Here is a 72,089-nt window from a genome sequence, read left to right as displayed (position 1 = left end):
CCTTTTTTTGATGTTTCCAACTTTTTTAAATATCTATTTTTTATATTATATAAGCTTTTTTATGTTTACAAGCTGTTATTAAAGATTCTTGTTTTTTTATAAAATGCTTAGAGCATTTTAATAGGGGATTGATCATCCTTATAGTTTATAATGCAAGTAGGAAATGTATTTTGCCATAAAAATCTTGAATATAACACGAATCTAGTCTATAAAGATATATTTAACATCTATTGTAATTTAAAAATAAAATTTCAAATATTTATTGGTTTCTCTTTTGCTTTTTCTCCAAATTTTAAGACATAAACTATGCGTTGATTTTTTATTTTATATCAGCAATACGACAATCAGCCAAAACTAAATATATGGAAAATTTCATTTTTTTGATTTATTTTAGCTGGCTAATAATACGGTGAAATGGTTTTAAGGTAATTATTTAATGTATAGTTCGCGGATTAACTTCCAATAATAATACCGAATTATGAGATCAATACGCAAAAGATAGAAATACTTTAACGAGGTGATTAATGTTCTATAAAGTATTGTGTTTTTTACAGATTAAAAGAAAGTTTTAAATAGGTGGGGGCAATTTATTTTTGAATTCACTACTTTTATCCAATCTGTTGCTAGTCGTTTCATCAATGGCATTGCTAGATATAAAGTAAATATGACGTTAAGTATACAACGAAAATAGAATAATATTATAATTTCTTATATATATTACAACCGACTTTGATATGTCATTTAAGAATTGTTTGTACTTCTATATTGAAGTAATACTTAGATGAAAAGCTAAAAATAAATTCTATTGATAGAATGCGAAGTTCTCATGTAATAATATAAATCGAACTATGAAGTGTTTAAATAAAAATAATCTAAAATGAAAGAGTAAAGCAAATAAAAAGAGGAAATGATAAGAAACCGACTTTAATATTTATATATTAACTAAATAAAATATTTAATCATAGCAATTTATGTCATAGATTATAATTTTGAATCACCAGCAATGAATTTATTCGCAAAAATTAATGGTTTGCAATTTTATGAATGAATACATTATAATGGATAATCTTGTAATTTTAAGTTCTGTATTAAAATGCAAAATATACCATCAACTTTATGCATTACAAATGTCAATTATCATAATTTATTTTAGAAATTTTTTCAAAAGACGCATTCAATTAAGCATACAAAGAATTGAATATTTACTTTATGCATAGGAATTTGTTTAAAATAGAAATTTGTGTATTATTTAAGAAATTCTCGCAGCTGATGCCTGTATAGAACAATAATTTGTTAAAACAGAGTTACACGATTAGAAATATTGAAATATCAATTATAAAGTTCTTTTTAGTCATGATCGTATTTAATATATTGTAAATTCAATTCTTTCGGTTATATACCATCAAGCTATTGTGTTTTCTTTCAAATAATTATGTTTTATTAAAAATGCTAGTTTATATATTTTTAAAAAATGAAATTTATATAATTTTTCATATGCACATATTCCTTTAATGGTAAATTACCTTTTAAATTTCCATAAATATCTGGGATTGTATAGCATTTGTATACACTACAAAAGTTATATTTTTTCGAGATGCATATAAAATTTGATGATAATTATATATTGAGATAAAATATTGAATATATTGCAAACATAATTATAATAAATGTATTTCAATTCAAAATCCAATAAAATTCGTATAGCAAGACTTTGTACGTTGAAAAGGCATGAATACTCCTTTAAATGCGTAATTATTATTTTATGAACCTTAAAAGTTGTTTTCGATACATTTGGCATAAGTTTGTCTTTATATAATATTTTTACGCTGTAAAAAATATGTTAATGTCTATATAATCCAATCATATGGAATAAAACGCGTATTTACAATCATTGTGTGCTTATATATTTTTCAAGCATTATTAGATTGCCTCTAAGATAAATGATATATGTAGCATAATTGATTTGGAGCAAAGAAATCGAGATATATTAGATTTTTTATAGCGTTCCTTTTCTTCTTAGAAATCATTCTGTATTGTTAATGCTCAATTTTAAGATATTTATTACACAATTAATTTCTTAAACATATCTATGTAAATAATAAGATACGTTTTATATATTTTTTTTATAATTCACTGGTATTTTTATTTCTTAAAAAACACATCTTTATATTATGTAATCTGGTTGAGCTTGTAATGTATGTGCAATCAATTTATTCAGGTTACAATGTATATTTGCTTTTCACAGCTATAATAAGATAGATATATCTTTATGTAAAAATCTGATTAGTTTATAATTTTTTTAAACGGATAATTTATAGCCAAGAATTTTTTTTTCATAAACAAACTAAGCCATTATAAAAAATCTTTTATTTCGTAGAATGTATGTAGTAGTATATTTTTCAAAATTCCATTTAGTAAAAAGAGAATTAATTTTGTAAAAGAATATAAAAACAGAAGTTTGAACCATTTTGTTTTGATATATAAGTAAATTTTTTTTTTAATAATAAGAAAAATTTGTCTAAAAATGAATATGGTAATTATATTGACCATAATAACATTTGGGCAATGCAGACAAAAAATACTTTTTGTATTAATTACGCACAATAAGTAATTGTACGATTTGTTATATTATAAATTATGATTATTACCCTTTTGTAACTATTGCCGAATTTGCTATTTTAGATCTTTTTTTAATATAATAAATAGCATAAAAAACACATTAGATTAAAGAAAAGTATAGTCCGTATATATAAACACTTTTTAAAGAAGAAAAGGGAATTTAATTTTCTAAGCGTATGTAAAACACACTTATGGTAATTCATTTAATAAAAGAAAACATTAACAATTTGATAGAATTTTTGTTAGACTTTTTGCACTTATGTTTAATTAAAAACTAGAGTTCGAATTATCATATTTTTGTGTATCTTTTACCGAAATTTTTGTTTTATTTGTGAGTTTCTATGCCCAATCTTTTTTATTATAACTGAGCAAGATTTATATTAAGTTTGCATTTTTGCCGATAAAATGTATTACAAATTACATTGCAAGTCTTCAAAATAATTAAAAAGGAACTTATAAGACTTACGAGAAATTATATTCAAGCACACATAGCTAAAATAAAACCATTAATATTTATAAGGATACAAAGATCTTTTTTTATGATAAAAACGTCTACAGAGATAAAAGAACTTGGACATAAGATTTTAGCTCACATTTAGTTTTGTTATTTTCCATGTTTTCTGGTGACTCCGTAGAAGTCTACACATTTAAGCCTTAAAGTATTTATATGTGTTTCTATTATTTTCATATTGTTTAAAACTAACTTATGTATGAAATCAGACAAACTAGTGAATTATCTTCTATCTACTGCTTTAATAACAATAAAATATAAACATTAAAAATAAAAATAGTTGAATAGATTAACAAAAAACAGATTGATAATGATATACATTACTCTTTAAGTCTTTAGTTTAATAATAAAAATTGGTTTTTTTCATTTCATTCTTATTCAAAAATAATTTTTATGACTTAAGCCGTCTTAGTTACAAGTAAAAAGCATATTTAAATAGATTAATAACAAAAAAAACACGCAGGACAAACAAGCTAATCAACTAAAAATTTCAGAATCACATATTTTCTGTGCTTGAACTATATTTAATAGAGCAGTTGTGCATTTTATTTCACACTCACACATATTTTTATTTTTAATATGAAAAAAAAGTAATATACCGCGTATTAAAATTCTAATTTGACCGTTATATTTAAACCATACATGAAATATTTTATTTAGCCGTGTATAGACCAAAAAAGTGTACATTATGACTTTTCAATCACCAATTTATACATTATAAATAAACACAAGTGAACGATATACTATTAATAAATGATAAGACATAAAAACAGAATTTCTACTATTATAGTAGAGGTTAATAAAGCTTTGTTATATGTAAAAAAATAAAAAGATTATAATAAACAATTAAAATTAGTAAATTCCATTATGCTCAAATTTACTATATCTGTAATTAGAAAAAGCAAAATAAAGTTTTTTGTTTCGAAAAATACCTTTTTCCTGACTATACAATCTTCGGCATAAAAAATAAAATACACATATGGCATTCAAATAGGCCAGATAATATATTTTATATTTTATATGCTTTATGTTTTATGTTTTTTTGTCATATGTTTCATTTTAGACACACATAAAAGATTTTTTTTATTATTGATACAAAACAATATATGGCAAACTAATAAAATTTATGTGATTTCATGAATAAAAAACATATTAGGTTTCTAATCAAATATGTATAGATTACATAGCACATAAAACATTCATATGATAGCTTTTATTAACAATTATGAAAATTATTAAAGCAAAAATTTTACCATTATATTGACAAATTCTAAACTTATAACTTGTTACATGTATTTTTTACAGACAAAAACGGTAAACAAATGTTTTATATACAATATTAGAACAAGTTTTTCAAAGCATATTAAAGACTTAAGAACCAGACGTATGGTTTGAATTATAATTGTATATGATATTTAGAACGCATGAAAAAATAGATCTTTCATAGTATTTAGCACTTTAATATAAAAATTTAAGATCTATCAAAGAATTGATATTTGCATATATGTAAACATATAGATGTATTAGATAGAATTTTAATATTTATAAATTTTTTTATATACGAATGTAGTGATATTGATACTATTTTTTTGTTGTGTATGAAGCGATAGAACAAAATATCAATTGATTTTCTATGTAAATAACAAAATAAGCATATAAAAAACATTTCTAATGACACTTAGAATATAATACATCATATATTTTGCAAAAACAAAATATTTTTATTTTTATGTTTTTATTGTGATAGTTATACCTTATTTTAACATGTGTGAAATATCATTTATTTATTTCTTTTATAGAAAAAAACAGAAGAAATTATATTGTCACAATTCTTATCCATATAACTGTAGATATTTTCTGTTTTTTTAAATCTCAAACTGTTCAATAAAAAAGAAAAAATAAAGGCTTTAACTTAATTTTTTTCTAGCTGATCATAGTTAAAGAAAGCTTCTTTTATTGTGATTTTATTTATTTAACAATCACAAAAAGGTTTCACAAGCATTTTTTTGCTTTAAATAACAGCTTCATTCTATTTAAAGTATTTGTATATAATATACTTGTAGATATATATTACAATTGATTTTAATATAACAAAACATTATTTTTTATCTATATTTTATATTTAAAAGTTTTACATGCTTTAAGATTTGAAAAATGAAATTTTTTAAGTTATAAAGTAAAGTTCATCGATATTAATGTCTGCTGCTCTATATCATACTATAATATCAAAAGTTATCAATTTTTCGTATTTTATTTTAGTTCTATAATCTGTTTTATATCCTTCGGAAAAATAAAAACGCTTTTATGCTCTAAAAAAGTACTTTTAGAACATTTGCATTTATAGCCAAGTAAATTTTTTTAACGTTTATTTTTACACGATTTTTTAAACTCTTACGGATAATGCACATCGTCAAAATAGATTTATTTGCGTTTTAATATAAATCAGCTTATTTTATTTACCGATGATAAACTAGCATCGTATAAAACTTTGCATATGTAAAAACCTCCTACTACCATAGTTGCAATTTGATAAAAATTATGTGTAAAATATATTATATGTTATCAAAAAAATATTGATATTTCCAATTTAATTTTAATTCTTTTTAAATATATTTTATAAATCTCTGGTGTATTTATAAACTTATTTAAATATTTTTCTATTTTTATGAAGAAACAAACTTATAATATGTTTTAAATAGAAAATATTACTTACTGTAGTTAAACTTTTTTAATCTATAAGATATATAATTTGAAGTACAAAAATAGAAAAAGATGGAAAAGCATTTCGTGTTAAGACTTTTTATATAAGTTGCATTATATTCTATATTTTTTGTACCATATATCTCTAGATATTATGAATTTGTAAGCAGATTTGAAAATTTATTATCTAACAATATATTTAATAATATTTTACCCATGCCTTTTACAATATTTTTGTAATTTGCAGCATTCATAGGGAAAATCTAATTAACAGTACATAATCAAAACTTATTTATTATAAAAAAAATGCCATTTTAATACCCTTAAAAATTAAAACCGAATATAAAAATGCGAAAATCTCTATGTCAAGACCATTCTATAGCTTTATAATATGGAATTTTAAAGTAAATAGTCGAATATTGCTAGTTAATCAAAACTAAAGACATGAAAAAGTAATATAATAGTATTTACAAGAAATTTTTATTATCTGTGTGTTAAATAGAACGTTAAAAATACATGTTTGGTATAAATCCGATTTTTTGAAGCTTAGGAGTTTTTTGCATAGCTAATCTAGACAATGAATTGTATTTTTGTCTAGTTTTCAAAATATTCAGCGCACATTTACGATGCCTTATCGAGCTTAAAAACATTCATTTCATTCTGTGTGTTTATTACAGTATTTAAAAAAACTTTAGGGCAAAAATATGTTTTTTTTGCAATCATAGTAAAAATGACCAAAAATAAAAAGATGAAATACATGCTGGTTCCTTTTAATTAAGTTTAAAGCTTATTTGGTGGTGTTTTCGGCGGATTTTTTTAGATAATATTTATTAAATCCCAAAACGGTTAACAGCTTAATAATGTAATTAGTCTATTTTCTTTTTAAACTAAAATTGAGGAATCAATTTTATTATAGTACGAGCCTATGAAAAAATAATAAATTTTAAATATTTCTACAAACATAGATAGGACGATTAGTATTGACTAACAAAAAAAAATTGAAATTATAATTATAATTGACTGTTAGTATATATTTTATAAAACAACAATGCATTAAATCGAGTTTTTTACTATAAGAAAATCGATTTAATTTTTGCATATATGCATATTGAAATGATAAAAAAAAATTCGGCAATAAAAAAAGTAGATACAATTTTAAGTACGGATTAACATCTAATAATTAAAGATGAGTAACAAGTTTCATTCTTATTAAAAGTGAATATAATATCATCCTTAGGTATTGAATTTGCCTTTAAGGCACAAACTATAATTGAACAGTTTACAATGAGACAAATTCGTGCGAAATAAAGATGTTCATTTAGTCTATATTGGTTGAATTTTTCGTTGATGATTGTATGATAACAGGTGAAAAACCGTATGAAAACATTTTAAAAGATTTAAAAATTAATTGCATTCTTTAAGTGTTTTATACACATATAAATAAAAATCTATATTATGGTCTAAAATCATGCAATAATTATTGCTCATCGTTTGGACTGTATAACTTATATTTTCTCTATTGAATAGATTTTATAAACAATAAATTGTCTGATATTAAGTATACAATCAGAATTTGTTATTACTTATATTATAGGGAAAAAGTACATTCATAAAAATCTCGAAAGATCATCATATACTTCTCGCAAAAATTCATTTATAAAGCAACCTGTTTACATATTTTCATTATAATTGTTTGTATTTATCGACTATTTTAAAATTTTTAACCTATGATACTATTTTGAACTATAGTTTCTATCTTTTATTATGTTCTACTTGTCTTAACCTTAGATTGAATTTTTGCGATGAGAATAGATGCCCAAAAACTCAATAGAATTTTTTTATGGTTATAAATATTCATGATAAAATTTATATATAAATGTGATTTTCAATGATATTATATAGTTTTTAGCTATTATATATTTCATTTTTATCTAATTTCACACAAATAGAAGTTATAAAGACAGTGCTATAATAAAGGTTAGAATATAAATCAAAATTTAATTTAAACATACTTTTACAATAATATTTATTTTTACACATGATAATGGTAAAATTCATTTATTATAATTCATTTCCGGTCTGCATTTTTATCGGATCTCTTTTTTATTGTATATTCGTTTATTCTATATATATTTTATATTCTTGAAGAAGGCGGGGTATTGAATAAGAGTTTGAAGAGGAGAAGATAGCCGAAAGTATAAATAAGCTGTGTGTATAGAGAATCAAGCAATATGTGCCTGAGAACAAAAACTAAAACAGCGACTATAAATATAGCCGATAAATAAAAAATAATTTAATTGAAATACGTTTAAATAATAATATCAGTAGGAAAGTATATGTAATTTCGAAAAATGGTTTATGATTAAAAGTTAATTAGATAAGTTATAGATTCTTGTTCGTTTTATAATTATCTACATATGTTTAGAAAAGTTTAGTTTATATCTTAAACGATACTAAAATTTCCATATAGACATGCAATATAATATGTTTTGATAATGTTTAGTGGCTTTTTTGTTTTAATTTGCTTATTTGAGTTTCTAAAATTATTTGATAGTTTTATATCATTATCAATATGATTTGCGTTAATTTTAATTCGTGAAAAGCATAAATTATAAAAAAAAACTATAATTACCGAAGGTTTTTATGATAAAAACCTTATATTTACATAAATATTATAAATAAAGGCATAAGATTCGTCTTCTTACTATCTATAATTGAATTTATAATCAAGATAATTTCTTAGAAGCGCCGTCGCTTTGAGTTTAAAATAAGATATTTATATTTTTAGCAAATGATTTCGAGATATATGGTATTTACCGACTGGAAATACCTTGTTAATAGAAGAAATCGGCTCGCTTTACCTTAAATGAATGCATAAATAATTTGTGGCAATAAGAAAAAAGGTGAGAAACTATTTTGGCTGTTCACGTTTTACTGCGGTAAATATAAGTACAGATAAAAAGCCTTTGATATCTTAATGAAATATAATATTTTAGAGTAGCATAAATATCAAACTATCTTATCAATTTATGAATAGATACATAGTTACAACTAATGTGAGAGCTCAAATTTTATACCTATGATTATAATACCCGAGAAATACTTGTGATCAGAACATTATACAAAATCTAGATGAAAGCTAATTTAATATAAAGAAATTTTTATATTTCGAGCAATTTATATGGTTCATAGGTCAACTAAAAGGAAATAATAGAAAAGTATGTTTATTAATACAGCTCAAATTAACATGTTTGTAGGTAACAATAATTATAGACACTCGACATTAATATTGTGATGTGTAGCAATATAAATTTTATTTGTGATACGAAGGAAAATCATGGGACTACTATAAATATGGATGATGTCAGATAAATTATAAATTGGCTGATTTGATCTTTAGCTTTTTAATACTGTACAAGAAAAATTTTAGATTGATCTATTGAACAGACTTGACTTTTATGTCTTTAAAACACACCATTTTTACAAAATTATTCAATGCATATTCTTCTCTTAATATATTTCAGCTAAGTGTCTTCCTAAATGTTATTGTCTGTGTGCATGGTTATAGTACAATTGTCATTTATATCGCATAAATACTTGGCTGTTTTAAAATATTTATTTATTAGAATAAAACATCAGTATAATTATTATAGTTTAATACTGAAGATTTGGCTTTTAAAATCTAGAGGTTTTGATTGCGCATAATAAATTAAAAATTGATATATTATAAATAATAAATAAACAAAATTACCACGAAATTTAAGAAACCATGAGTATCTTAAGTTGTTAAATGAATACGGGAATCGCGTTATATCTGAAATAATAAGATTAAATAAATTAAAGAGTACTTTAACGTACTATCTCTAAGCAATTGAAAAATATGGTCAAAATTCGTGCAATAAGTGCACAATATGCAAAATCCATCACAATTACGATATAACTACATTGAGATACACCCAGTCATCAAATACAGAATATAAAAGTGGAATATAAAAAGAACATAATTAGTATCAATTTAAACCGATTCTTAAATATCAAAATCTATACGTTAGATAATTTTCATCTATTTTGCTAGTTCTGTGTAGGTCTATAACAAATGATTCATATTAAAATAGCTGGTTTAAGATTTATAAAGATTTGAGACATTTCTTTAATCCATCAGTGTTGGGTTAGCTTGATGTTATTAATATATAAGGCTATTCAAAATTTTAAAAGCATTGATGGAAATTTAAATAAAGAATTGGGTTTTAAAATATAAAAATATCAAAAAACTTGTGAAAAATAAGATAATTGAAGTTTATTTTAGTAACTTTACAAATGATAATACGCCGTAATCGTGCTATGTAGTAGAATTGAATTGATTCCTATTTAGAAATTAAATAAATCTATGGAAAAGGGTATAATGAATATTTCATACTATATCTACTAAAATTATTCACTGTTTTATTTGAATATATAGATATAATGAGAAATATTTTAAATAACAATTTTATGAAAGAAGTCTCTTGGATATTGAGCTTCTGCCTATAACTAAATTTTCGATCTTCAAAAAATTAATTTTGATCGTATACCTATATATTTTTTCAGCATCGTATTTATTTTCAAGCAAATCCAAAGCAATTGATATTATTTTCTGTTCACGTAATCTTTATTCTATTTTTGATGCTTTAATCTCTTAATTTTATGTTTTCAAATCATTTATAATTTTACTTTCAATCGAGACCGAATCCTCTTTTTACATAGAAAAACAGAACCAATTCACATTTTTAAAAATTTTATAGTATCTAAATGATATCACAACAGTCTAAGAAAACATGCCGATTTTACTATGGATTGCCTTATAAAACAAATCTTAATATTTTAAAATAAATTATAATAAGTACTGAAATTTGTGATATAGACGAGTAGTTTACAAGGCCGCTCTTTATGTGAGATCGCGTGTCCACTTCCACTCACCCCCTTATTTATCATACAAATTTCACATAATAAATACCTAAAAGAGGCGACCAGTGATAAACTAAAAGCATAACATAAACATTATAAAACCATAAAAAAAGAGGTGCTGTGTAAGCTGTTGAACGACACCTCTAGCATAGGAAAAACTTTATGCCGTTAAGTAAAGATATAGCTAAGTGTGGTGTAGGTTGTATAATTTAGAAATGAAGAGTAGACATAATTTATTCCACCATATATTGACTGCCCCATATAAGAAAAGGCTCAATCCAACGTTATTATGTGTGAAAAGAAGTGCCAGAAAAATCCCACAGAATTATACAGCAGTTAAGCAAGGTTCTAGAAGTATGAAGCGAACTTCCTAAAAAGTAATTTAATAAAAGAAATAAGATAGGCAAATTTAATTAAAATTTAACACAGATAAAATATAAATAACATAAATATATATGTTTCTCCATTCAGATGCAATATATTGCCGATATATTATATTTTTTAAGGTCTAAAATATGAAATTGAGATAAAAAACTATAAGTAGCTTGAAAATAGTGGCAAGTAAATATTAGATATTTAAATTTTTAAGTTCAAATACCTCAAGCAATATTCAAATTTTATAAGATTTTAATTTCTTTTTATCAAAATTATCTTCCGTAGATCCATAAAAACAACATCTTATGGTTCTTTTAATTTCATAGAAATACGTAGACTAAAATTATATTGTTTATATTATAAATTTAACTAAATTTGTGGATCACAAAATCCATACCATAATATACATTTAAATCCTATTATGTATGTAGCAAATAAATTCACATAATTTGTGGATATAGCTACTATGTATTTAAATCTTAAAATATTGTAATTGTAATTTAAATTCTTATTTGACAATTAAGTATAAAAACTTATGCATACAAAACTCAAAAATTGACTATTAGATGGCACAATGCTTTTATTTTATGCACAAATTTTTTAATCATACAATTACTATGGTATAAATTTATTAAATAGGATTTTTTTTTATGGGTCAATTTTCTTTTTATCAATCATATCTATTTAGATGTGCTCAGCATACTAGGAATATTGCACAACTTTTGATACATCTTTTGATAACTTAACCTGATCTATCTTTATCAACCATTCTTCTTCTCTTAAATGAGATGAGTTCAAGTGTCATGTAGGGTGTGAGAGCTTGCATGTATGCTTCTACTGAGTTCGGGAATTTTTAACTACTTGACATATTTTATATGGAATTTTGTAACCACCCTATCCCAAATCATCACCTATGGTATTATTCTTCTTTTAAATCTGTAAATTAAACCAATTTCATTCGCCAAGATGTTATACCTCCACATTTTTCATTCTCAACCACATTTAAGTCGTCAAGGCTAGTTAAACCTATTTTAATCAACGTAATCATATTTTCATTGTTGCTGATTAAAAATATATTCTTGTTTATTTTTTTTGATTAAAATTTGTTTTATTCGGGTATCAACCTTTATTTCTGAATTTATATGTTCGCAGATCTCTTATACTCAGTAATTTCTGATCTTTTATGTTTTATTGCTGTCTTAAATAATAAGAATTGATGTTTTTATATCATATGTTTTATGTTTTACTGCTGTCTTAAATAGTAAGAATTCATGTTTTTATATCATATATTTTGGTTTCAGATAATTTACATGAGTAAAAATACCTATATTTTCTTTTTTTTAAATAAAAAATTTATAGGTATATTTAATTTAATATGCGCGAAGTAGGGAAATGATACTTATTTTTATACAAATTGTTTTGAGCATATACAGTATATAGATTGACTGATTAAAATTGTATCTTTTAGCAGTGTTAAAATCTTATTTAAAATGAGTCAGCTAAAAAAATGTTTTATGTACAGATATAACTATACAATCAAAAATTTAAGGCAAATTTGTAATTTCAATAATTCTAACGAGAACATAATTGACTTTGCCTTTGCTTAGGCATTCTTTTTATTTGGCTATCACACATAAAACGGTATATAATAACTTAAATTTTATGAATACCATTGTCGTTGTTGAATACTATGTATGTGTTGTTATTCTTTGTTTTTAGATTAAATATTAACTAATATGAAATGCGAAGTAAAAAACCGATCTCTTAATTTAAATTTTATACGTTGGTTATTAACATCTTCTATGCATAAATATGGAAATTTTGAACAAAAAGTGAATGTGTACACACAATAATGTAAAAATTGGAATGTTTTCTGCTGTTTTGCATTTATATTTAAGAATTAGGGTTCAGCTCTTAAGGGAACTTTATTGCATCTAGTCATACTTTTTTTAGGTCAAGAATAAAACATACACATTTATTAGCAGTTTTAAATAAATATTATTTTTTGAATATAATTTTATTATAACATGGGACGGTGTGGTTACACGATATCATAAAAGGTACCTGTTTAAACTAGATGTCATGAACCAGGTAATGAGTATATACAAACCTTGAGATTGAGAAAACCCCTTTAATTAAAAGGTCTTGAAAGAAGATGAGGTATTGAAGAAAACTCCGGAGAGGAATAGATAGCCAAAGTCTTTTTACGTGTACGCACGAGAAATCAAGCAAGTTGATCTCTAGAGCAAAAACTAAAATTATAATCATGAGCTTGGCCTAAGAATGTATCTAATAATAGGTTGAATATAATTTTACTATTTTCGAATATACATTTATCAAATATGTAGGTGAAGATTAATTATAATCACAATTTCTGGGCCCTTGAATATTTCATGATAGAAAGATTAATATTTTGGATTGTAAGAACTCAATGCTCGTTTTTAACAATTTAATCGAGGATTTTATATATCTTGGCCTTAAGTTGTATGTTCAAGAATATTTTAGGTGTTATGTTTGCTACAAGTCTTTAGTATTTTTTGAATTCAGATTGGATATTTAAATATAAGAATATATACAAGCTTGTAGCTTATATGGTCACTTAGAGTTTTCTATACATATCATTATGAAATCATAATTGTCAAAATAGAATGTGCTAGTTTCGATCTTTTTCAAATGTTGATAGCAATAACTTTAAAGTTTTGCTTTACTTGGGATCTTATGTTTACAGAGCTGCAAAGCCGAATATTAAAAATCTCATATCTTATAAAGCGTAAATATGTGCTAAAATTCACAAACGTATGTAGGAATGTGGAAAATAAAGGCTAAAGGATGTAAAGCAGAAACAGAGGAACATGTAAAAACTATATATATATTATATTAGAAAGTAGATTTTAGAAAATTTAATGATAAAATAAATTAAATGAATATATCAGAATATTTGACAATAAAACCATCTTGTAGTTTTACCTTTCCAAAGGCTAAAAAATTCAAAGAATGCAAGGCTAAATTCTATAAACATTGCTTTTTAGTTGGAATATAAATGTGAGATTTTTTTATTTATATACCGAACTAAATTTTATTATGTTACGCAAATTTGAGATAAAAAGAAAAATTTCAGGAAGAAAACAAATTGTATATCTGATTAGAACTTGGAAATCTTAATCTAAAAAATTAAGTAAAAATTAAAATAATTCTTTTTATAAATGTTTTGTGTGTTTATAGCATATTTTCATAAAATAATTATTGTGTTTTTTTTATTAGAAACAATTATATGTAATTATATTTGAAAATGTGCCTAAAATGTTACCAATAAGTTATTTTATATTAATCTGGTTCTGGTATCTTTAAATTTAATTTTTTTACTCATTAAAAGATAATTCGAAATATTGTTTAGATCATTAATAATAATAAATAAAATTATTTAAAAACGGTGTCAGAATTATTATCTTAGAGAGCATAGATTATCAAAACGTCCGAAATGATTTTTGTGATAACAATATACCATATAAATTGAAATTTCCCAGTAAATTAACTATGTCTCAATAATAATGCTTATAAAATACAAGGTAGCCCTCGAAAATGTAATATCTAGTCAAATATAACAGATTAAAGTAGTTTATGATCAATAATAACACTATTATAAATAGAACCGAAAATGGTTGGCAAAAATAAAATATGATTATTTTACCATGTAGCTCCTACATCTTAAGGGACAGCAATAAAAATTCACCATGTGTCTTGAAAGAGAATGATCATACACGAAAACAATTACAAAGGTTCATAATGCCAAAAAACAAAAAAAAATCATTTAGCGATAAAAAAAATATGGAAAGTGTATTAGTATTCTATATATTAATGTAAATGAAATTTTTTCTAAATAATTAACAAAATATAAGTATGCTTAAGAGTTAAAAACAAAAAGATTGTCTGCTATATGTTTAGTAAAGCGTAAAATTTTGTTTTGGTAAAGTGGCCAGTATTATACACCCAATTTCATTGCACATCGTGTGTGATATTGCAGTAAATTAGCAATATTATATAGAAAACATATTTGATGTTTTAATATTCGAGATAAACGAGAAGGATTAATATAAGAATACATATTTCTTAAACTAATTAGGAGGGCAATAAAAATTAAGTTTGAACATAATTTTTGCTGCGTTTTCGTGCATTCTAAAAAGATTATACATAATATTTAAAATAAAAACTTAAAATTATTAATATTTAGGTAGATTGTGCATATATTAAGAATATTAGTTCAAGTAAATCTGTTGGGTTTTTAGTACACTTCCAGCCCAATATATCGTTACATTTATATTAAAAAAGCGCAACGTTGCAGTTTATTCTTTAAAAATAAAATTTGAAAATTGCTGGAAAATTCCGGACATTGTAGAAGCATACATGCAAGCTCTCACACTCCGCAAGACACTTAGACTCATCTCATACGAGAGAAGAAGAGTAGTTGATGAAGATAGATCAGAGAAGGTTTCAAAGGATGCAACAAGGAGTTGTGCAATATTCCAACACGCTGACCACGTCTAAATAGATAAAATCTATAAAAAGAAAATCAACACAAAAATAAATTATTTTAATTAAAATTGCTGGTATGAAACGTGTCACGAAATATAAAAAAAATTACAATTACATTCGAATACAATTATAGAAAACTCGTTTTAGAACATTGAAAGAAATTTCAGAAATCATAAGATCTAATGTTGTGGAATTTGGGTATCTTTTGTTTATCAAGGGATATGATACAAATAGATGCAGATTTTACATATATTCAGTCGCATATACATAAAAAAATATTGATAAATTGGGCTTTTCTATTTTATCATCAGAAACTATTACAAGAAAAAGTAACGTAATTGAATCTAATTTTATGTTCATATTAAGTAACTTTTTTTATTAAAATAAACAACCGTTGAAATAAATAACAAATGCTTAAAATGTCTTCTATTAAAGACCGTATTGTAGTTACATCTTGAAGCATTTATAGATTACACAGAGATGATATGCTTTATAATAATTTTTTTGCAAACTGCTAATATAAAATATCTTGATTTGTAGCGCACTTTATTTAAATGCCACTCTTTTATATGATTACCACTTTTATCACATTGATTTTTACAAATATAAATACTGATGGGTGTGTGATCTACACTATCAGAAACAAATAAAAAAATTTATGTTATTTCTTAGGATATTTTTGCCAAAAAAATTATAGAAAATTGCTAAGTATTTTTTTAGTGTAAATCGCAACTTGATTTGGTTTGGCTTTTTAAGGATCTACCTGGAAAAAATACTCAATAATTCATTTTATTACATGTATAACCATAAAAGGTAAATTAAGCATATTTTTGTTCTATAATCTAAATACCTGCAAGTACTAGACAAACATATATTAAGAAAAAAAAATTAATTAAATTACAATCTAATACAATATTTTAGCAAAATATACCAACATAAGGTACAAGATACAGTTGTATAAACTTTATTAAAACAAATTTAAACGTGATAAATGCCGTAAAAAAGAACAATTTACATATTAATAAAAAGTGGTACTAAAATATGCATGTACAAACACAACTTAAGGGCAAAATAAAAATAATTAACGGCTTTATCAATATGCACTGTCTAATATATTAGTGTAGTAAGTTACAGGTCGAGTGATTATAATATATAAATTCAGAATAAAGAAGTATGTTCGGATGAAATGACTTGCAACTGCATTTTCTAATGAAATATAAATTCCAACAAGTAATTAAAAAACTCTATCTAAATATAAATAAGCCTCTCAAAAATGTGTAAATGAAATATTTCCATGTACGGTTTGTGGAGAAGAGCAAAAATAACCTTATACAAGAAATAAAAAACACACTTCTTCAAGGTAAAATAAAATACAGACGAAAAATGTATCATCTTTACCTGAATATACAAATCAAGACTAACAAGCAGATAGAGTGTAGATTGTTACGACTTAAAAAAGAAAAAATATAAAGCTATAATAAGTCTGTATAAATCCAAAAATTTATAGAAAAATTTCATATCCATTATCTACGGAGTAAAAAACAAAAACACCAAATAAATATATCTTCATTTTCTAAGATAAAAATATAATAATCGTACAAAAATTTAAATGCCAACACTGTAATTGACATAAATATCAGCCATCATCTTGCGAGATGATAGATTAAAACGATAGATTACGACAATTCAAGAAGACAATAATTTCAATAGCGTGTAAATATAATAAAATAGTCATGTCAAATATTAAAAATTTGATATAGTACTAACATTCAAATTAATGAACTTTCGAATTATAAGTTAAGGGCAGAATAGATAGTAAACTAAGGCAAAAATAACTAAGAAATAATAAATGGTTAAAAAACATTTATCATAATGAATTAGTTGCATTATCTTAACAAGCATGGCAATAAAACTCAGGCGGAATTTTCTAATTGTACATTACGTGCTCTATTGTATGAACTGTTTTGAGAAAAACTATAATCAAAATGACTACCATATTTCGTAAAATGGTATGATTAAGTGCAAAATATCCTTAAAAGCATAAAAAATCACAGTTTCGATTAAATTAAATTCCATTCCTAAACAGTAAATTTATAAAACTCTTGAAATATATTATTTAAACATTGATGTAAGAGAAGTAAAGAATACAACAAAATAATCTTTGAATTTGAGGATGATGTATTCTATTACACTGTAGATATAGAATAAAATCTAAAGTATAAACAAATATATATGTGCCTATAAAAAATATATTTTTTTTAGTAGCAAATTAAATTTTTATGAAAATATATTAATAAAAGAGTAATTGTAGCCAATTTTAGAGAAAATCATCAAAAGATGTTAAAAAAAAAGAGAATAAAGAAATTTTATATATTTCTATTTCTGTTATATATACTTCGAATTTATCATGGCATAAGAGACTAGTACAATGTCTAAATATCAATAAAATATGCTTTTTTTCGTATCTTATTATGCTAACTTTAAGTTCCAGAAAAATCTACAGAACAGCTACGGCCAATTATTTTGCAATAATAATTATATCTAAACCCCTTATTAGTAGATAAAACCAATTTTTTTTACTTAGATTATTTTCTCACAATTTTTTCATTGATGTCATAAAAAAATAAAGACTTTTTTTAGCTTACGAGATCGATATATTATTTCTTGATAAAAATTTGCTGTGTTTATTTTATAGGAAAAATACAAAAAAAATTATATCTACTAATTAAACAATTAAAGAAGTTTATCAACTAAAAAAAACCTGGAATTTCATTTATAAAGATTTTTAATTTATATTTAATATTTACACATTTTTTTGTAAAATATTAATAATTATATAGTTAAGTGCGGTAATATATATAAAAAAATGTCGTAAAAGTTGAAGATTGAAATAAAATGGTACACATCAAGATTTGGCACAATTATAAAAGTTTTTGTGCAGGAAATAGACAACATACCATTCAAAGAAGATCTCAAAATTATAAAAAATTCAATTTAGGCTAACATATGAGATAATTTTATAAATATTTTTATGCAAAATGCTTAATTTCATTTTTAACGGCTTATTTATACTTTCAGTTATCTTTTCTTCTCCCAGATCTACATATTACCTTTCTTTACGAGACCTATAAATCAAAGGTGTTTTCTCAATCAAAACCGTATTTAGGTAGGTTTATCTGGTTTTTGACTATGAATTTCTACAGTTACGCGTACATATAATTATGATTTAAATTTAAAACATCCATACATAATTTTAAAGTTTTTACATACAATTAACTATATAATAACGGGCAAATCTATGATTTTATTATTATTTTGCGTTTATTGCTTCTAAGATCTCTTTTGTTGCTTCATAAATCATATGAGTCATATAAAAAAGATGCAAAATTGTTTTATTCAATTTTTCGAAGTTTTCTTAAGGCTTATTTTTGTTTTTATGATTCTTTTTAGGAGGAGAATAATTTGTTTTGTTAGTTTCTATTATGCTTCTATGTTTTTTTTTTCCCTAAATCCAGGTACAATATTATAATAAATTGTATCTTTTAATCATTACTTACAATTTTATAACCCTATATGTTGTTTTCTTGTTTATTATTTTATAAATTTCAATCCAACTGTGCTCTATTTTTTTAAATAATTTTACTATAAATAAAATACGCGAAAAAGACTGTTTGATATATTTTTCATGAATATATAGTTATTCATATGTTTTTATTATGAATTATTCTGCAAGAATTTTTTTTTTATATATATTATAAATATTAATTGCGCATTTAAATAGCTTTAAGCAAGAAATTCTCGTTAGTATTTTTTTGTAGGTGATAATATTAGTAATATAATAGAATTTAATTATTAGAAAATTGAAATTGTAAGATATTGGTTCAATCTAAGTAAAAATTTTTTTAATACAATATTTAATATAAGCAAGAAGATTTTGAAATGTTTTCATTTACATTTGTATGTTTAAATTGACCCAAGGCATATCAAAATATAAAATATATATTCTTATAGCAATATCTTTTGTATTATGTGAAAATGGCAAAAAAAAGGCTTAAGCTGAATATCAAAAGAACCATTAACTTATTAAAACATGCTATAAAAATTCAAATCATTTATATATGAAACTAAATGATAGTGTTTTATGTGAAAATATTTCATTAAGGTATTTATATTTACTTTTTATACTTTATAAAGTGAAAAAAATTCAAACATCTTATATGACTTATAATATTAAGTGTTATAAAAAACTAAATTTGTGCCCCAAAAGTGTCAATAATCCTTAATTTATACACGTCGAAAACAATTGCTATGAAATCAATAATAACTTTGAATATATAATAAACTGTTAATTTTATAATTATACTAGGTTACATAATAGAAAAATTTTAATTATTTTTACAGAGAAAATAAAATTCAAATTTTTTACTTGAAGTGACATATCTCGCCATTTTTAAGACCCTAAAATCAAAATTATTCAATGTTCGATTTTTTGTGCATTGATATCCGGAAAAATTTATAAAATTTTAGGTAATCATATGGACAAGATTCAAATATGGATACATAATTTTTACTTCAAATATATAAATTCGAAAAAATTATTTCGGTTTAATAATATTCGCGAGTTCTATATTTTTCTTAGTTGACAATTACTGATGAATAAATAGTGCTGCAAAAGAAATTGCATTCTACACATCTAAACTGGAAAAAATAAGCATTCTATTTTTTCGATTGTGTTATTTTAATTAAAATTATAATTTTTATATACGAGGCAATCATGATACTGCACTTTTTTATGTGGCAAAGATGAATTTCATTATCTTTTGCACTGTCTAGATAGTTTATTGATTTTTTATAGAAGGATACACAGGCATTTCTATATTTTTTTCGGCTGCATCTCCAATTTCTAAAGCATTGCGAATACTGAATACTTTAATATTATGACAATTTTATCATAATGATAAAACTCGACCGAATGTTAATAACCATGTTATCGAGTGGCTTCTTGTATATTTTTTTATTATATTTTAAACGCATGAAAATTCTTAAATTTTTTGAATTTTTTTTTATATGCAAATTTTTAATATTTTAATAAACAAATTGTGCTTTTAAATTTATGATCGTTCCTTTTAAGTTGGTTTCTTTGGAACAGACAAGGTATATTTTTAATATAAATATAATGTATTTGTAATTTTTTATCGAAGATCTTTTAGACGACTAAAATAACTATAGAAGTACTTTTCTATTGAATCTTTATGTTTTCAAGTTTTTAATATACTAAGTACCGTAGGAAACAATATTCTTCTATGGGTACATTAAAAATTCTAAAATGTAAAACTTATACTCAAGCATAAGTATGATGATTAAATCTACTATATTTTTAATGTAATTATTTTAAATTCGCTTTAGTTTATCTTGGATTAAAATATACTAATCTCGAACAAGATTATCCAATACAAACTCAATATATATAAGGCAGGCAATTAAAAAAGTTATAAATCAAGATGAAAATAGAATAAAAAGCCAAGTCATCTCGTAAAATTTAATAGATAATAAAAAACTTTACAAAGAGTTTTCAGCAATATTAAAAGAATATTGTTTGAACACTTTATTCATAATTTTAGTTTAGATGAGGGTGTTATAGAATCATTATAAATTCAAAGATACGACCTGAAGATTTTATAAATATTATTTTATTTTAATTATAGATCATAGTCGCAAATCATAAATTTTCAATTTTATTCTCCTTTTTGTTCGTTTTCATAAAGCAAAATGAAAATAATCGATCTGTATCTTTTTCGTGTTCGGTTATATATATTAAAGATATTGATTGGCATTCAGCTGTCTTTTATCTCCATCGAATACTATCAAGATTTTATATCATATCATTTCCAAATATTTATCAAAAATTTCAAATATTAGCAAATTTATTTTTACATGAAAACATAATTTTTTATATAATCTTTATTAGATTATTAGTTTGGAAAACGTATGTTTTTTATATCAAATATGTAAAAAAAAGTTACTTTTTGATAGAATATTTATTTTGAATCTTTATTCATCTTAGAAATTTTTATTTATTTATTCTTAAACAAAATTTATGATTTCGTAATAAGGTTAGAATTAAATACTGTATAAATATCTTGTATACATTTAGTCTAAAACAACTTAAAAAATTTATGTTATTGGTGATTATGAAGAAAAAATTGATGTATTTTTTTTCTTGAATTTTTCTGTGCATTTGAGTATATAACTATATACAAATGATATCGAAGAGAAAACATAATGTTTATGAATTAAAATAAAATTTATTTAGCACACCGAAAAGAAATATTTTCATTTTATTTGATTAATTTTTAATCTTAAACATATGTATTAATTACAATACTATTTCAATATCTAGATAAAATTCCAGTAGAATAGACGAAAGAATATACGAAAGATCTATTATAGTTAATTTAAATATTGTCAGATATCGAACTTTCTTTTTGGTTACAAAGATAGAATGCCAATTTGAATAGAATTAACAAATCGGCAATATTGCCTTCTAGTTTAATGTGTCGTAATACCTATTTTGGCCGAATCAGTGTAAAATTTAGCTTTTTCTATATTTAAACACTTTAATATTGCTGTAATTTATTTTTGCTTGATTCGCGAAGACAAGTGACTGTATCCTCGTTGCGGTACCCGATTACGTGGTGAACGTGCTTAAACTTTTCTATTATTAAAAAACAATCTAATCACGATGCTGATACTTTTGTGGTATAAGCGATATAAAATGGAAAAAAAATTTTGCGTAGCGTGTTTATACTTGCTCGTGTGGTTTTTAACTTAAGTTCGTGCAACACAGAAACCAGAACTAAATATTGCATCTCAGAATTATCAAATATATGCAATAAATATTTTCTGTATGAAGCTACTTTTATGCATAAGGTTTTACGATAAAATAGTTATGCGAGTAATTTTCATAAAAAAATTGCGTATAAACAGCATTTATAGATATAACTTGAATATAACAAAAATATGGAAAATGTGCTTACTAAATGAGATTATGTGCCCATGATTTTGCTATAATTTCTGGTCTTTCGACTTTCTATGTTATAATACAAAATTAAAAGCTTGAAAATTCTGAATTTTCAAGTTTTAGATCATATCGAACAAAAATTTATCAAATGCATATTTTTTTAATTCTTGTTAGTAGAAATAAATCCATTTTTTCCAATAAAATGCTACGTTGTTCAGATGATACTTAAAACTTGAATTATTAATTTTTTGCTATAATAGATTTGTGTATGACATATGTATATATTTAGGCGAAATGATAATAAAAAGATTTTTAAAATTGGGTATGTAACAGTTTGAATGTGATTTTTTAATTTAAGAGTTCCAATCTACATATATATAGCATAAAATATCCAATAAAAACGGTTTTAAGAATAAATAAGAATATTATTTTTGCAGACATAAATGTTACGAAATAGGTCGTTGTTTTATATTTTTAGTTCTGATAATATCTAAATTAAAAAAAACCCAACACTCTTCGTTTGTCTTATATAGAAACTTCAACATAACTATTGTGAGACTTAGGTAAATATTTACTAGTGGTTTCAGTTATAAAAACATGGTTTAGAAAATATAAACTTTTTAGCTTCAATAAAAAATAATTGTGGTTTTTTCAGCGAACACCTTCTTATTTTTTTCAAAATATTTACATTATTTAGATTTTTTTAGTATGAATTTTTATATATATATTAAAATATAGTATAAAATCTTAACTTTAAATTCATAAATGCGTAAAAAACCCAATTTAATTTGTATTTTTTGCATATTTAAAAACACTCAAATCATGTCTTTGATATGTAAATTTTTTTTGAGCCTTATCAGTTTTCTTTATTGCATTGATACGATATGGTGAGTTTTTTCTAATAAAGATATTATATATTCTTTAGTAAAATATTCAAGAAGATTTTCCTATTTTATAACAATTTTGTCATTTAGGTTTTTACATTTTTTATAAGACTCGTTTCTTACTTTCGCGTATAAAAAAGTAAAAAAATATATGTGATAGACCTTGTTCTTCATGTTTTTAATGTATAATAAACAATTGCGTTAAGTTCATATATATCTTCATTTTCTCATTTCTAAATCTAGACAAAAAATAAATTTTTATGTATTTTAAAATTTTTGCGGCTTTTTTTAAAGTTATGAGCATGTATGATTGTATTTAGTTAAATTCCAATCTATCAGGAAATTATTTACTCCAAATTTGAAATTGCATTTATGTTTATAAAAAGTTCGTAATAAATATTTCGCTATTCTATATTCAGATATACAAACGAATTAATTGTAATAAGAAAATATAAATGCTAAGTTTATAATTTTTTTAGTTTTTATCTCTACTGTTTTGTTTAGAGCTTGTGATATATTTCTTTATTTCTTCATAAAATACAAAATTTCAATATTTAATAAACAAAAACGATTTTATGGCATAACCACAAACAACATATAGGGGGACCTATTCTACTTAGTTTGATTTGGCATAAATAGCAATTGGCCACCAATAAAAAAATCATAATTTATTATGAAAGATTGAAATTTAAGACAACCGAATATTTTATTTGAATTAGTAAATATTAAAATTATAGATTAATCATTTTATAATTGCCAACCCGTTTCAAAAACATAAATAAATGATCTAGATAAAAAGAATATAAATCTAGGCTAAAAAATAGATTAAATTACTCGAAAATAATATATATTTTTTTTATTTAACTTACAAATAACTTCGCTTCATGTGTATTCATATGATGCATGGACATCTATGTGTCCGTAATTTATATTTATTTTTTACTCTTGCAAATTTATTAAATAATTACAATACAACGTGTCAAAGAATGATCCTAATATGTTTTTCACTGCATAGTTAGTAATTGCATAGAAATATATGTAAATCATCAGCCAAAAAAACCAAAATCTTATATCTGGTAACGAATATAAACAGATTAAATAATTTATTGTTAAAATACCATGCATCTACATCAATCAAACACCTAGAATCGAGTGATTTTTCAAGAATATTTTTATCTTAAAAAATGTTGCGTCATTATATTTTAAACTGAATAATATACCCTATTCGCTCTTAAATTGTTTCTTTTATTCTTACCTTATGCATACTTTATATTGGAATCTATAACACTTGATATATCAAAAATACTACAAAAAAAAACAGAGCCGATAAGATTAAACTAAATTTCAAGTGAATTTGTCCGTTTTTTCTATTATATAAAACTCGTTTTCGATTTTTATATTCGAATTAAGCTTTGGTATTTTTCTGTTTATATTGTTATTTCACTCCGATTCAAGATAATTCGACCAGAGTTTGGAGCTCTCTGCGGCATCAAGAGATGAAATCGGCTAAAATCATAATACAGTCACTGAATACTATAAAAATCATTATGCGTTTTTATTGTGGCGCATAGTATATATCCCATCTTATAAAAAGAGTATCGGGCTTAAATATGGCTTAAGGTCTAACTTTATTTTTTAGGTAAATTCAAACATAATGTAGTCTTTTAGTCCATTAAATACTGAAAAAAGGCTTATAAATAATTATATGCAATATTAGTTTTATATTTGAGCAAAAAAATCATAGATGGGTCTTTAATTCATATAACTTAATTCGATCAGTCCAGCGATATATGCAAAATTCTATCTATAATGTTAATTTATTACGGATATTAATGTTTATTTTTTTATTTCACATGGTTATGAAAATGCACCTCTAATAAAAAGGTATTTTCGATATTTTAATAGTATCGCTTAATGTAAATTATATATAATTATGTGGCTTTGTTCAAAAATATAAATTTTTACAAGTAACTAGAAGTTAAAATAAAGAATATACTTTTAATATATAAAATCGGAATTCCTACGACAAGTTTTTTTATTTTATTTATTCTAAAGAATTAAAATCATAAATTTTTGCAAGAATTTACATATTATTGAGTTTTTAAAATGATTTCAAGGCTTTTCAGAAAGGTATAATTTATGTGAATTTTTCCTAATATTAAAAGCGGAACTCTTATGTATTTTACGGATTTCATCATTCGTATTGATTCTCTTTTTTAATTCGCCATTATAACATGTTATATTTAATCATACATGGGAATCAATTTTATAAACATAACACCAGTTAAAATTATACACATATACTACGCCGAAAAACCACAAAAAAATTAAACCATATATACGTATATAGATTCTACTTTAAAACTTGGTATTAAGATAAAAAATAAGAATATTCAAAAAAAATATAACAATATTGATATAATTTAAATGTATTCACGTGCACTACAATGCTTCATGCTATGTTCAAATTAAAAGCCAGAATAGTACCATTTTTTTGTCAATCGGATGTCTTTCTCAAGAAATATCATAGGTAGTATAATAGAAAATTAGAATTCTATTTCATGCAGAAAAATGCGCACAAATAATTGAATGGGGGTAAAATTGTAAAATTATTAGATTATGAATTAGAAGTGTTATGTAATGTTTGAATATAATGAAACACAAGGAATTAAAACGAATAGTTCTAAGAGAATTCTTTATTTTCCTTAAACACATTATAATAGATTTAAATACAACCCAATTATAATTTTTTGCATTTTCTAAATTTTTTTTTTCATTATTAATAATTATTACACCTATAAATTTTAGGGCTTTTAAGTGCGGTGCTTTGATGGGTGGTCGTGGTTACCACTCTATGAATTCAAATTTCGTATATTATAATTAATGTTTCTAAATTTTAAATAAATTTATTACACTTTTTTTATAGGATTTTATTTAAAGTTTGTTTTTAGTCTACCGATCTTTTAAGAATATGAAAGGAATCTATATCTTCCAGTAAAGATATAGATTGCATAGAATATGATAAAATATTATTCATTATGCGTACGAAAAGTATAATCTTATACACTTATTTCGAAATATCGACTGTCACATTCAAAAAGATTTCTCTCTATAATAATTATGGCCAACAAAAAATTAAGGGTGGATCCTACAAGCGATTCTGCACATAAGTAATGTTTGTAAGGTAATAAGCAAACCATCTTAAAGTATATTTATGAATATAATAAAGAAAGAAAATCATATGCATTAAAAAATTTAATGAATAGATGCGAACAAATTAAATTTTCATAAAATAAGGATGTAATAATATAAACATAAAAGAACATGCTTATAAGCAGTAAGAAATGCATTTGGTATCTTACATATATAAATGAAATTAAAAAGATACTGTTAAGCAAATAGCTTTAATAAATTCCAAAATAAAAAAATATGTTCATTTTTATTGTATGAATACTTTATATGGCCAATAAATCAACCTTACGGCATACACCGTTTGTTATAATTACTGTTTTATTTGACCTTACATGCAGACATTTACAATTTTATATTCGGTTATATACAGAAATAGTGTATAAAAAATCCGGATTTTATGTATAAAAACCGGTTTCTTTTGTATATGATTCTTATTTGTATACTTATGTCAAATGTTAAAATAATTAAAAAGAAAGAAAAGGGGTGATGATTTTTTACATCTTCCACATTAGATAACTAATTTTTTATGATAATACGTTTATATGTGAATCTAATGCCAAATAAGCAGTTTAAATGGGAAATCTAGGTCTTCATGACCAATAATATAGGGATATATATTTTAGAAAATTGAATTTTTTCGCTAATTGTGCATTTCTAAAAGAAAATTCTGTCCAACTAGAAGCATATTATTATTCATTATAATATCCAAACAAAAAAAATCAAACTTAATCTAGGGATGGATATTTTATAAGTCGATGATGGTTTTTTTTATAAATTCCAGGTGCAATCGATATTTATTTTATCTGTTTACTTTCTATGGTATCGAGTAATTCATATGGGGTATTCTTGGGATAAAAATATTTATCATACCAATAATGACTATATTTAGTTGTTTTTAAATTTTTCATTTGAATAAGGTTTTTGTAGCTGATTTAATGTTTTATTTCCAAATATGTTTGATTTTTATTCTCAGGCCGTGCTACGAGGGCTCTATATTGCTTAGGAGCAGACGGCAAAAATTATAATTTTTGTAATATGCCTATATACTTTGTGTGAAGTTTATTCAAACCTTTAATCACTAATTACGGATTCTTAATTTAATATTTACACTTCATATTAATTGTGTCACTATTTACTATTTTATAAAATTTTTATAAGATATCAAGGAAATATCGTATATTACTATCCTCTGAAAAAAAAATATGGCATTATTGTAAATTAATGTTTAATGAAACGAGTGAAAAAGGTAAAAAATAAAAATATATTTCCAAAATCTACAGTGTTAATTAATTTTTAAATATGGATGTGGCTGTAAAGTCATGATATAATAAGTTTTTACATGTAAAAATAGAAAATTATATATCTAGTATTAATCAAGCCTGATGATTTGATTATATACAGATCATGATTTTAAAACTAATATTATCAATAACAAGGGGCCAGAAGAAATTGAAAATCTAAATAACAACCAGATTGATGCTTAGTAGTCCAAAGAAGGAATATATCAGTTTACAAAATTAGATATCACAAACATTCATGCGTCTCATAAATTAACATTCGTTATATATGATTTAAATTAAATATTATCATGCCAACAATAAAAACGTCAAAGAATTTGCTTGTTGGAAAACATCATTGAAAGATCCTCGAAATTAAAATCGTGTATGTGGATTCTACAAATTTTAATTTATTCTTAAAGACCGATACGGGCACGATCCAGATCAGGATTATAAAACGATAGACATAGACAAATATACATATTTTAAAATTATTGATTGAAGTAGAACAAATAATGATCTTTGAAGAAAATATTTATCACTTGAATAGGTTTCGCATAATAAATAGATATCTAATGTTTTATAAATAAATTTGGATTTTATTCTTTAAACTGTGAGAATTACAACAAAACATGGAAAAATGGAGAAAATTAAAATTGCAGAAACATAAGCATTCATGAAGATTTAAAAAATAAAAAGAAATCTCAAGCATTGAAAAGATATTTAAATATCCACTAAATTATAAAACCGTAACATAATATTTTCTTATGTTTCAGAGCATAAAAAACATAAAAACAGAAAGAAACAGAACATAATAAATATATTACAATAATAAATAGCAAAAATATATTGCGTTATAAAGATATCGAGGCACACTCGGAGCTCTAAACTACAGTTATAAAGCAGTTTAAACAAAACTAAAAACAAATACAAGTCAATTATTACTAAATAGAAAATCTATATAAAAATAAGAAAAATAATATATTCATTTTATTTAAGAAAGGGTAAATGTTCTTCCCCATTAGAATAGAAGTCTTAGTTGATTTATTATGTATAAATGGTCGGTTTTTACCTTCAAAGCACAAATTATAACTCTATATCATTCGTATTTATCTTTGAACCCCTAAAATTTTTATTTTTTAGATATATGAAAGTAGAAATGAATGTTTATGTGCTATAAGAAAAATAAATGCGTTCTAAGATAATAATATAGTCTTACCTATTTAAATATATAAAAAAGATTGTATGGAACCTAAATTTCGCTGACTTAATATTGATTCATTGCATATTTATAATGAAAAAAATCATTGTATTCTTGTTTTTATTTAATGGCTAAAATTTCAAAAGAATTTGCATGCAATGTTTATTGGAATCATATTCGAAATTTCAGTCGATTAAAAAAGATGCGAAAAATTCTTAAATTATAATTTCAGACCAAAAATATTTTTGTTTGGGTTTAAATCTAGTAAATTTTAAATTGAAAATTTCGATTTTATAATGTTATTTATACTTTTGGAAAATATGCGCAATAAGTATATGTTCTTATCTGTCGATATATATTTAAAAATTACTTTGTTTGAATACCATGTCACGATTTCTATTTTGTATTATCAAGAGAAGTTTACCGCGGCCGAGACTGAATCTTTCATGAATAAAAAATTACATTTTATGAAAATCTAGGGGAAATAATAAAATTTCCAAATTATTTGCGTAAAATCCATTAGAAAAATTTTATTCATTTTAAAAAAATCGTAAAGACTTTTAAATGATTATATTATATTAAAATGTTAGAACTGTTGCATTAACTATTTGAAAAACTAGAAAGATGTAAGTTATCATGATAAACATATGTTAATTTGAAATGCGATGCTATATTGATGCTTAATTTAATATTTATTTATAAAGTGCTTTAATACAATTGCATCTATTTTATATAAGTATATATTTAACGGGATATAAACAACCTAATTAGGATTCTTTATTTGGTAAAATATACCTTTTTTTATGGATAATATTTCCCTTTTTTATTGCATAGACGAACATATTAATTTTTTTATTATATAAAGATTAAATTATATCTTTCCAATCACATATATTTGTGGCATATTTACATATTTGTCTTACGACGCAATAAACGAAATTTCAAATGATGAATTTAATTGTTATAATCATAAATTCTTAATATTTTTGATTGTCTAATAGAGTAAATTTTAAAAAAATTTTATTAATGCACGCAAATCTAGCATCTGTATATTAAATATATTGATACAATTTGAATTATATTATGATTTTTCATTCACCTAAAATCTTATATTTGTATAAAAATTTTATATAAATACATTGATTGTATAATAAATAAGTTAAGTATAACTTATAGAAATCTTTATTTTTAAAATTTAGCACAATTTATTTTAGAATCTTATTGTTTATTTGGTCAAAAGAATGTAATAAATATAACTCAAAGGTATATGTATACTGTTTGCTAATTTAAATTTCTTTACAGGCTCAAACACTATCATACTTTTAGATGAAAATATTTAAGTAGATTGTAACTGGTTTAAAAACAAAAAACTGAACTAATATAATATTTTATGCTAAGTATTTATATTACCGAACACTAAAATATAGCATTAAATCGCAAAAATAAAAATATATTAAAGGAATTTTTGTTATGAATTATAATAAGAATCTTTATTTTTTGAAGAATAAATTTTTACCGTAAGCTATATCTAGAATGTGTCATTTCAGCTAAAGTAAAAATTCGATTTTATTTTCCCACAAAAAATCATAATATTTCATATAAACTACTATTAGAATCATATCAAAATCCAAAGATGCTTTCAAATGGCTTTTATATAAAAATTTAGACATAAAATATTAAGCTTATTATATATACAATATAAAGTGCTAATTATATTTTAAAACTAAGATTTTGGTGCAATTTGATTCTTTTAAATGCCGTAAATAAGAGGAAACTACGCATTAAAATAGGTGAACCTCCTATAAATCCTATCAACTTGAAATTATTGTCAAAAAAAATATTTTCATATTTGAATATTATGGAACAGCTTGATTACATGCGAAAATAATTCCCAGAATTTAAAAAAATTCATTTTCAAATTCGATCCATAGATTCAATAAATATAAAACTTAAACTAAAAGAATCTATATGATTAATTTTTATTCACTTTTGAAATTTCTTAGATAAATATCATATTTTTATATTTTTATTCACTTTCTTAAAATATCAATAAACAGGTAGTTATTTTCTCAATATTTCTTGTCAAAAAAATATTTTTATTTATATTGTTTGATCAACTAAGGTGCGGTCGGCATTTAGGTGTTAAACATATAAGGGGTGGTCTCTTTTAAACTGCAGCGCATTAATGAATTCTCATGAATTACTGAAATGAATGATTATTGCATAGAGCCAGGCCGTCATACTAGAAAGTAAATCCAAAACAAGATTGATATGCTGACAAAGATTAGGTGAATGTGTGTAAACGCAACAAGTGTCCGAACATTGAATATATGTAGCGCCGAATAGCATGGATGTGGGTAGTTGCTGACTTGATTAGCATAATTTATCGGTGAATTCAAGTAAATAAAAATACATTCCCACCTTATCGACTACTACCTGTTAAAACAGTCTAATTCACGGGAATGAACTGGTCACAGATAATTCGAAGGATCAAGTTCGAGGTACATCGGACAAGCGAGAAAGTTTTTATTAATTTTAGCAAACTTCGTAAATCAAATTTTACGAATAAATAAATGAAAATAAGGAAATCCACCGTAAATTTTATATAATCTATATGAATATTTTTATATGATTAATATTTTTTCAATCTTTAGTTTTTTGTAATATTTAATAAATTACTTAATATTCCATTATTTATGAAGCACCATAAACCTAGCAAGTTTTGTTGAATTTTGCTTTTTTTGATCCTATTTATTCTCTTTACTGATTTATACCTTTCTAAACACATTACAATTATAGTATATATACATAATATCGAAAACTAGTTTTTGCTTTTTCTAATTTGGATTCTGTCTTCTATTAGTTTACTGCATTAAAGAATTCACAAAATTGCCATTCCTAATTTAATTTTTAGTTAAATCACTTTTTAAAAGAACATATTCACTGGCTTTCTTAGTTTTTAATGAAATGAAAAATTAAATTTATGGTAATCTCATCATCAAGATGCAAGATATTTTATAATTTTATTGAAATAATCCGAATGAGCAGAATAATATGCATGTATATTTAAATAATATTAATTCCAATCAAAATAGTCCCCTTTCTCATTTTTGCCATATTTATAATATGCTAGGATAATATATTTCTAAAGTTAATCATGCAATAAAAAAAATTTACTATGTGTACTTTTATATCCAGTGACAGAACTATAAGCCTGTTGATACATCATTTTAATTCATAGTTGTGTGATATTTCCAGATTCAGTAATTGGCGATAAAGCTCAGCCAACTATACTTTGATACTTCATTAGAAATTAAATTCTTAATCATAATTATTTTAATAATCCTACAATGAAATGTAGAAGCGTGTATTAGCACAAGAATAAGACATTCAAATGTGAAATAAATTTAAATCTCATATAAAAATCCATGTGCATAATATTAATAAATTAGAACCATCGGTTTGTGTTTCTTATTGCCTGTACTTAATACTAATATGATTCGTGAACAGGCTGTACACTATATGACATAACGTTCTATTAATATTTTTTGAAGTCTTTCTAGGAATGTTTATTGATCTTTCACATAATATTAATGGAAATAAAAAGAAGATGATTACTTTCAAAATATATGGTTATTTTTCTAACTATATCAATATGTGGGTTTGTGAGTAATATTGAAGATTATCATCTATAGATTATTGGGAACAAAAAGTCTTGGATATTCAGGTGATGACTAAAACGAATAATTGGCAGAATTTCTTCTTAAAAGGCTTTTAATCCTTTATTTTTTCATACAAATTATGTTAACCCATTGAAATGGCAGAATACAAACGAATGCATTCATTTTAGTAATCGGTTTCATTTTCATACACGATATTAAAAATCTGATTACACCCTTCAAAACTAGAATTGGACTATCAGCAATTGAAAACATATGAAAACGAGAAATTGAAGAGTATGCTTTTCTTTTGAATGAAGAATCGCCAACTTTAAGATGCTGATAAAGAAGAATTACCCATGCCTTTACGCAAGATATTCTGATCACATACATCCATGTGTAATATATATAGAGTTGGAAGTGTCGAAAGTTGCGCCTCTTAAGGCAGGAAACTTGGAGTTCTATTTGTACATTATAACCATAGACTTTTTTTGAATTTATAGTGAAAGTTGATGAATATATGGTGAATTACTAAGGCTTCAATATAACATATAATTTTAAATAATCCAAATTTTTACGGATTTGATATCATAAAAAGGTTATAGAATAAAATAAATCGATAAATTATTTAAACGAATAGTTAAATCTATGGTCATTATTTATATGATAGTTGAACATAACAATGAATATTATTAATCGAATAAAATAGACGAAATTTGGGGATGTTGATCATCGATTGATTTGAAAACAATTCTTGCATGATTGAGTGAACAAAGAAAAATAACGAGTATAGTTTGATAAAAACAAATTAAATTGTTTTAAAAATGAAGATCATTTATATCGAGATGCAAATTTAAATTATTTTGGCTATATATAAAAAATCTTAATATAATTACTTTTTTTGTTTGAAAATATTCATGTTGCCATTTTTTGGTTTGGTGTTATATATCGTTCCATGTTAAAGCCTAATCTGAAATGTTAAATTTGTTCTAAATATTAAAAATCTAAATCGATAAAATGTAAGAAAATATGTGATTGTATTAAGCTCAAATGATTTAATTTAATTTGGTGATTATAAAATGTTTAAAACAGTTTTTATATTTTAAAAATATAAAAAACACTCAAATTTTTATTTTTTTCTAGTTATTGTTTGGATTACAAACGATTTAACATTCTACGGTATATATCAGCAAGTGTCGAACAGCTATTATATGCAAAATTTATAATTTCAGTTTAACAAATTTCATATTTGTGCCGTTTAACTTTTTCGATTTGAACCAATTGTTAAATATGGCATATATTTAAAGGTGCCGCAAAAAACATAGAATTCTAAAACCATGAGAAAATATTAACAGGCACAGATTCAAATCCTATTAAACAACCTAATTTTTTTTATTGATTTTATGCACAGAAATGTACTTTAAAATTGCCATAATTACATTTAATTTTTTATCTGTAAAAAAGTGAAAAGCCTTTATGTTTAATTATTTCTTTAAAAAGAAATAAACAAATTGAAATTTACAACGGGGCAATATATTGTATCTTATGCTATATGCGTTAATTTTAGTATTATAAATAATGATTTTTTCTTCATACCAATCCAATTGATTTACGTATACATATCATATCTTTACTCTTAGAAGTATCCCAATCTCTTACATCTTCTTGGTACCCCTTTTCAAGACCTATTAGTTAATACAAATAGAAAAATATTGAAAGAAAGTCGTGAGATGACTATATTTTTTGATCCAGTATAAGTTTAATATAAATAACGCACTAAAATACAGAATATAATTTACTTGGTTTTAGCACCATAAAAAATATTTATTATATAAAATAATTTTTGTTAATAACGCGAAAATCCGTGTAACCAGTATTTATGAAAAAAAAAATTTTGCTGGAATAAAATATTTCAAAAGTTCTCTATTTTTTAATAATTAAATAATACAAAATTAAAATTTTATTTTTTTAATATAAAATAAATTTAGGCGAAAACATCGTTTACCAGGGCTATCCTGTTTGACGCCTAACTGATTTTAGAACTCATAAGTATCATATAAATGCAATTCGTTTCTTTTTAAAATTGTCAAAAATTAAAATATTGATAGATTCAGACTAGTCTTTAGGTTAAAATTGTATTTTCTCCTTCCTTTTGCAAATAATGTATCATTTAAGCTACAATAAAGTTATAAATAATTTTGAAATTTATATTTTAGATTTATTGTAACTCTTAACCTTTATTAATCACGTTATAAGTCTTTAATTGTGTGTTTTTTATTATGTTACTGTATCTAATTCTTTTAACCACTGGATAAAATTTTTTTGGAATTATTAGATACGTGACTTTTTTTGAATGTATTTATATGAATTTTAACAATTTATGTGAGTATGTATTCACATAATATCTTCATGTCATCCGTTTATTTTTTTTGCCTGGATCACGAAGTATATTATAAAAAGGTGAATATAGTCGATCAATAGTGATGATTTAAAAAATCTACAAATACATTATATAATCTAATCTAATTTATATCCTTGCTTTATATAAAGTTTGCATAAATAAGGTCATAAATATTTTTATTTTGAAAAATTCAAATTTATCTATGAGTTTAAATACAAAATTAGTTAATGCGGCAAAGAATCATGATTTCACATAAATTACCATCCAATTTATTTACATTCAAACATAAAGGTAATATACAAATATCACCAGTTCAAAAGACAATAAACAAAATGATCATGGAAACAAAATATTCAATTGTGCAAATATTTAAATATTTGTATAAATATATCAAAATCATTAAATTTCAAATTATTTATGGTAGAAAGCTTACAATTTATATGTATATAAAGTTTTCGAAAAGGGATTTTTTAAATAGATGTGAAAGTTAAATTTATAGTAAAATACATTCCATCTATTGCGAAATATTTATTGTTTTTTTGTGAAAGCGATATTTTTTTGCCTTTAAATTTTTCTTTCCCTTTACAGTCTGTTTAAGAATAAAATGGTTTTTTTAAAGACATTCAGATCATTTTCAAAACAGGACTCTTTAAATTTTTTATTAAATACATTCATTAAGCATGAAAAACTATTAGAGAATATTTTGTACTTGGGATATATTAAGATCAATTAATGTGATTTAAATTTGTATAATCGAAAAAATATCAAAAGAAAATGATTTTAGAAGTGAAATTAATATTACTTAGAAATCTTTTTACCATATTATATATTTAAATGACAGTATTTATCACAAAATATAAGTAATATTAAATCCAGATTAAGAATTTCACATAATAATTATAAATATAAACATTTATTATCTATGATTTCGGCTTTTTATGCATCATTCTATTCTATTAAATATAATAATTCTTTCACTACAAACTATTATCTTCAAATAAAAAGAATTCTGTGATAAAAGTAAATATATATTCACCACTATTAATACGCTAAAAAATAATGAATTATTGACTTTTTAAAATATATAAAAAACTATACATGGAATATTAATTTGATACTCAGATAAATATCAGCATCTGAATATTTATATCATTTTTTTATTGAAATCATCTTTAATATACAAGCGATAAAAACCACTATAAAATGTACTCAGCCTTTCATATATCTGTGATGTATGTTAAGCAAGAAATTTATAAATTAAACGGATGTAATAATTTTTATTGGCCAAATGCGACGTCTTATTTTCGATATGTTGATTTCTAAGTCCGTTATGAGCCTGGGAAACCCCTAATTTAATTATAAGTAAGATCTAACACACAAATTAAACTTTTACAATAGCATACTTGCATATATATCAATACCTGAAGTCTTTATGATGAAATTTATTTGATATGCTTTTAATTAATGTACTTCTCATATATAATGCAGCATAATTTGGCAAGTCAAATAGAATACTATTAATCTGGGTGTTTAACTTGAAATTCTTCGTGTTGGGCATAGAATTGTAAAATTGGTTTTTTATATAAGAAAGGTTATTCTCTATCCTATATAAATTTTTCTATCTGAAAATGTCATTCCGTGGTCTTTTTTCTTCATAATGTGTTACTTCTAGGTAAATCAAGCATTTGTAGTATTTCCCGATAAATTCCAGGCAAAATGGTCATGTATAATATCAAAATGCGCATATTTTTACCTAATAGATATTTAGAAATCCTATAGAATCGAAATCTGCATCATAAAAGAATATAGATTTAAATTTCAATTTTGTATTCATTCACAATTTTTTTATACGCGACTTTCTAGTACAGAAGCATGTGTTTTTTTAATTAGATCATTTCATATTCGATATGTTATAACAGCACTAAACATCTTCCTCGCGCGAATTTTTTTGTCGGACGTGTAAAGTATTCTACTTATGCAGTAGATTAATCAAAAAAAATTACATAGCAAAATCCAGCTCTTATTATGCAATTTACTTAGGCTTGTGGCAAAATAATAAAATCCGCGGATATTATGATTTAATTAATTTGATATAATTTTTTCGTGAACTAGCATAAAATGCTTTCTAAATTACAATAGAATTAAGAAAGACGATTGAACCGAAAAGTCTCAAGATAAGAAGATTAATCAAAGAGCAATAAGCGAAGAAAGTGGCTCTAAAATGCATTGATATAGTCAACTTCATACATTATATCACACAATCTGTTCACATAAATATATTGATAAAATTGAAATTAATTTATAAAAAAACAAAAAAAAAGCTTGGTATATATTAAGCGGGAATGAAAACCGAAAAATGTTTTTATAGTTCTATTTATCACATATTTCTTCATTTGAATTATTTTTTATTTTATTATATTTATATTAGATCATCATTCTACAATTACGAAGAATATTTGAATAAAAAAAACCATTTAAACATCAGAGTTAATCCGATTTAAAGACAGAATCTTATATTTCTAGATTTTTTAATTAGTTATGAAATACATATAAACATAAAAATTGACAAATTCACGCTCTAATAATATACAAACTTTCTTTCGCTTGTTCTATTGCGTTTTTTCTAGCCAGCTGTATAGATTATTATGTGTGTACTATTGAAAAAGATCAAATATGGCCAGGAATATTTTTTTAGAAAATATATCTGAAGTTAGAGATTATAAAATTTTAAATGATGAATTTTAGATTCTAATTTAATATTGCAAAAATAGCAGAGAATTTGGTGTAAAATTATTGCTTTTGATGAGAGTTAGCATGATATAATACATTTTTTACGTATATACATACTCTGATCAAATGTTAGATGTTTGGTCTTCAATAAAAGAAAATTTTAATATGATTTATAAAAATAATTTATGCCTGCATAATTTAAAACATTTCTAAGGCTTAAATAATTTGAGAATGAATACATGCTGAAGATTTAATCGTATATTATATTATGATGTTTTTCTTTTTTCCTGTGATTATTTAAAATTTGATAGAACCGGTTCAATATATTATGAATTTAACTATTTGAATTTCTTTAATATATCTACAAAGAGCCTATTTCAATATTTTTCATTTCTAGAATATATATCTGTTTTTTGATAGAAACCTCGAATTTTTTTTTAAGTTACAGTTTTATATCTAAAACGCAAAGTTAAAATTTAAAGATTGTTAGCATAAGTTTCTACATTACTTTTTTTAAGGTAAAATATAAGCGCTAAAGTTAAATAATACTATTCTATTGACTTTGGCTTAGCACGAGTATTTTTTTATCAACTTAATTTTATTTTATTTTTTTTGTTTTTGTTCTCAAGCCCAAATTGTTTGATTCCCTGCGCAAAACAGCGTATTTATACCATCAGTTATCTTCTCCTCTCCAAAATCTTTATCAATACCTCTCCTTTTTCCAGACTTATTAATTCAATGTTTTTTCACAACAAAGAGGTTTGTATTTGTGCCTCGATATAGTTTAGACATCCTGTTCATTCGTTTGACATTCTCTTAATTAATTTTCTTTTTTTTTATTTTGCATTTATTGGCTAAATTTATAGTCGTAATTATAGTTTTTTGTTCTCAGACACAGCTTGCTGAATTCTCTGTGCGTACACTGTATATATACTTTCGGCTATCTTCTTCTCTCCAAAGTCTATTTCAATACCTCTCCTGTTTCGAGACCTAATAATATAAGGCTTCGGGTCAATCCAAAGGTTTGTATATATGTCTAGATTTGATTCATCACATCATTATCCATAGATAATATATTTGATTATAATTAAATTTACTATTTTGAATATATTCAGATAAAATAAATCATTATTTCGTGACCTTTTCTACTATAAAATGAAAATTTTTCTTAGAACGTATAAATAACTGCAAACCATACAAAAAAACACAGTCCTGTTTTTTGCTGTTCTTATTGTGTATATAAATTTTCAGAGCAATAATACCTTATCGCGCGATGTATGTTATAATATTTTATCAGCTTTTTTGAATTATGCTTTTTGTATAAACTTTTTTCGACATGTGAAAAACTGAATATAATGCGCTTTGCCTGTAAATAGGAGAAGTAAATGCTAAAAACACGTATGCAGGCAGATAAATCAATATTTAAACTTATGTAGAAAACAAAAGTCAAATATATGAAATTTTATATGAACAAATCTAACTTTTTATTGTGACTAAACTAGCTGGCTAGTCTATATAGGTAACATAAATATAGAAAATTTTATTTTTAACGGCACTTTAAACATAGAAGATGAAAAATTAGTATTTACTTGCGTTTACAATAGCATAAACAATTAGACACTCTGAGAGCAGGAAGATATTTATATATAGACGCAATATAATATAGTACATCGGTATAATTTCAATTTAGAAAAATCATGCAAATATGCATAGGAATGAGTGTGTACAATAATAAAACTAATAAATATAAAGATTCTGAGCTATTTACTAATAAATTTCACCAAGATAATGTATAACGATAGATAAGCGGTAATTGTACAAACAGAAAATTGAAACGCAACCAACTTTGTATTAGACAACTTTTAAATGTAATTAGCGTATAGCTAACTATTATCTTTATGTGCCTAAATTAAAAAGAAAAGTCGATTTTTCTGTTCACTAATTTATAAAACGCAATAATAATTTTTTTCAAGATGCACAAGAACTCAAAACTCGAAAAACATTTTGCCTCAAATTGTCTTATCATAGGAAAATATAGACTATCTATATAAGCTTACATTTTTCATAAAAGATTAAAACATTTTCAACATTAAAAGATAAATATCCAAGCACAGTAAATAATCTTTAAAAGTTTTAAAAATAGCAAAGAGATGTAAAAAAGCTTGGAATTATACAAGAAGAAAAATTATATACACAATTTTCTAAAGATTTGTTTACAACAATTCGTTCAATAAACCCATGAAATATTTAAACAACCCATAATAAATGATGGAAATACATGTTCGTGACCATCAAGATAGTTCTACATTAAAATGCAAACATATAGGACTAAAATGATAATCTTTTTACTTATATGACAGTAAGAAGAACTTTAGCACTCTTATAGAAACAAGCGTGACATGTATCTAATATCCAAAGAGCGTTCCCTGCACATAAAAGTCTGTTTTATTAGCTAGCATATGACGATACTAAAATATAGGTGTTAAAAAATAATTATCACAACTAAAATATTTTTTGTAATGGTGGCACATAACACTACAAGAGAAACTTAAATGAACTAAAAGTCACAAACTTGATCTGGGCACTTACATAAACTCTGGGTTGTGTTTAGACTTCAATTACAGATCTCTAAAGGTTGAAAAGCATTTAAAAAGACTTCTGCTGGAAGAAGAAGTATGAAAGTATTATAAGCTGTTCCCACAGGAAATCAAAAAAAGACACACACGAGAGCAAATACTATAATTTTAGACATAAATAAGCATAATATTAAAAAATAAAACGATAAATAAAAAAATTTAAGAATTTAAATTTATTCTTTCAAATTACACATAATGATATATTACAAGTTTCTTCTGTAAAAAAGCTATAGTAAATATAACCTTGATTAAAAAATACGTGCTTTTTTGAATAGTATTTAGATTTAGTACTCATTTGATATACATTTAGGAAAAAGTTTTGGCAAAACTTTATTAAAATAAAAAATTTGTTCTTTTTTTAGACAAAATCATAGAAAAAAAAAGATTCTTGAACTGTTAGCTTTAAATGAAACAAGAGATACTTATGATAATCAAGAAAAGGAAAAATTGATATATTTTATATAAGTTTCTCAAAGTATTTTATCAGAATAAAAAGTTAGGCATAATAAAAAAGCCAAATAAAAAACAAACCAATGCCAAAATTTTATATTTTAAAAAGAAAACTTAACTCTCAATAAAAAATTTATAAATTTTAAAATTAAAGTTTTTTCTAAAAATTATAATAAACAAATTTATATAAATAAATATTTACAAAAACATAAAATTGTTATATTACCATGCGATATTAAAATATGCATAAATACTTCATAAATAAAATTTTTTGTCATTTATAAGATGAAGGCATAAATAGTGCTATTGCAAGCTATATTAGAGAAATTATTGACAGGAAAATTCTTTTTCTAATAAAAAAACCATCATACTCAGTTATAGACATTTGATTAATTTTCATATAATGAAATCGTGACAAAATTTTTTTTTGGTTTGACTTTTATCTTTATTGGTTTTAATTGCTGTTATAGAAATATCGAGCATGATTACATATATATGAGTCATATAATATAGTGTTAAAAAGCAAAGCATGACTAAATTTTACTTGTTAAATACATATAAATAAATGCTCATTAAGATACTGTATACGTCAAATATGCAAGAAATGATGGCTTAGACCTGTATGAGTAATTCAAGAAGAATGATTTTATAGGTTTATGGCTCTAAATGTATATGAATAAAACATTAAAAGTACAGTTTTAATCATTTTCTCGCATACCCATGGCCAAAAGACTTGAAAATCAATATAAAATTATAAAAGGCATCTGAATTGGGCAAATAGGTAAGATACGGGAAATTGAGCATAAATAAATTTAGTTTTACATTTTTTCGTCGTAGCAATGATATCAATAGAAGATACAATCTAAACATCATTAATATTCTTAGAACTTGAATAAATAACACAAAGAGTGTCGATATAAAATAGTAAAGGAAACATTGTATAAACAATATTTTCTAATAAGTTTATTTTTATCCAATACAAAAAAATAGGCCAAGCCATATAACTTAAAAAAATTAAATTTAACACGGTTTTGAATATATTTCGCACAATAAAATTGAGAACAGATGCTGTAAATATTTTAATTTTTACAGTGATGCATGCTTTATAACATTCATTTATTATAATATATTTTGTTTTTTTAATAGACAAGATATTTTAATATACATTTTTCTAGAAAATTCTTTACAAATCTGTTTGTTATTTTAAATATCAATAATATCATTCGATAATCTATTTTAGCTTTTATAATTTCATGTAAATCATGCCATAAAAATTGCTTAAAACCCAGTTGTCACAACGAAATCAAGACATCTATTCAAACTAAGGAATTCGGAAAAATATTGAACTAATAAGTCGTTTGAAGATTAAGGTAATGAAAATAAATAAAAGAATGATAATACCATGAGTACATATATCACGTGCCGATGGGCAATCAATCATGTTAAGTTTATAGAAAAAATATTAAATTAAAATGCAAAATTGAATTATGGATAAAATTCATATTATTTGAAATAAATGTCTTTTATACTTTCATTCAAATTAGATATATTATTTGTTTATAAACAATCAACCTATTTATCTTACATAAGATTCACTTAAAAATGCTATTTCTAACAGAGTTAGTCGATACTCATTTACATTTATTACTTTTTTATATTTATTAATTTACCTTCTTATTCTCCAGACTTATAATTCAAGTGTTCTCGTTAACTTATTTTTTAAATATACCAAATCGCCAACATTTTCATTTTTCTAATTTAAGTATAGCTTGTTAATTAAACACCCTATTTAAAAATGCCACAAAAACAGATACATAGAAACACACATAAAAAATATGGAAAAGCACCAGATCACACCATTTAGGCAGAAAAGAAACAGCTCGTGAGCAACACAAAATATAGAAAATAGGCCTTAAGTTATATGGTCAAAAAATAAATTTCTTCATCAAGAAGTGACGTGGAGAAAATATCGTGCTTAATGAAGAAATATAAGAGAAAACGTGGGAAAAGTGACCTTAACTCAAATGCTGATAAAGCTCACCCAGAATTCTTACTTGTTAGTGGTTATATAAAAAGAACAGTTAGTGGTGCAATAAATCAGCAGCACCAGTAAGAAACAATATAGAAGGGTAGTAGCAAAGCCTTGTTTTGCTGGTGAAGGTTTTACGAGAAACCACTAAAATATGAACGTTGTATTCGACCGATGGCCATGCGATATAAATTTGCACATGTAGGCCACTCTGAACTAAAGGCTACTTCTTATCTTCTAATAATTGATGCAAAACAAAATTCAAAATAGTTCGATTGGAAAACAACTTGGAATATTACAAAAAGGGACAATAATTAGAGTAAATGTGAGTGAATTAGATAATGTTTGTGGATGATAAATGTGCGGGGAAAATATACCTAAATCACCCATCCTCTAGAAAATGATGGTTGCGTTAATGCCGCCGTCTTTTTATTATAATAAAATAAAATATTTATCTAAATTTAATTTATATCGCCAGTCAATATTTTCTTTTCTATAGCAAATAAAGCTTTTAATTTTACTGCATCATAGCCTATAGTTATATACTCTTAAAAAAAATACTAAGCTTTTCGAAGTACATAATAAAAATAATATACTATTTGTGCATCTTCTCCATATAAACCCAAATATACTTTGATTAATTTATAAGGATTAATATTAGTTTTCCCTCAAATTATATTACTCAAACACAGAAGGTCTATAAAATAGTAGATAAGAGACGAGAATCGAAGATGTATATATTTGGCTGTTTGATAGAGTCACCTTCAGTTTTGTTAATAAGAAGTAATAAAATCAAATAAGCCCATAATTTGATTTTATATTAATTTATTTATAAATTACATCTACAGAGATAATGACTACCGATAAGAAAAAGTGCACAACTCTTTAATGCATATTTGGGCACATTTCTCTGATCTTTCTGGCTCAAATGCTCTTCTTGTAGCATATGATATACGTGCAAGTGTATTGTAAAGTGGATATGCTAGCATGTATTATTCTACTCTCGTATGATTTTTAACTTCTATTCATATGTTTTAGGGATATTTCAAACCACCCCACTCTAAGAAAACAAACCCATGATATTATTTATTATATTTAGGGGTAAATGTTGCTTTAAAATTAAATTCCTAAGCATATTATGTGATAAAATCCTTGATACAAACTTTATCAATCCTTTTAACATTCTATTTATCTGCTACCACCTCTTCGATTACCTTTTCTTCCTAAGACTTATCAGTTCAAGGGTATTTTTTATTCCCATGGCTTGCGAATATGCTCGAATCGGTTGGATATTCCAAGTTTTCAAATTTTTTTATAATAAATTTAGAGACTAGCGCATCCAACGTTATTACATATATTAACATTTTCGCTTTAAACTTATAGATCAAAGGCAGTCTAATTGAAAGAGATAATTTTTGCCTCAATTTATCGTTTTCTACACAGGTTATGCTATCGATTTTAGTAATAAATAATTCTAACAGTGTTATTCAATTATTTTCTTGTCATAAATTTATATATTAGGTCATCATTTTAAATCATGTCATTTTTTCGTAGTGTCTCTACTTTTATTTCTGTGAATTAATTATATATACTTTCTTGCACTGGGTCTCTACGGATTTTCTATGTTTTTTTTTAAATTGTATTTTCTTGTATCAATAAATCTAATCATTATACTATTTCATAGTTTTTTCGTGTGTAATCATGACTTAAAATTCTGATGCATCTACATTTTAAGTGGTCAACAGTTTTATAAGATTCATTATGGTGCGAGCACTTTTATCTATCCCCAAATATTAATTTTTTTCATTTATGAAAAAGAATCATATGTCTTCTGCCAGTTTAATTTTGCTAAATAAAATATAGTTGTAGACTAAGTATCTCAAGTATTGAATTTATGTATATGCTAAAGAGTTTTTGTTGCAAATGCTTATTTTTTTTACACAATAAAATCACAGTCTGTTTAGCAGTAAGTATTTTCAATAAATATCTGTATAAGTATATTGTATCCACATCAGTTTTTATCAATTCCAAACGTTTAACATTATCTTTTTCAAGTTAAAGATTAGCGGATTTCTAATGGATAAATGGATTCTGCATTTGTGATCTTTTTGATTAAAATAACATCTTTTCTATGTTAGTAATCCCTCTAATCAATTTAATTGTTTTTTTAAATAAAATCATTGTTTTATTGCTGATTTAATATGTATTTTTTAGCCACTAAAAAATATGTTCTATCATCATCAAGTTTATTTTAATCTTTTGTGGCGAGCTTAAGTACTCATTGTGTTGTTTATCAGCGAAATAGCGCATTCTGTTATTGATTATAAAATATTTTGTGCATTCAATCTTGTTCCACATAAATTCTTCACCCTAATGATAATTCTATTTTTTATTTTATCAATGGTTTGTGGATTTATTTTTGTGTTTGATTCTTTATAAATTCCGAGGTATTTGTATGTGTCTTTTCCTTTAATAACCGTAGATAGATCTTTAAAATTTACGTTATTATTTGCTGACTTTTCTTTGTTGATTTTTATAACTATATTTGTAAAAAACAAAATAGCTTCATAAGGGATTCATTTCAAAACTTTGATGGTCATTTACAAATATTTTAAATTCATAAATACAGACAAAATGATTTATTCTATTCGAGCTTTCGTTTACTGGAACGTAAACAGGCGAATATTTAGGGTTTATTTTTGGACTTAATGGATCCATACATAAAACAAATAAACTTGAAGAACGCATATACTTCGATAATAATTTTGTGATTATTCTTTTTTAAATCTATGTGTGAGGTTGTAGTTTTCAATAAGTTAAAGCATAAAATACATCCTCAAGTCTACGAAGGTTGTGTTTTTTATAACAACTTAAAATATAATCGTGGTCTAGTTGTTAAAAGCCAATTTGAATTTACTATGTGGCAACAAGCATATTTTTATGGTGATTTTTAACTGCTAAATATATGAGTGCTTGCTCTTTGATGCTTTATGCTTCCTTACTTCATGCCATTTATATATCTGCTAGGTGATTTCTTGATTCGATCCCATTTTTTGCCAATAATGACGATATTAGTGACAGGTCTATGCTTATTTGACATGCAAAGAATGTATCGTAATTCTAATTCTCGCACTACATCCTTTTTCATGGAATGAAATGTAATACCGGTGTAGAACCAATTGTTTTCATAGTTGTTCTAAAAGAAAATATTAATCACAATTTTTTACAAACTCGGGTGGAGACTAATCAGCTTTTCTATATTAAAAGTTCTAGATTTCATCATGCCAAGCAGCTTTACAATGAGAAATTTTTTTTACAATACTATTAAATCTATTACATGATACAAAGCATAAGTCTTTGTATTCTTGGTAATTAAACAAGTATAGTTTGAAATCAAACTCGTTTGATTCTTATATCTTTATTTTCGTCAAGTATCTATTATTTATTTTATAGCTGCTTTTTTTTATGTTTTTCTGTTTTACTATACTGGTCTAAAGGCTCGTTAACTTGATAGTTCAATTCATATTCGTTAACGTGAATTAATAACATTTTACATGCTGAACTAAATGCTTTGCAAAATTCTTAATTTTTTCATTGTTGATATAAATCAATTATTTTATCAACGTTTTTTTTATCGGGAATTTTATGTTGCTGTCAGCTTATTTTTCTTATGAAACAAACTTTATTTTTACACATGTGTGCTTTTATATACATATACGCTATATACACTTTTCATAATCGTAAAATTATCTATTTTTTTATTTTTGTATGCATTTTAATGCTTGTTTTAATTCGTTTTCCGTTATTTTTTCGTATTTTACTTGATCTTTTTGTATCTATTTTGCTACTTCGCCCATATTTTTAGGTGGGTCGTTTTTAATTAAGCATTTAATCACAATTTTTTCACACATATAAGAATTTTTGAGTCTTTATTGTTCATTCTTATCTTTCTGGTTCTTGAGAAATACATTATGTTCTATTTATCAAGGTCTGCTGAAGTAAAGATGAACATTTTCTTGCATCATTCAAGATTACCTAAATATTTTTTGATTTTAATTTCAAGGTCTTATTCATCTTCCCTTTTAATTCATTAACATTAAAAATCCGCATCGATTTTTTCCTTCCATCCTTGTCGTGAAAATTTTCTAAATCATCATTTTAAGTTGATGTAGGCTTTAATGCTCATCGAACCTTTTTGTATAGTGTTTTATTGACTTTATCATACAAATATCGGTATTTTGTAAAACGCATCAAGATATATAGACATACCTCTTGAATCCTTAAGTTCTAGCGTAATGTGATATATAAGGAAAGCTTAAAGTATAAGAGCTTCTGCTGTCTATTTGGTTTGCTCTAATGTAGTTTTTGTACTTTTTTGTTTTGATTTTTTCGAGACATGATTGGATTGCAATGGTTTATCTTTGTCGTTACCTTGTCATGGTTTTTCTGTTTTACCGATTATCAATAAATGAAAATATTGATTCTATAATAAATAGTACAGAAGAGCAGAAATAGATAATAGATAAGAAGTATGTAGAAAACGACAGATTGATATAGTTATCGAAATTTTCAGCTATTTTTATAGGTGTAATGATGTAAAACCCACTCCAATTTGATGTTAGGAGTCGCAAGAGGCTATATTTTGTTTATAAATTGTGTTTTTATAAAAAAAATAACTTGCTTGAATTTCCATGTGCAGAGTGTACCTAAGCTCAGGGTATTCTTCAAATATCCAGCATTGACCAGCTTTCACGGCGTAATAATATAAAATCTTTCTTTATTTTTATTTTAAATTTTTTTCTATGATCTGATTCATGAATTTTATTTTTCGGGGGTATCTTTTATGATACTGTGCAACCATCTCGTCCAAAACAACCTATGGAATTGTATATTATATTGCAGATAATATACAATATGATGTGAAGAGATTTCTTTGATCTTTTTTTAAATAAAAAGAAGCTTGATAACGTTTTCTTAAGTTTTGCTTACCCAAGAAAAAGTGATTATTTGATAGAACTAACCTCAGAATTATATGATTACATATTAAATATTATAAATAAGGGTTGCAAAGATGGAATCGATAGAATTATATATAATGTGACGGCTTGATATAGCCATCTTAAATATATGTTTCTTGTAAAAAGTGATAAAAATAACCATTAACATTAAAATTATAATGCGAATGTTTTTTTGCCTTTATAATTCTTTCGGACGTATATTTAAATTCGCTCTGTTATTTATTAACCTTCTTCATGCATAATTATACTTATGATATACTTTTTTCTGGCCTTTTGTCATTATTTTTTGGTAAATTTTTATATATTTATAGTAAAATTTATTTTTTATAAAGCATGAGTTTTACATGTTATTAAGTATAATTCTGTTCTATTTTCTAACACGTAAATTAGGTATAGTTTACTTGCTGTAAGAATACCTTTATCTGGATTTTTTTAAGATAAACAGGCTTTGCAGCGATCATGTTAATTACATTACTATTCATATGGTAGAGTTTTTATTTCCATAAAAAAAAGATTACTGGTTTTTAAAAAGCTTATATATAGTGATATTTCAAAACTAATGCACCTTTTATCTACATTAATTCTACAATTATTTCTTGTACGTTGTTATTTTATGCTATTAAAAAATTTTGTGGTAGTAAAAATATAAATATTCCTCTGTGTTATCGACTAGTTTTTTTTACTGCCTATACATTCTTTAAAAAATATTTTTCTCAAATTTTATCTTTTATATACAAACTTGCGCCCCGAATTTTTTATAATTTGCAAAAACACGTTATTTTTAACGAAAAAACTGTTTTTATATCTTCTTATGCTAAAAAAAATTTTTCATCCAATTTAGTGATCCTTTTGTCTTAATAATCGAAATGCCTGACATTTTGAAAAATAAATTATTTGAATCCTTTTAGATATTTCTGCTTATATTTTTGATTTAATTTATGATGATTTTATAAAATCTTTTTTTATTTACACCGATGTATTGGCACATGTCTTCTATTTTACTAAATTCTGGATTTATATATAAAGATTTATTATTGGTAATTGTTTTCTAATTATTCGAAAATGTATGTTATCTTGTTATAATATAAAAAGACTAATTACTTCAAAAATTTTGAAGATTTTTTTTTATAAATTCGCCTGTTTTAGCTTTTATATTTATTTGTTCATGGGCTAAGAATTCTTATGATGATCTTCTAGTAGCAAGTCTACGTTTCTAGCGCAAAAATGCATATATAATTTTAAATTGTTTTTCAATATATACAAACTTATTTACAAATTTTTTGACGCTAAGATTTTTTATAATTCGTTCTTAATTCTACTATAGTTTCTAAAATTTTGGTGCGCGATTTTAACTTAATGGCAAGCATATATACTTTAAACACACAAAATCTAGCCCAATAACTTTATCTGCTTAAATATTAAAAATATACATTTTGCACCATATGTTTCCAGATCTTATTTTTAATTTCTAGAACTATGCTTATGAGACATATCTTCTGTTATATGTTTTCTTTTTAGCTTATTCTCTCGTTCTATACAGTTTTATGGCTAAGTGGATAGAAGTGATAGATTTAACAGAAGAAATTTCAATAATATGCTTACGGAACAGATAAAACTACAAGAAACTTGATTAGTATGTCTCCGATAAATACATTTAAAAGATAAAAGGTTGCAACTGTAACATTTATATGTGCATAGTTTGACTAAAATCCAAGAAGTTTTTTGTCATAATCAAATATGTGCAATAATTTCGATTCAAATATATTTAATTATTTACATTAGAAGATATTGGATTTTTTTTGCACTAAAATTTAATTGTCTCTATAAGATGGATATTTTAAAATTCTATGTTAGCTCATTTTCTACTGTTTGACGTTAAATTACTGTAGATTATAGTTTTATTTATTACATTCTATTTAGGTTCATGCACAGGCGTACGTTGTCACTTTGATTTTTTATTAGAAATTGCATCGTGTTTTTTTTCTTGCTATATATAGTACAATTTTATTCATAAATCGAGTATAAGACTAAGCACCGATATTTTTTCTCTATATGATAAATATTTTCGAAAAGAGCTTGACATCTATATTGAAATATAAATAAAACATATTTATAGATTCGTTTCATCCATTAAAAACTATAGAAATGGTATATTGTTATGATTACGTTTAATTAACATCCGTTATGGCTGATTTTCTTTCTGAAAAATAAATTTAATTTTACACATTATTGCAAATTTGATAATAAATTTTGGCTTTCCAATCTCATTTGAATAGTTTCGGTGCCAAATAATCAACCGCTCATAGCACACATTTTCTAAAATAATCTATTAATTTTGTCGTGATCTATAAATATTCGAAATTTAAAAATCACGCAAAAAATATGTATTTCTAGCTTGAAATTAATTTTTTGATAGTTTAAATTATTTTTTAATATAATTGAATAGACCACAAACTTGAATTTTGCTATAAATTTGGCATTCGAATCTCGTATAACTATAAATAAATCAGTTTTGCAGCTCAATCTGTTAATTTCATAAATATTTGATTTTAAGGGATTATGCATTTTATCTTTATTTATATGCATCTATGTAAAATTTTTTTTCAATACGTTTTACAGATCGTTAAAAAATAAATGTAATATTTGACCATCGCACAAATTTTTATTTTTAAATTTTATTTTAAGTACAGGTGCCTTTAAACCAGTATCTGTTGTTAGTAATTAGTTTTAGAGAGTTATATGGGAAGATTATATAAAAATATAAAAATATAAATGCATTATATATTATAATATTTAAATTACATAGTCTTGAGCGTTGATAATCTATTGAGGAAGGCTGTAAACGGATGTTTAATTAGAATATACTGCAAACTGTAGTCTAGGCAAAAAAAAAGGTTTTGTGCATATAGAATTGAAAGTAAAAAGAAAAAAAATAGCATATAAATATAGATACTTTTTACTCTGGACTAATCATATTTTCAAACGAGCTTACTTATTTAAAAAGTTCGTAAAATACAATTGCTCATAAAATATTTAGTTCTATTTATGCGATCAAAATAGAATTATTTTCACGGAAAATTTATTAAGTAATTACAATTTTAAAATTGGAAAGATTATACGCTTAATTAAAAATTTATACAATTTTGAACGCTTAAAAAAGACATTGCAAATGTTTAAAAACATTCGAAAGCGATATAAATTCAATTCATTTATTGGGTAAAACTACAGCAAAACGAAATAATATAATAGAGACAGTAATTAAGGACAATGAATTAAGTTTGGCTCTCTAAAACAATTAATGGCAGAAAATATGCTTACTGAGGATGTCCGAGCTGATATTTGTAGCGAAGTCACCGGATTTATTATAATTCGTTATTATGCTTTACATATGAAAAACGTATTATTTACCAATAGACGTATCCTTTTCTTTTTCTGGATATTAAAAAATTGTCACATCTAAATATCAAAATGAAGAAAATTGATCGGGTATTAATCAAATTTTAAAATCAAAAATCAATAAAAAATCAGTCAATATAAAAAAAAATCATAATCTTATATATTGTGATTTGCGAAATATATAAAAACTTCTGAATCAAATTTCATAAAAAATTATATGTTATTATTTTTATTTCTATTTACATACTCTATGCCAAATTACAGAAAATTGAGGACAATTGATGAATCCTTCATGAAAGAATGGAAAGAAGATATCTTCAAAGTTATTTCAGATTTACATGACGCACAAATTAACGGAGCTTACAAAAATAAAGACAAGATTCTCTTATCAATAAAATATCCTATAGATAAATTATCTGGTGTTACTTACTCTGACATCAACCATGCCTTTATAGAACTACACGATAAAAAATTATACGCTTCATCCTTTTCCACAAATTGTATGTTATGCTCAGAAAAAAATTCTAGAATTATGGATATATTGGATTCCTTTCTATCTTATATGGGTGCATTGATGAGAAATCGGAATTTTACGAATTGAAAAATGTAATCCAAAACCGTTTTGATACTAATAATCCAGATTATTTATTACTTTTTTCGAGTATTTTTAAGAAAATTTTATCAAAAGAAGATTATGTGAAATTTATTCCTAAAATTTTCGAAAGTTGCTATTCACCAGAAAAAAGAATAAGAGTTCTTAATAATTTTGTATTCTTTCGAGATGATATTTTGGATGATTTTTCATTTGCATTTATTTACAGGATCGTAAGCGGCTTAATATTTGCAGAAAATAAAAAGGTAGAAGAAAGAATTGACAAATTTATTTCGAATCATTTTGATAAACTCGAGGCTAAATTAAAGAAATATGGAACGAATTGTCGAATAAATACTCGATTATCTGATGAAAAAATAGGCTGTATGTATAAAGCATTGGAAACGTGTAAACTTGCACACTCTTCAAACAAAATTGAGAATACTATTTATAGCAAAAATGTGATAATAGATCCAAGAAAATTATTTGCGGATAAAATATTTCTGGATGTTTTAAAGCCTAATTATAACGAAATAGAAATTGAAAACTATGGATATTTATTTTTTTATATCAAATCTAAAACTTTAGATGGCAACAAAGGTTTACTGAGCTCTTTAGAAAATTTATTTAATAAATATGATTCCACTGAAGATTGTAGCATCGAAATATTTCGAATTCATGAATTTGATATCAAAAACGCTCAGCAAGTCGATATTATACATGAAGAAATAAAAAATTCCATGATTACACATACAACTAAATTGATCCTAACCCAAATGAAAGTTCAGCCTGAACATATTGAACACAATTCGTATTTTTATTCTAGAATATAAGTGTGAAAAATCTTAATACGGTAAACCCATATTTTAATGATTATGTGAATGTCGAATTTGAGCTTAAATTAACCAATAAGGTTTTTTTAGCAAAAATCGTAATCGTACATTGACGTTTCATTTTTGTGAATAAACTGGGAAGTACAATTTGAAAGAATATACTTCATATTATGATCCTTCAAATACTAGAAAGATTTTCCATATAATATAAAATCGCTCATATCATTCAAAAATAATTTTTGTTATTTTTTAAAAAATATGGACTCAATGATTACTATCAAGAAATATGATTTTTGTTTAGATTTCAGCCACAATTACCTAAAATATATAAAAGAAAAAAACGTATTATATTTCATAACAAATTTTCTTCGATGTGAAACTAACCTAGTAATTCAGAAGATAACAAATTTCATGTGCAACTTTTCCAGTTTTTGTATAGACAAGGGCTATAAAGAAGTTATTTTGTCGCACATTGAATTCCGTCCACATTATAACTGTTTTTCAAGGTGTATGGAAAAGAGTTTTGGTAAATATATTGAGATAGACATGATGAATTACATAGAAATTTAAGTTTATCAAAAAATAAAGTCAAATCTTTTACGTAAATTTCTAAAATCTATTGGAGAAGTGGAAATTCAAGGCCAAATTACAATAAAAGCATATAATAAGAATAATAACAAAGAAGAATACACTTTTTACTTTGAGCATAAAAGCAACCAGAAATTTAGTAAGTTCAAAAAAGAATTACTTAATTTGATAAATACGCATTTCGAGACTAAGATAACAATAAAATCAGGGAACGAAGCGACTTTAAGCGCGTGTAAAAAACTTGGTTTTCGATACTTCTTAAATTTGTTGAATGATGTAGATATTATAAATAGCATATTTTCCGTAAAAATAAATCGTGGTTACGATCCGATTTTTCGAATTTCAATGTTTTTAGAAAAGGTTATTTTACTATTACGTAAAGAAGTATCAGAATTTTACCATAATAATTCTTCACAATGCCAAACAAACATCGGAGATAAAGCTTATTGTATTTTTATACTTACTATACCCATGCTAAATCACGTATATCCATAGAAAAAATGAAACATAAATTTTTTTTAGAACAAATAAAATTTTTCTTAAAATCTGATACAGCAAGCTTAAGAAAAATAAATGCAAGTCTATTATACAAAGACGAATATATTAGGACTAAACTAGTTCCATCTGAAATTGCTGATATTTATAGGCGTACGAAATTTCTAGATGGTTTTTTTGAATTTTTAACAGATTTGTCAAATGATTTTCTGCGGGAATTATACAAAACATTGATAGTGTTTCCGCATCAATATGATAGAAATGGAGAAGATTTAATTTTTTCTTGTGAAATAAGATCAAATAAAAACAAAATAAATATGTCGATAATTGATATAAAACGATATATAGAGGAATCAAACATTTTTGAATGTAATATTGGCTATATTCAACAAGAACCCGATAATAAAAGTTCCTCTCTATCTACAGCTCAAGATAGCTGGAATATGTAGAATAAAGTTTGAAATGCATATATATTTTTAATCACATGCGTAAATCATGTGCTCATTTAAAAAAACCTTTTGTTTGTTTTGATAAAAATGATGTTAAAAGAGAATCAACGTTTTTATAATACTTTATTGAATGAGTTATAAAATATATAGCTATTAGAAATTAAAATATATTATTAAACTACTTCATAAAATCACGATTTCACATTTGTAAAATTAATTTTGTAATACATTTGGAACTTTTCTAAATAACATTAAAAGTTAGTAAATAAGATTTTAAATAAAAGTGTTGGGCAAACTTCTATATAATAAACGAAATCCATATACAGATTAAATAGTTAAATCAAATATCATTTATAAATTCTTCGATTTTTTATAGGCTATAAAGAAAATTAAATTTATCGAGTTAGAACTGTACAAAACTAGTGTTTTATTTCTTATAAAAACAAAAAATACAACAAAACTTATAAAGTTAATATGCTGGAACGTATGTAAACAAATAAATAGACGCTAAGAAGGTACATCGTATAACAAAAATGAAATATTATTTCATGATTAAGAATAATCTTTTTTTTACGATTTTCTGTATACCAGAAAAGACATAGATTAAGAAAAAGGTTACATAAAGTTATCGTTTTTCTAATTCTAATTACTATATAAATGCTAGACTATACTTTTTTTAGGCATAAATGTAGTAAATTTTAGCAAAAAGGGTATGTTTTGTGTCGTATCTACTTTAGCTGACAATATTTTATCATTTTATGAAAATAATTGTGTTTTTTTGATATCTACTATATAATTTTCGCAACCCAAAAATACCTATAAAATTGCAAAGATGACAAACATTACCTGTTCAAAATATTCCGTTCGTTATTTTGTTTCTAGGAATACATTTTTTTATACAATATTATTGTTCAAACGTATATCCTATAGCTGAAGTTTTATCTACTTTTTTACTCATTTCCATCTATTCTAGATAACATGTTTGTTTTAAGCACATATGTGTTTATTTATGCATATTTTATAGCAAAAAACATGATTTTAGATGCCTATAGGCAACATAGCAGAATTTAATGTGGAATTTATATTATAAAGGCATCATTTCATATTATAATCGTAAAAAATACGTTAAATTTTGGTTTACCACAATTATTATAAAAGAGTTTATGTTTAAAGTCGTTAGTTCAAACTTCATCAATACTTTATACCATCTTTATATAAAACATATCCATATCTGTATCTTTTCTTCCTTGTACAAAAACAGTTATATAGTCATTACCAATACACTAGTTATATAAATGCCTTAACTTGATAGACATCACAGGTTATTTCCTTCAATCCTTGTAGAATTTGAAACCCCCCCCCATTCCATGTTATTAAAATACCATCTTTCTCGCTATAAATTTATTGATCAAAAAATATACATTTACCTGAAAAACATCATATATATTTTTCACTTTCTTCTAAAGTTATGTTATAGATGCTATCGACATTACTTGTATCGTTGTTATTCAATTATTATTCTTGTCAGAAATATAGCATCTGGATATTTTTTTTGTCTAGGATATATGTTGGCTATATCGTTTTGCATGATATTTCGGTAAGTAATTTTCAATATTTCTTGCTCTGATTGTCTATAGATTTTCTTTGTTGCTTTAAGTTAAATTTATTGATTTATTAACACATTTTTATATATCACCTATGTTTTGTTGTTTGAGGTAATTTAAACAATAAAAACGTTAATTAATTATAATTTTTTATTTATGGGTTGTTTTTTTAGCGATTTTATCTATTGAGACATAACAAGCCAATTAAAAATTTCCCTCAACTCTTTGATACATCTTTTGATTCCTTCCCCTGATCATTCTTCTCTCATATGAGATGAGTTCAAGTGCCTTGCGGTGTGTGAGAGCTTGCATGTATGCTTTTACATTTAAAGTATTTTTAACTCCTTAATATGATTTTTATGTTATTTTGTAATCGGCTCATCCCAAGTCATTAGATATGGTATTATTCTTGTTTTTTATTTGTAAATTAGACCATATCCATTCGCCAAGATGAATATATTATAAAATCATTTTTATTCATAACGTTGCTAATACCTTATTCTGTTTAGCTATTCTTTTTCGTTTCAATGTATGAAAATATATCTTAATGAGTGTTCTTGTTATTTAAATTATAATAGTTTGTTTTTAATCAAATTTTTATAATCCGAAAATCCGGAGATGTTCTATAATATATAAGCTATATTTTTGATTTATTTTTATTTATCCGGTAATTTTTTTATTTCTACATCAAAAAAAATTATATAAGGAGACTTTATTTTAAAGAATTTCATTTGGATATTTTTCTTCAGTTTCCAATTTTTTGTATTTTGTTTCTATTTAGCACATTGTTATGATAATTTGCTTTTTTGACACGTATTATTGTATTAGAATGTGCGTCTTTGCTCAATATATAAATTTAAATAACTTTTTATATTATTATGTAAACATAATATTATTCACTATCTTACCGTTCAGTATATATCATCAAATTTTAGTATTGTTATATATAGCTTTATTCCTCTACAAAACAAACAAAAAACTTTATTAATCTTTTTTATTTCATAATCAGATATTAATTAAATCAGATAAAAATTATTTGTAGCTGAAAAAATCAGAATCAACATAAAACTTATATACCTTGTTGATTTATGCCTTTTTCTACTTATAAGTAGATATTTTTCCCTTTTAATAAATAAGTCTTATAAGCTAAGATTAAATAGCCTAATAATGTTGAATAGTAATCTTCGGCTGGATTTAAAATATCCTTTATAAATTATTGGTTATGAAATATCTTTTAATTGAATATATAATCCTGCTACTAAATTTTGTCTTTTATAAAATAAATGGTTTATAAATTATGACTCACTATAAGATTGCTTACATAACAAATCTTAGTTTTATGTGCGCCTTTCTTGTTTTAAATTTATAGAACAAAATTTAAATATCTTAAAATGCAATGTGCATTTTGATTTATGCACGTTTACATTTTGAAGTGCAAGCAGTGAAAGTATTACATATTGTCTTAATAAGCACAATAAGTGAAAATATTTAATTTGAAAAATGAAATCCGAAAGTAATGTTACTTTTTTTACTTATTATTTATTTAATATTTTGCAATCATTATCATTAAAAGGTTATTTTGAACATAATGAATATCATTAAAGCATTCGAATAACATTTTACATTTGAGCCTTCTTCTATTTGTGTTCTATATTCTTCTAAACTATTAAATTAGTATATTTGGATTTATTCTTTGATAATAATATAAAATTTACTTATTTGAGGATTTTTTGAAAATATACTATTTTATTGAATTATAGTCAAAAGTATAGTCTATTAATCGACATAAAAATTTTTAGTATGAACTATATATTGTGTTTAAATATAATTCATTCCAAATATTCAGTTCTAAAAATTTTGGGTATTTTTACAGTACTTATATCCGAATATGTCTGTGATATTGAATAATCTGTTATAGCCACGGTTAGCAAATTAAGTGATTTAAATATTTAATTATATTCGTATTTGGAATATTCAAGAGCATAAATACGCAGATATGCCAAAATTTATTGCATTCTATTATTTTTTGTCCAATTATTATATGCGTAATTTTCATAGTTTCGAAAATTATAATTTACGAATTATACTGCGCACATCTATAAGGTCTCCATGACGGTATAATTTGTAGAAAATCGAATACAAATGACAGTGCAAGATTGTGATATTTGTCACTATGTATATTATTCAAAATTATATCAAAAATTGAATTCATTATTTTTATGGATGATCAATTAACTCGACGAAGGACTTTGTCTTCTATATAAATTATTGACCCTTTCTTAATGTTTTTCAACGCCGTGGATAGCAAATAATAATGCGTATTTCAATTATGAATTTCTTAATTTTTTGATATCTAAAAAATAAATCATTATTTTGAACTCTAAAAACATCTAATAAAGATTTCTACTAAGAAATTATATAAAATCTTTTCAAAATATCTAAAATTTATGTTTTGCTAAAGATATATTATGGTGAATTTCTGATAAAAACTAAATGGAGAAATCAAAATCTTTATATTTATCATTTTCTAAAGCTCATCGGAATCGTATTTTAAGAACCTAATTAACAGCTTTAAACTATTTCATTCGATCATAACTCTGGCTAAGATATAATTTCTTCATTTTATATAAATTATTAAAAATGTAATTAATCAATTTAAAAAATTGTCATTTAAATTTATTATTAGATACCACATAATATATGCGAGACCTGTTATGCATCATTATCGCTTAAAAAATAAGCTTGGAATTAAAGCTAAGTAAATACTAATTTTTGGAATATCAATCAACATATTGAAAATAATGCACGAATAGAATTTTAAATAACAAAATGTGTAATTGTAAGTATAGAAAAAGTAAATTATGAAGTTGATATAAATGAAGGTTTTAAATAATGATTTATCATGTTCATTTTTAATTTACATAAATTTGCCAATATATAAATAAAAATCTATTCTATACAAATTGATCTTAAGTTATTCTGTTAATTATTAAACTTTTATTTATAGAAAGAAAAGCATAAATGATACTTTGCGAATAGAATAAAGATATACACTAATCTTGAAACTTCAATATACATTTTTGAAAATTTGATGTTAATCACGATAATAATATGGATTGACAGACTATTTACTTTGACTTAGTTCGTGTTAATATATATTAGCATATTTTTTGTCTGAAATTGTTTTTTTTGTGAAGTTGTCAATAGTTTCAAATACTTAATTCTTACAGTTATTATGGCATCAAAACACCGATCAAGGCATTCGATCTTCTCTTTATATATAAATAATAAACAAAGCGGCAAATATGTTTAAAATAATTTGCGTGGAAATTTTTGTGTAAACATTATATTTTGCTTGTTTTTATGATAATAAGAAAGCTATTCTATCCCATTTACTTGATAGACTTTATTTATATATAATTATCAAAAAAGTATAATAACATTTATTTCCGTTGCATTTATGGTTTAAGTATACATCTAAAATCTTTTATACCCTATTTTTTAGTTTTATCTCTAAATAAATATACTGCTGGCTAAAAAAAATGACGAACTTTAAATTATATTTTCTGATTTCATTTTCTCATATAGTAATAAGCTTGAATTTGAGGATAATTATTAGAATAAAATATGACATAAACCGTTTCTAACATGATTGATATTATTTATATGTATAAATTCAGGAATGGATATCTACAAAACCACTTAAAATTCGCGAACTCCAATATAAATCTAAAATTTAAACTTTAACTTATTATTTTAAATCGAAAAAATAAAATTTGTATTCTCTAAATACTTGTTGCATTTTTCTCCTTACCAGATTATACATACTCCTTTATAAATATGCAAATTCTTCTATACTGCATTGCTATTAGTTGGATTTGCTTCGGAAAGCGTAGAAATTTAATTACTAAACTTATCTATATTTTTAATATATTTATCCTTGTTATTGCAGGATGCTTATTTCAATCATGATATCCGACTACCATTATTGTTTGAAATGATTCGTCTATGATGAATAGTACCATTATCTGTTTCTGCTCATTTGATTGCATACTCACCACTACCTTGCTTATTATGTCAGATTCAACACTTTCATTTCGTAATTAACTTTCTATTAAATCAATAGAAAATTTTGTCAAATAATATTCCTAGCGTTGTTGTCGTGTGTAAATATATTTTCTCAATTTTTTAAAAAGGTATTGTATATTTGATGTATTGGCTAGAATATAAAAAATTATAAACACATCAAAATTATATTTATTTTAAAATTTTGGCAAATAATAGTTAAAAGGGTTTACCTGTCCTTTTAATAATTTAAATGCGGCAAGCACTATTATACTTTATATGACAAACATTTGATATCAAAAATGCATTGTTTTCTTAATTTTAGGGCTATGACGGTAATTTCGATAATTAATATTTCTGCTAACTAATTAGATGTTTATTATAATAAATATCTAGCAACTTAATAATAATAGATCGTATATTATATTTCACATGTTACCGTTTGATATTTTTTATCTATATGACTTAGAACTCTTTTTGATTTTATAGATAAAATCTTGTATAATATGAAGAAAGATTAATATCACGAAGGCATATAAGAATTAAAAAAAAATCAATTTCGCTTTTTTTAAACAAGAATCTATATTAGATCATTCCTTTTTTTTGAAAACATACAATCATCTAATTTTTCTTCTCGCTTTATAGGCGTATTTCAAATGCTAATCTTTCATATATATATAAAGATGTATCTATAAAATATATTAAAATTGTTTGAGTATTTATTATATATAAAAAAGTAAAAAATAAACTTTTGTTTTCTAATGTCTCGACTTAGTGGAATGTATGAAAAAATATTCAATTATTTATTATGCTCAAAAGCAACTTTTATCAAACTTTATAATCAACTTACTTTTATTAATTGTTTATTAAAGCATATTTGATATCTTTGAATATGCCTAGTATATTTTGGACCAAAAAATATCACATTTTTTTTACTTCTTGTTTGAAAAAAATACTGTTAGCAAATTATCATAATTGAAAATATATTTATAAAGATTCTAATGTAAATACTATATAATATAAAACAACAAGAACATGTAATCTTTTTCTAACAATTTATTTTGGCATAATCTGTATTAAATTATATTAGACTACGAAAAAAGAAAAAAATTATTAGTTTGGTTTTTGTATTATTCTTTAATATAAGTATACTAAACTACTAATAAGCTAAACATTTTTGAAGTTATATGCGAAAAAAAAATTGTATTTTATTTATTATAAATGACTTTACTAAGATTTCAAATGATCGGTTTTATTCGTTTTGCATAGATTTTAAATTAAATCTATCGCCTAGTGCTAGATGTTACTAAAAAATCGGAAATCTATCTATATAAACACAAAAAATTCAGATCCCTAAAAAAAATTGATTTTAAGAACTAAATTTAGTTCTTAAATAAAAATGGCCCCGCATTTGTATATGTATCTTGCATTATTTCCTTTTCCTAAAATACAGATTTTTTTTAAAACCATACATGTATATCAAAAAACCAATGGTACAATAATTAAAGCACAATTTTTCATAAATCCGCCAATATGATGTGTAAAAACATTAATATAAAATGAATGCTTTTTTTCTTAATTTAAGAGCATTCATGTATTAACACATCGATGTGCACACTAAAAAAATATAATATTTAAAATGATCTAAAATCAGAATATAAAATTACAATATTTGATTCTATGATGTTATATTTTTTATCTATATTAACTGGATCAGTTGTTAAATAATTTAGGAAACAAATTCAACATTCAAGGTAGTTAATATATGTCAATTCTATTGATTATTTTATTTTTTAAAGTGGAAATGCACATTCGTATTGACATATAAACATAATAAAAGGTTTGAAACTAATTAAAAAACATATAATTCGCTCAAACAGCATCAAAAATTTATTACCATGCAAGTTTCATTCGGTATAAATAATCATTTACAAATATAAGAGCAAATCAGGGTATATCATGATAATCAAAAAAAAAAGATTATTTCAAGTTCAAACAATATTTACTTTATGTTTGTGTCATAATCACAATTAAATATTGAAATAAAAGTTACAAAATTACGAAATATGGATTAAAGAATGAAAATAAATACGGATCTCTTTCACAATTTTATACGAATAAAAGAAAATTTTTCGTGTAATAACATTATTAAGCTTTAATTTGTCGTGATTAAACCAGATTTGATATCTATTTTTATATACACAAAGCATAAAATATGATATTTATATTATAATGTTTAAAACTTATAATATAAGTCTTCTATAAAAAATTTTTTGATGAACTTTAGCAGTGATATATAATTAAAAGTATTGATGAGTTTTACAACCAGAATTCTTTTACAAAATCTATTTGACAAAATATAATAGTCAAACTAAATGAAAACCCAAAAGTAAATTTATCTTAAATATAATCATAATTAGAAAATACGGTATATGATTTTGCTTACTTGTAAAAGAAAAATATCAACGTTATCTATTCATCTCTATAGAATTTCTGATATGATAAAATTAATGCTTAGGAAAAGAAAAACTGTATGATGTATTCCAAGAATATTAACCCAATATAAAATGTTTATTACGTTTAAAATTTATTCGTTAATTTTCCTTTAATAATTTATTTTTTTATATTAAAATTACATTTATAAACTATATATAATGTTTTTGATAATAGTCATAATTTTATATAAACTGTTAGGATTTAGTACATTGTAATGTATAATTATATTTGTGGCAATTTTATTGTTATTGTCTATCTATAGGATATAGTGGTAACAGAATAAATCAGAAAAAAAAAGAGCTCGAAATAAAAATACAAATAGAGACATGTAACAAAATATCTGTATGAAGTCATAGCATGGAATCGTATTTTATTTTAGAAATGATATCTATAAGAGCATACATCCAAGTTTACCCTTTATCAGCACACGGGAAATCGTTTACGTTTTTTTTATAGAAGAAACCTATATTTACAATTCCAAAGATACCTATAAATATTTAAACGGTGTTTAACAAATGATCTAGACAAAAAAAAAGTTGCGAGGGTGATATTTAAAAAACTATACGGGTTATTAAGCCGCCATATATTCTATATATAATTACAAAATAAGAAAATCACCATCAAAATTTTTGAAAGTGCAAACATTTTAAAAAAATATAAATATATAAACTTAAATGTTATTTAATGAAATGGGATGAAGTATTTGAAAAATTCCATAAAAATATGTTAAGATGTTAATAATCCCAGGCGAATTAGAAGCATGCATGTAAGATTTTACACTAGGCAAGACACTTGAACTCGTCTCGTTTGAGAGAAGAAGAGCAGTACATGAAGATAGATCAGGGGAGGTGTCAAAAGATGCATCAAGGAGTTGTGCAATATTCCAAATGAGCTGACCATGTTATAATAGATAAAATTGATAAAAAGAAACTTGACCGATAAGTAAAAAATTATCTCCAATACACTCTAAAAATGGGTGTTTAAAAATGCACGAAATGTATAATGGTTTGGAATTTTTATAAAAAAAATAATTCAATATATGTATGGAAAGAAACTTTATATACACCATTTAAAATATGATAAATAAAACGCAAGCTTTATATTATTAAATTAAAAGTTTTTTGAAATTCGTTTATCTTTAAAAATCAATAAATACAAATTTATAAAAAAAATCGCTGAAACACTATGTAAGCTCTATTTATTACTTTTACATATAATTTTAAGCACGAATGGCAATATTTGACAGATAAATTCAACTTTAAATACGTGTAACTAAATTATTTTACGCGCTTAAATTTAGTTCATTTTTTAGATTGTATCTTTTAAAATTTATCGTTCATTTTTTTATAAACATTAATTTAATAAGGAACTAGTAATAATTGTAGAACTAATGTTTTTTGAAACCGACTGTAAATATGCAAACATACAATTAAATAATAATTTTTTTACGTACTTTGTATAATATTAACATACTTATCCAATATAAGCATGTTATCACAATCATTTTTATTTTAAAAATCTAGAAAAAAAACTATAAAGTGGAGATATGTTATGATATTATATTTACATATAAAATTATAAGTAATAAATATTCTGTTTATTTTGGTCTTTTATAATGTTCAGCTTTACCTAGATTTTAAAAATAAATTTGTTGCTTAAACAATATTGTATCGGTTTGCATACATATCAAACATGAGTTTAGAGAAAATTTGTTTACTTTTATTTCAAAGGTATGAATTTTGTCATAATAAATCATAAAAACAAAAGAAAATGTTTACATTTGCGTACGACTGCTCATAAAAAGAATTTACAGGTTAAAAGATTGTCCGCGTAGCATTTTAGTTATTTAATTACTAAAAAATATATTTCATAAGCTCTCGTGAATTTACATTTAGTGCCATGAAGTATAATATAAATTGTGATAAAATGATGTATTGTGATAATTTGACATGTCAATCGGACTATCGTCTAGAAAAAAAGCATCGTAAAATATGTATATATTTACATACATTGCTTTATCAAAATGAATCAAAATATTATAGGACTATAAAAAGTATATATATATGATGAAAAACGATATCAAAAAAAAATGTAATTCCACCGGTATTTTCCATATCCCTTGTGCATAGAGGATTTAAACCTAAGATTATTTTAATTTAACATCTAGATCGAATACATTGCCAATTAAAAATCGACATATAAATATCTATATGCGTCATAGATTTGGTATCATAAATCAAGTTAAACGTATCTGATAATTCTTTGTCGTAAAAGATGGTAGTATTGCTTACTTGAAATTCAATTCCTAAAAAAAAGATTTTATATAGGATTCGTGAAAAAATAAACCTAAAATTGGTTAATGATATGCCTATGTATGCAATTTAAACAGTGGATTATCCAAAAATTATTTTTCATAGATAATTATTTCGTATTAATAGTAAAGCATTATGTCACCTAAGCATAAAAGACCCGAGCTTCAATAGTAAAGCAGCATATAATGTGCACTTGAATAAACCTACAGAAAGACAAAAACACATAAAAAAAATAAAAAGCTATGACAAGCGTTATCACGCGAGAAATCGATAATGCGAATATTAATTCGAAAACAAGAATCTATTATAAAAAATACTTATATTTCCAATAAAAACCATTACTTTTTTTATTTAAATTTAATAATCAGTAAAACATGCTAGAATCAAGAACGTAAATACTTGTATTTAATTTGAACCGTACTAAAAGAAGCTCTTCCTAAATTTTCTGTGTTACTGAGAGTAATCCATTCGATTGTCTCTGAAATTATTGATATATGCTTGAGCAAATAACATAGCTATATACACAGAAAAAAATTTATATTTTCAAATAAAATATTTTTTGTAGTAGAACTAAAGATAAAATTAGTCCCTTTTCTTTAATAGGTTATGGAAAATTTATAAATGATAAGTTTTTTACAAATAAATTAAAATAGGTACGTATTACCACAATGATTTCTGCAATGTATGTGCTATATAAAATATTTTAGATAATATACAGAAGTTCTTATTCTATAAGCATTTTAAAATTCGAAAGTAAATTATTTCAGTTTTAATCTAAAAGGAAACAAACGCAAAACTAAGCAATAGTCGGTATGTAAAGAATAGATTTTTACAAAATATTGGGATATAATTTTACAAAATATCGAAGCATATACAGCATTCACTTGCTGTCTATGGGTAATTATATCATACTTAGGCACTAAATGGAAAGTTTCATAGAAGTCAAATTATTTATTAAAAATAAAAACCTAGAAAATTCAATCATAACTATCCAAGGCTATTAGACATCCGGTATCATTTTGAAAATAGTTTTTATGGATATAAATATAGAAACTGCCCTTTTGAAATCATATTTACATGCTTGATTTCTCATTATCATTCATATGGATCTGTTTAATAGCTTTCGATGGCATAATATACATAAAATAGTAGCAAACATCATGATGAGCATTAAGAAAAATACATATTATGCATGAAGTAAAATCAGTCATAGTAAAACAATATTAGCACCAAAGAAAATAGTATTCTTAAAAAATTATATTATATAAAAATTGTGTTTCATCGATATATAGTTTAAAATTTGATTCTTTCTTATATTTTTATTAAATATTATATCCTATTTCATATAAATCAGTGAATATCCCCCTTCTGCATAATATTTATAAAACTATAAGATATTGCATAATAGATCATTTATAGTATAAAATATCAAGCATTTGAAGATTATTACACTAAATTTTCTTATTATGTACTACAATATAGCACACATTGCCATAATTTATTGGGTTATGTACAACAAAAATGTATTTTCCAATAATAATATTGCACTATAAAATTATATTATATTTTGTTGAGGTCAATAAATTGGTTTTTTATCCTTACATTTTATGATTATTATTTTTTAAATTTTAATATACTTAGTTTGTGTTATGGCCATATCTTTTTTGAGCATGTGATGTTCATTTGATATATTGCAATTTTAAAAAATATTGAGAATCGATAAATAACACGTAAACCTCACACCTTTATCTTCATTTTATTTCTTATTATGCAATGAATTATAATTAAATCTTAAATTATTAAAAAAACAATAAATGGTCATAAAAATTAAAATTTTTTTAGTGAAATACATTAAACTAGAAATAATAAAACTTGTGATGATTTTCGCACCAAACCATCCTAAATAGTTGCAAATAGCTAAAAATCATCAAAATATTTGAAACCATAAATGCGTGCTTTTATTCGTATTAAAAAATATATTTAAAGGCACTTGATCTAAACTTTATTTTCTTTTTGTTAGATGCTAATCTTTTGGATTCTAAATATATCAAAATAGTTCCATTTGAATATAATATTTCATCATTTCTGATTGAACTTACTTTTTTATATGCATAAATGTAAATTTTATTTCTATTTATTGTGTTTATATATTTTAATTTTTGCAATTATACCGATCTCAGCAATCTTACATTTTTTAATATCTCATGAAAGGATAAAATGAAATTTTGAAAAATTAATATTCATTAAAAAAAATTCATTATATCTCGCAATATATATTATATTCACATGCTATAAATATACCCAAATGAATAATTACCTTTAAATTATAAAATCCACACATAGGTATTTATTTTCAATTTATATATTTCATTTTTATATATAGAAAAGGTCCCGAATACTGCAATTGATGATGAATTATATTTTATGAAGCATATATATTTAAATAAGGAAATTACATTCTTTGGTCACGAGTTAATGATTTACGACAAACAATTAAAGACGAAACATAATATAAATATTTTTTATTTGACAATATTTTGAGCAATATTTTATATACAGTCTCTTTAGTTTTCTTATTTTTTAATTTGATTGATTATTTGATTTTTATATCATCAAATTTGATTTTTAACTTTTTATCTTTGTAAAAGCCGAAATTTAGATTACTCTATTCTATTGAACAGATTTTACCTAATATTCTATTCACCTCATCATATTTACAATCTTTCCAGATGCATCTTCTTCCCTTAGAACTGATTGGTTAAAACACCCTCCTCAAACATATTGTTTGTGCGTGAGCAAATGCTTCACTTGACATTTAGTAATTTAATAAATTTAAATATATAAAATTGAACATCAAACTTAAAAATGATAACCATTTACATCTTCAGATATATAAAGACGACAATTAAACTAGATTTAATCTTAAGTATAACTTTGTAAATTTTATATGTGATATAACAGGGGAACCATGAAAATATTCACATTTGCGATTGGCTGTGCCTATATTACTAAAAATAATATCATGCATTGATACGTTATGAAGTATGAATTTATAGATAAAAATAGCAGGATTTGTACGTATAAAAATTGGTAATATTACACAAGAAGTTAAAACCCAGAAACACTAGTTTTATTAAAAAATTTAAATATACAAGTATATGTGTTTAAACTCAAGTTAGATGGTGTAGAGTAGATGTTCTTGGAAAAAAAATAGCACGGTCGAAAAATTGACTATAGATCCATCTGTAGTTCTACACATTTCAAAGAGTAAAGTATTATGATAAGCTGGATCATCTTTTAAAAACATTAAATTTATGATTATATCACCTTGGAGAAATTAAATTTGAATATGTTAGATAAAATAAAAATGTAAATGAACGTAAATACGAGTTAAAACAAATAAAAGGTAATAAGTATTATTATAAATAATTGGAGGGAATAAAACAGCGATGAATAGTTTTTAAAAAATGTTTGTACTTTAGACTCTCTATTTAGAAAGATCACACGAAGTATATTGTACCGATAGATTTTTCCACTTATTTATTTCAAAATATGATACGTAATTTTATTTAAAATGTCAAAAGTATCTTCTATGGTTGTTCAATCTTTCTAGTTAAATCCATTTTATATAGATTAATACTTCAAATGCTAAATTAAAAATTCTTGATTGAAGTAAGGAATACAGATTAAGATGTATATATAAACCACAAATTCAGATGTGATAAAAAAATATACTTCATATATATAAACTATCTGGTATTGTTTTTAGGGTGGAATAAACGGGTATTGGCTAAAATTCCTTCGTTTCACCGCTAGCCATCAAATATTAACTCTTAACGTGCTCGAAGCAATCCTCGCAAGTATTATTATATGTAAACTTCAATAGGTAAAAAGACTAATGATTAATCAAATATATTGAAGCGTTCTAATGTGGTGTACGAGATTTCTATTGAACCCGCTTTATGTGAATATTAGTAAAATAGGAGATATCAAATTAGAGGGATACTAAAAATATATTAAAAGTGACAAAGTATTTTTAGAGGAGTACATAGGTTAGAATACAAAGACTCAATAGAAGCTAGTTAAATGGAGTAAATTATTTACAATATAAGTATAGTATGCATACTTTATTAAATATATACAAACCTTTTTTAATAATTAATTCATTTTTTTAATTATAATCAAAATTTTGAATAACATGCAAATTCATTACAAAAAGGTTCTAAGAACGATACTTTCGGTTTAAAAACAAGTTAGTGTTATACACACAGACCATCATTCATATCAACTGGACGATTCTTAACCATCATAAAACAGTTAGAATACAGAAAAAACTTATATAATATCCATATCGGCAAAGCCAACACTACCATTTTTATAATGAATTTAAAGAGAAAAACCATAGTTTTAAAAAAAATTTGAAAGAATTGTATACAATCAAATATGTATAGAAATTGACACATTTTTGAATATATTAATACGATGTTCTAGAGAATGTGATTTTTTAGATATATAACGAAAAACAAAGAATGAAAAAACTTTGAAGTGTTATTTACGAAAGTTTCTGTTTTCTAAATTTTAAATTTGAGGACAATAGAAGACATTTTAAAAATAATTAATAGAAACTCGAACAACAAAAAACCTTTGCAAATATAATTTATAAATTATAGCCAAAAATGAAATTAAACCCCTAATAAAATAGAGATGATATATAAGAAAGCCGCAATATTATAATAAGAAAAAGTATCTATATTTTAAACGTTTCAATTTGTTTTTAGAGCACCGGATTTCAGAAATATAAAATCCTATATAAATAAAATCACCAATTTCTACATGTAAGATATAATTTGAAGTTTATGGATCAAAAATACTAGAAATCATACTGGTTTATATTCTAAAAGCATATCTTATTCAAAAAACGCTAGTAGTAGTAACTAAGATGTTTTAATAAATTAGTGTGAAAAACAAATCGTGAAAACTAAACGAGAACAAAAAAATAAAACAACAAACAATAAACGAAAAAACAATTTTAGATAATTTAAACTCAATATATAAAGTAAATGTATGTAAAAGAGGTTTTCTGACAAAGCAATTAATTGATTCAATTACCAGGAAATTTGATTTTTTGTTTAAAAGTCAGATCATATATGAATAGGTGATACCTTTATATGTTTCACAATTAAAATATAAACAGATATTTTAAATTACACATCAACATACTTTATAAGAAAATTATTGCAGGTTAAAATCTTAGTATATTTGATTTCACTAAAGTTTCCATATGTGTTTTGATACACTAGGTAAAACTAAATCTTAAACCTAAGCAGAATATATCTAATTAGAAACCTTTTATTGAGGATCATTATGTTCATAATTATTTACTTGTTCAATATATTTACAAAGCAAAATATATGAGAAATATTAATCTTTGAAGAAGCTGCAAGTTACCTGAAACAGTGGATTAGAATAAAACTTTTCAACAGGCACCAAAAATTATATAAACTGTAATTAACATACATATTATACCTTATAGGATATTTTAAATGCTCAAATACATAAAAATATTTCAAATAGGTCTGAAATCCAGCAACAAATATCAGAATATATAATGTTACCAAGAAAGTGATCATATTTTTGTAGTATATATACAAAAGCAAGATTAATAATAAATGAATTTACCATGAAATTACCAAATTATACTCGGAAAAAAATATTTATTCAAACACAGGAGTAGGATTTAATAATTTGGTTATTTAATTATGAAATATATTCACCTAAGAAAATCTTACATCCACAACCTTGTAATAAATAGATCAGGTTGCAAGTGGATCAAAAAATGAGATGAAATATATAAAATTTTACACATGCATAATTAAATAAGAATGACAAATTTTTGTTATTGCTCATAATATCACAAATGCCAAAATTAAAATAATTGCAAAAAACAATGACCCGGGTAATATAAGCACACAAAAAGATATACTTATGATATATACATATAAAGGTGGCATCTAAACAACGAGCATTCCTATTTTATAACTAAAAATAAAAAAAACAACTAAAACTCTAAGATATAATGAGTGTTGCACCTAATAGCCATAAATAGATATAAATATCCAAAACAAATAGAAAAAACCCCAATAGAATAAATCTGTTTACTTTTTTTAGGTCCCCCTATATAATGTGAAATATAATTACTTCATTGCAATCCATCCTTAAAATCGGTCGAACGACTGTTACTAGATTCAAAACAATAAAACGTAAAAAATTATAAGAAAGCAAATTTAAATAGTCTATGTAAATTTCTATTACTTTTCAGAAATTTATTGAATAAAAATATAAGTAATTGGCACAATTTTATAAATAAAGTGTGGATAATAAAATACAGAGTGCAAAGTATAATAAATGATAAATAATGACGAAAAAAACATCATAATTCATATTTGACATCTTTAAAACCAAAATAAATAAAATTTATGGGATAATTGCAACGTATTATTTATATGTATTAATAAATTAGACGTAGATAAAAATTTATATATTTTTAGAAAGTATATACTGCTAGCGCCCCTAAAATCCCATCAATATATACCCAATAAAATTATTAATTTTGGTTTTGTGTGCAATTATGAGGATAGAAGAAATCACAAAGAATCAGAAAATTTAAAAAATTAAATTGGTTATTTGCATGAATGTAAACTATATAAACATAATTTTTTATATAGATTAATTTCAAAAATAGATTTTTTGTGTATTTAACAGTAGTATCAGTATATGAGGATGTACATATGAAAAAAATCTGTGTTACACTTATGGAAATTTATCTAAAGCTCAAAAAAAATTCTTGTTATTATAAAAAATTTGCATAATTTTAAATGAAAATGCAACTTAATTCTTATATGTTAAAATATTTTATATCAGTTATTTAATCCGTAAATCAATAGCGAAAATTCCTGGCAAATAACTAAAAGTAAATACAAAAATGATTTATCTCTAAAATATATATTTTTATAAGCCTATATATATAATCATTTAGATGAACCATCGACATCAGAATTTTATGAAAAATTGAATTTATATTG

This window comes from Rhyacophila brunnea, unplaced genomic scaffold, assembly GCF_057557595.1.
Source record: "Rhyacophila brunnea isolate RB1 unplaced genomic scaffold, BYU_Rbru_1.0 scaffold_67, whole genome shotgun sequence".
Taxonomy (NCBI): Eukaryota; Metazoa; Arthropoda; class Insecta; order Trichoptera; family Rhyacophilidae; genus Rhyacophila; species Rhyacophila brunnea.
This window is presented reverse-complemented; position numbering follows the sequence as displayed.